General features: G+C 34.1%; 7 protein-coding genes across 15 annotated transcripts; 5 read left to right on the plus strand and 2 right to left on the minus strand.

The window, feature by feature from the left end:
- Positions 1-8,905: 8,905 nt before the first annotated feature.
- LOC105769437 (trihelix transcription factor ASR3) lies at positions 8,906-11,743 on the plus strand. 4 transcript variants are annotated; one of them, XM_012590068.2, is made up of 2 exons: positions 8,906-9,912; positions 10,295-11,743. In XM_012590068.2, the coding sequence occupies exons 1-2, from the start codon at positions 9,213-9,215 to the stop codon at positions 10,618-10,620; spliced, it is 1,026 nt and encodes a 341-aa protein (XP_012445522.1). In that variant the 5' UTR covers positions 8,906-9,212; the 3' UTR covers positions 10,621-11,743. The 4 variants fall into 4 exon arrangements, with proteins under 4 accessions (XP_012445522.1, XP_012445523.1, XP_012445524.1 ...); XM_012590069.2 differs by having other exon boundaries at positions 8,907-9,912; positions 10,266-10,560; XM_012590070.2 differs by having other exon boundaries at positions 8,907-9,908; positions 10,271-10,560.
- Positions 11,744-13,465: 1,722 nt separating this feature from the next.
- LOC105769440 (ras-related protein RABF2b) lies at positions 13,466-16,186 on the plus strand. Its single transcript, XM_052631588.1, has 7 exons — positions 13,466-13,833; positions 14,463-14,540; positions 14,636-14,803; positions 15,136-15,184; positions 15,344-15,421; positions 15,679-15,768; positions 15,858-16,186. Exons 1-7 carry the CDS (start codon positions 13,795-13,797, stop codon positions 15,956-15,958), a joined length of 603 nt encoding a protein of 200 aa, XP_052487548.1. The 5' UTR covers positions 13,466-13,794; the 3' UTR covers positions 15,959-16,186.
- Positions 16,187-16,971: 785 nt separating this feature from the next.
- Positions 16,972-20,609, minus strand: LOC105769439 (uncharacterized). Of its 2 annotated transcripts, none has more exons than XM_012590071.2 (9): positions 20,324-20,599; positions 19,604-19,818; positions 19,291-19,379; positions 19,057-19,195; positions 18,606-18,680; positions 18,117-18,238; positions 17,969-18,044; positions 17,628-17,687; positions 16,972-17,303 (listed from the first exon to the last, which is right to left on the minus strand). In XM_012590071.2, the coding sequence occupies exons 2-9, from the start codon at positions 19,742-19,744 to the stop codon at positions 17,145-17,147; spliced, it is 861 nt and encodes a 286-aa protein (XP_012445525.1). In that variant the 5' UTR covers positions 19,745-19,818; positions 20,324-20,599; the 3' UTR covers positions 16,972-17,144. The 2 variants fall into 2 exon arrangements, with proteins under 2 accessions (XP_012445525.1, XP_012445528.1); XM_012590074.2 differs by having other exon boundaries at positions 17,159-17,303; positions 17,628-17,701; positions 20,324-20,609.
- Positions 20,610-27,614: 7,005 nt separating this feature from the next.
- Positions 27,615-31,850, plus strand: LOC105769853 (putative E3 ubiquitin-protein ligase LIN-1). 3 transcript variants are annotated; one of them, XM_012590774.2, is made up of 7 exons: positions 27,621-28,825; positions 28,928-29,075; positions 29,169-30,136; positions 30,225-30,372; positions 30,565-30,807; positions 30,925-31,234; positions 31,472-31,850. In XM_012590774.2, exons 1-7 carry the CDS (start codon positions 27,780-27,782, stop codon positions 31,507-31,509), a joined length of 2,901 nt encoding a protein of 966 aa, XP_012446228.1. In that variant the 5' UTR covers positions 27,621-27,779; the 3' UTR covers positions 31,510-31,850. The 3 variants fall into 3 exon arrangements, with proteins under 3 accessions (XP_052487288.1, XP_012446227.1, XP_012446228.1); XM_012590773.2 differs by having other exon boundaries at positions 27,620-28,825; positions 30,925-31,850; XM_052631328.1 differs by lacking the exons at positions 30,925-31,234; positions 31,472-31,850 and having other exon boundaries at positions 27,615-28,825; positions 30,554-30,726.
- A 1,357-nt stretch (positions 31,851-33,207) lies between these two features.
- LOC105767509 (egg cell-secreted protein 1.1) lies at positions 33,208-33,950 on the plus strand. The gene has a single exon (XM_012587063.2). It carries the CDS (start codon positions 33,483-33,485, stop codon positions 33,894-33,896), a length of 414 nt encoding a protein of 137 aa, XP_012442517.1. The 5' UTR covers positions 33,208-33,482; the 3' UTR covers positions 33,897-33,950.
- A 5,612-nt stretch (positions 33,951-39,562) lies between these two features.
- On the plus strand, positions 39,563-42,108 carry LOC105768886 (O-fucosyltransferase 23). Its single transcript, XM_012589134.2, has 2 exons — positions 39,563-39,975; positions 40,273-42,108. The coding sequence occupies exon 2, from the start codon at positions 40,444-40,446 to the stop codon at positions 41,791-41,793; it is 1,350 nt and encodes a 449-aa protein (XP_012444588.1). The 5' UTR covers positions 39,563-39,975; positions 40,273-40,443; the 3' UTR covers positions 41,794-42,108.
- A 1,253-nt stretch (positions 42,109-43,361) lies between these two features.
- Positions 43,362-47,366, minus strand: LOC105768885 (E3 ubiquitin-protein ligase RSL1). Of its 3 annotated transcripts, none has more exons than XM_012589131.2 (5): positions 47,124-47,366; positions 46,923-46,959; positions 45,943-46,442; positions 44,569-45,329; positions 43,362-44,006 (listed from the first exon to the last, which is right to left on the minus strand). In XM_012589131.2, the coding sequence occupies exons 3-5, from the start codon at positions 46,360-46,362 to the stop codon at positions 43,625-43,627; spliced, it is 1,563 nt and encodes a 520-aa protein (XP_012444585.1). In that variant the 5' UTR covers positions 46,363-46,442; positions 46,923-46,959; positions 47,124-47,366; the 3' UTR covers positions 43,362-43,624. The 3 variants fall into 3 exon arrangements, with proteins under 3 accessions (XP_012444585.1, XP_012444582.1, XP_012444580.1); XM_012589128.2 differs by having other exon boundaries at positions 46,923-46,996; XM_012589126.2 differs by lacking the exon at positions 46,923-46,959.
- Between the last annotated feature and the right edge of the window lie 24,010 nt (positions 47,367-71,376).

Here is a 71,376-nt window from a genome sequence, read left to right on the forward strand (position 1 = left end):
CATAATTCTCTATACACTTAAATTTTAAAAAAATACTTAAAACATGATTGAACTCATGTTGTGTTTATTGTTACAATAGAGTCAATGTTAACTAAATTTAAACTTAAATGACATTTATTATTATTTTTAAAATCTTTAAATTAATTGAATTTTCATAAATATAAATCAAAATCATGTAATTTTAAACTAATTTTTAGAATTTTTGTTTAAATGTTTTTACGAAATTATTGACGTGGTAAATATATCTATTATTTTAAAATTGTAGAATTTTTATTTTTAATTTATATTTTAGAATTTTGAAAACCATTAATTGAATGTGAAAATATTGATTGTATTTGTTGAATTTTTAAAATTAAATTAAATTTGAATTAACAAAATAAAAATATCAGTGATTAAATTTATTATTATATTATATCACGACAATATTTCATTTAATGATTAACCATATTTTAAGGATAGGATGATTAAAATACGAAATTGATTAAATTAATATCAATAAAATTTTGCAACTAAAACGAGGATGAATATATCAGCAGTTTACTTTGTAATTAATTCTGCTTTTATTGTTATTGCTTGTGGTCAACTATGGTGTCCTACCATTGAGTCAATGAATATCCTTTCAAGTTCATTTATTGGGGCTCTACTTGGTCTACTACCTTACAAAACAAACCTCAGATGAGAGTTGATAACTGTGTCGGCACGACAAATCTTCCATCCATTTTTGATATTTTATTCTAAACTAATCATATATTTTATTAATTATTATTTGATATAAAGTCACTCACTTCCCCAGAGCTTATTACTATTATTAAAAGACCTTGATTATTAGATGTTGGGGTTCGGCCGTTTAGCGGGAGTGTCCAATTAAAGCCTAATTCCCAATGGCGGTAAAAGCGTCTGATAGTCATAGTGGTACTTTTCACGATAGGTTTCTTTCTTGGGTTCAACCTTTACCTCTTTTGGATAAAATACAATCTTTTTGACTGGTAAAAGTTTTCATTATAAATTAAAACAAATTATTCGTGGTTAGTTTAACTATTCAAGATTCAAGATTTAATATTTATATATTTTTATTTTTAATCAATAGCCTTTTTTACTTAAAAATAATTTATTAGATTTTTCCCCAAGAAATGGAAATTAACATTTTCCTTTCATATTAAGAATGACCATAATTTTCGTCCTATTTCAATTTTGGTGTGTGACACAAGGGCATGCAATTGAATATTGAGCCAATCCGAAAAGGACACCCCTTGCACCGTTGGAGAAAAGGGAAAGCATAAATAAATAAAAACAATTACATCCCTTTGGGTAGGGTAGGTATAGAAAAGGGAATTTCAAATTAATGTACAAGAAACAAATTCAAAGCAAGAGGGTCCCATATCATTAGAACTAATTAAAACCCTTTTTCATTTTTAGTTTCCCAAATAACTTCCACTATATCACGTTGATGCTACCTTTTTTTTTCTCTCCTTATAATTTATGTGAAAAACAGGTGGTCTGAGTAAAACACGTTATACAAGGCAAAGCTAGTAAGGTGGAGACTAGGGTTGTTGTCTGTTACCACAATGTCAAAAGTCTAAGGTTGCCAAAAAGTCATATATAAAAAAGAAGAAATAGGTTTAATAATGATGATAAGATCAGATGAGCTGATTTGGTACAATGTTTTGGACTCTAAAATTTCCTTTTATTTCTAGTCTCTTTGCATATTTGGACACCGAATTTTTCTGTTTCGATTCACAATCCTATCTACCAACTAGTTTCTGGTTTAGTGATTTGATACCATATATTTGTGTTTCGCCCAAGGATGCTTTCCCAAACCAAAAATGGAATTTGACTTGGGTGTTTAAGGAATGTTAGGTTGTGTCGTCACTTTCACCGAATATTTAAAAGATGGGATTTTTCCAAATCCATGCCATTTTCAATTGTTATGCTTTTTTGCTTCTTTCTTTCGTATTCATGATAACAAACATACTTAGATAAATATCCTGTAAGAATCCCTTGCTTATTTTTGAATATACCCTCTGATCCATTTTAGCATATCAGGCTTGATTTTTGCATGATTGAGAACACCTAACACCCTGCATTTTCAAACTTCAAATTATTCATATTATTTCTACCTTCTTTTGGGATGTTTCCAAATTAAGTTAATGCAAATAACCTTTGTTTTATCCCATAAAAGAAGTTTTATTATTAACAATTAATTTAGCAAAAACTCCATACATTAATTAACACAGAAATTATTTAATATATTCTTCATGGAGTATTTTTACTCTACCAAATGATTCGGATTAAGAATGCGACAAAAGTTACATTTATTTATATTTATATTTTTTATTACACCTTATAATATACTTGTTAAACCCTAATTTATTTGTGGAGTATATAAAATAATTTTCCTAATTAATAAATGAAATATAGAGTGCAATAAATGTATTAAACATGTTTAGTATACTATGGTAGGATGTTAGGTTTTAGATGAAAATATATGCCTTGACACTGCACTTAGGTAGAACTTTCTCTCTCTCTCTCTTTTTGAGAAAAAAACATTATTTATTATAGAAAATCTTAATGTTAATATGATTTTAAATAAAATAAATGTATCGATTTTATTTTGTTGAATAAAATTATGATGCTTTATTTCTTATTAGATATTTATCTAACACAGATTTAAATCATATTATTTTATTTTCACTTTTAATATTGTACAAAAATATATATTATGATGCTTCATCAATTGCTAAAACAAGGTCGACAAAACATTCTAGTAGCTACATTAGTTGAAATTACTGTTGGTTGTGTAAGAAACTGTGAATCTAGTGATGCACTTTGAGTAAGGTCAAAACTACAATTCTTGCAATAAATCATAGATATTGTGATAAAACTTCTCAAATTATTTACTTTTTGGGTCTTCCATTTGGTGTAAAGGTTTATGATTGTGACGATGGCAATACATATAATTCCAAAATGTAGGCAACAGTAAATTAACAACATCTACTGTGAGCGTTAATTATTAAATTTTTTAGATGTTACCGGTAATTTTCAATGAAAACAAAGGTCAATGCACTGACTTGAATGAGTCAAGATAAAAAAAAATTGCAAGGAAAAAGAATTATATGATGTGGACTATAAAGGATGATACATAATTTACCTTACTAGAGGCAAATAAATAAATGAATAATCATAACGGGCACAGAATTACTGTAATAGTTTTCTTAGGAAAAAAATAGGATTGAATTAACGTCAGTGAAATTTTTGGTTCAATCCTATCTTTTTGAGACATCCACATGCAAACCAGAATGATGAAATGATTTGTATGTGAATTCAAGCCGTGAAAAATACGTGAAAGTAAGACTAACTTAATCAATAATAGATTCAATTATACTAATTAATAATATTTTTAGAAATGAAAAAATAGTAGCAGTTGAAAAAGAGAAAGAGATCAATTACAAAATATCATCACAAGGCCATAATGTAAAATCTGGCCACCAATCCTTATTTGAGCAGCAAGTATATCTTGAAACACGTGAGAGCTATAAGGAAATTTCTTCATTTATCTACCTCGAAACTTGTTGAATTTTCACTCTCTGATAATTTTTATAAAGTTTTTGAATATTTAGAATCAAATTCTTGGAGATGTGATTAAAATACTCTTTCTCCCAGGAGGAAGAAAAATAATTGATTTCAATGGTAAGATCCTCCCTGGAGCTCCACATGAAGAAAGTCAAAATATTTTTATTTATATATTGATGATATTGACCTTTGAAGGCTCTAATTAACATTTAGTAATAAAACCCCAAATTCATTGGAATATAATAATTAAGATTTACATTATCAAAGTTGAAAACTTTGATGATCTCACATCATTTGGGAGGGAATAAATTTTTTTTTGAGGTGCCTTGATTCTTAAGCAAAATCTTTTAGGTCCAAATTCCAGTAATCCACTAATCAAAAGTAATTAAGGGCCTTTATTTTTAATGTTTTAACCGACATAATGTTTATAATTTAAAGACAAAATTATGATACGATAAGATTGCTTTGCATGCCTTGGAACACTACTTTTTTTAACTCATTGTCGACTCATCAATACATAAATATACACACATACACATGTACTTCATGCCATGGTTTCATAAAGTTTATCTTTATATCTTATATTAACAAATTTTGTATTTATTCAGGTTACATTAGACGCAAATACGTGGATAAAAAAAAATTACTCTTGTCCAAAATTTCATAACAAGCTCGTCCAAATTGATGTATAGAGGAACCGAGAACTCAATCCTCTAATCATGAATCACATATATACCTGTGCTTTCAAATAACATGACCCGATATTTCAATTTTTATAAAATATTCTAATCCCTTACATTATCATCTCTCTACCTTTGTCTTTAAGTGTGTAATAGTTTATGTCTACATGATAATTCTGTCTTGCTTTTTGTTTTGTATTGGGATATCGTGGCGTGCACCGTGCACGTGCAGTACAATGAATATATTATTTTAATTATCAATGGTATTTATGAAGCCGAGGGAAAGGTTAGAGCGAGAAAAATGGACAAATAGAATTGTTGATAGTTTTTCTTTCTTTCTTTTGTGCACCTTGGGACAATCTTTAATCATTGTTGTCGATCAGCCTTAATCACTCTTTTTCTCTTTTGAACTACAATTTTGATGTTTATATATGTATACTCCTTTTATCTTTCTTGACCAAAGTTACAAAGGAAGTGAAGTGAGGGTCTATCTTTAATGGGAGTATGCTATAGAGACTTGAAATTAAAGCTCATATTTGTATCGTAATTTAAATGAAATTCGTTATATATTATTTAATGAGAATGATATCCTCACTATGTTTTTAAAATTAATATAAAAACGAGATTTAATTTGAATGATAAATTTGAGGATTTGAAAACCTTTTAAATTTTATTATTGTTTGTATTTTTCTATATGTATTTTGGATTTAAATTGATTTTTATATATTTTGTACAAAATGTAAAAACACTTTTATATTGTAATATTTGCTACTTTGCAAAAAGTTATGGTTTTTTTATTATTAATTTTCAATCGAGTTAGTGTCTAGTTGACTCTTGACATTAACTTATCGACAATTAAGCATAATATAAATATTCATATTCTATTTGTTTAATTTTATTGATATAAATTTTAACATATTAATAATTTATGAAATTAAATTTTACATACACGTATGGAGTTTTAATAATTTTCTTATGTAATTATATACTATGCGACCATAAAAATTACCTATACTATAAATTAAGGGTTGATTGAGTTGATGTAACCTAATAACCGAGACCAAACTCAACTAAAAATTACCAAATATCCATTCATTTTATAAAACAACAAATATTATTTCGAGAAATTTTTATATTTGATAAATTTAAAGAAAAATACATGCATATAAATGTAAATAATAACATTTGAACCCCAAACATTAAAATCATCTTAACTTTATCATTTCACGCCTTTTAATTTTCATAACAATTTTTTAAATATATTATGTAAATGTTTTCACCTGCTGTTTCTATAAACTAGTAAGTATTTAAAGTGGAAAATAGTGAACCCCACCTCTCACTCCCATCCTCTTCATCTTTTAACTTGTTGAAGCAAAGTATATTTGGGTTGATTTCTTTTGGTGGGGGAATTATTTTCCTTATCAAATGTGGGATTCTTTTTACAGGAAATTGATTAGTACTTAGGAAGTGCAAATTGCAAAAGAGCCACAAATCTATCAAAGTTTTTTTGGATTAAGCAAAAAGACGATGTTTTGGAATAAAGAAGAAAAGACATCTCTTAGAAGATCCTTTATATGAAAATACTAAAACCATGGTTGGGGGGCCCCTCTTCAACCTTTACTGCCTTGCACTGGTTGGTACATAGAAAACATAAGCATGCATGGCCAACAAGAAAAATCATGCTTCTTGTCACAAAAGAAAACCCATCAAAGAGAGTGGCAGAAAATGGCTTATTACATCTTCCAAATGAACATATATATGCTGTTCGGTGATTCGGTCCCTTACTCATCTCTTCTTTACTTATTTTATTCCATTTTTGTCTCAAAGAGAATCCCATGATCATCTCCCGGATACAATTTTTCAGTTTTGGTTAATATCTTATTTCTATTATTAAATTCCATAACCTAATATCTTTATATAATAACCAAAACTTAGCCCTACAAAGTAACTTACCCATCGACTTCCCAATATGGGTTCTGATTTTGGGTAGTAGAGGAGAGGACCAGCTGCTGAGAGCAGTAAATAAAGCCACTCAATTGCAGGTTTTGGTTTCCGTGGAAGTTTAGGATTCTTGGTAAAAAAGTAAAGAGGGAAGAGGACAAAGATTGTTGTTTGAACAAAAAGCGGTTTCCACGTTTTCATACGCGCGTGTGTTGTTCAAGAGATTGAGTTACTACTAAGGATAAATTTGAAAAAATTTGGATTTTTATTTGATTTAATTTTCATAAATTATTAATGTAATTATACAAAAATAAATATAGTTATCTAATATAAAAATCAATTGATGTATTTATTTTTATAAATGTGAACAATTAAATTAAAATTAAAATTTTATATATACCTTTTAACCGCTTAGAATACATTTCAATTTTTTATTGCTTACTTTGGTTTCTTATGTTATTGTACGTAGAAAGGCTTTTAAGCCTTGATGGGCTAAAGAACAAGGCTTGAACTATTTCCTCAATCTCTTCGAGTATATATATTTATTAATTTATACAAAAGAAGTAGATGCACGTCAATCATTTAGCATCAATAATTTGTGCAAATTTCAAGTCTATTGACGCATATTCAAGACTTGAATTTTGTGTGCAAATTCATCATATATATCTCTTTTTGGGTGGTGTTGATACAAAACCGACTTCTGCCTGTAATGTAGAAGGGTTTAGTCCAAAAACTAAGCCCATTTAGATTTGGATCCACCTTCTAATATTAATTGTTTTATTCCAGAGTAAAATTCAAGGCCTTCCTCGGGCAAGCAAAATATCTTTAATCAAGTTCAAACCCAATTTACAAATCCACTTTAATATATAATTTGAAATTAAATCAGTGTTATATTAATAATTGAAAATAAAAATTTAATGCATAAAATCATACAAAATCAAAAATTATACATAGTATTAAGTATTGCACTAAAATTTATGTATAATTTTGTAATTTATCCTAAATATAAATTACCTTAAAGAATCGGGGAAAATAGATTTAATTGGTTCAACCTCCACCTTTTGTCTATACAATTCTATAAAATTTCCATAAAACTGTTTTTTCCCCATCAAATGAACTTTCATGAAGCGAAACATGATTTCAAAATTTTCCATCAGTAAAATTTGGGTTTTTCACCTGTATAATATTAAAAAAAAATACTGAAATGACATGTTCCAAAATTTATGTACCAAAATGGTACATTCAAAGGTGTGAAGGGTGGTGCATAGGCGGCACCACCCTAGTATTTTGACAACATTCTGTTAAAAAATAATAATATTTTAGTAGTGGTGCCAAAGTGATAGACGCCAACACTTGGGGTTATAGGGGTATGGTGCCTATTTGATAGGCGGCACTGGTGGTGCTATCTGATAGGCGACACCAGTGGTATTTTCCCCCTTCCCCCATCTGGCTTAATTAATAAAAATAAATAATTTAAATATGATAATTATTTAATACATTAATGGTGACTTTTTTTAATTCTACCATTTATTTTAAAATTATATTTAAAAAATTTAAAAATAATAAAACATGTGAAAAAATATCATTAAAAATTTTCACATAATTACTCATTTGGATACATAATTCTCTGCTTACAAACTAAAAAAAAAAAGTGGTGCCACCTATCACTTTGGCACCACTACTAAAATATTAATAATATTATTTTTTAACAGAATGCTGTCAGAACCACCCTTCACCCATTTGAATCTACCATTTTGATACATAATTTTTGGAACATAACAGTTTAATATTTTATTTTATTTTATATTATACAAGTAAAATTTCAATTTATATGTATCATACAAAAAAGACAAATCAATTTTAAAAAAGAACAACGAAAAACAAGAAAAAGAAATGAGCCACACAAAGCTCAAAAAATGTATATCCCAGTAAGAGAAAAGAGAGAAAAGTGAAAACAGCTTAGAAAGGACACTAGTTGCTGGTAAAAGTTAAACATTGAAGAAAGGTTTTCAGAAGAATCTAGTGAACAGTTTCGTTTTTCCTTTAAAATTAGAGTGTACATATAAATTAATAGGAAATAAAGAAAAAAATGTTCTTCTTCTGCACGTGTGCGTGTAAAAAGTATATGTCTAAACAATATAGTCCTTTATTGCAATAAATGGTGCTTTATTAATGGAATTGTTGTGAATATTCAAGTGTATGTCGATATTTTCTTTCTCATATAAATATATATTATCATTTCATCACTGTAGGGAGTCCCACAATAACTTTGATTTTGATGGCCTCTACCCTTTATCATGCATAACATAAGATTATTTGCTGCTCTCTTTTGTTTCACATCACAGCCATCAGACTGATTTTAAGTTGTACCACAACATTTATCAGCAATCAAATTCTTTTTGTAAAAGAATTGGTTGGTTTGAATTTGATGATGCCCTCAAAGTTGACCATAGTTTTAAGATGAAGACCAAAGTAATGTGGTATGCTATGGTGGTGTCTTGCATTTGACTATTTGAGACTAACACAAGAAAGGATTTTTTCTTTTTTACTTAAACAAATTTTGTCACAATTTATAATTATATATTTTTTATCATTATAATATTAAAGGAGACATGCGAGATAGTTTAAATTCGTATAGTTTAAGTATCAAATGAAAGTTTTAATCACTGTTTTAGACAGCAGGCAGTGAGTATATCATTTTACCTATGTTCATTGAATCACTGATCTTTAGCTTTTGGTAGTACTTAACAGATTCCTTTGCGTCAATTAGCAATCTTTGTGATATTTGACCACTTTGTTACCCAACATCAAATCAACCCCCCAAAAAGAGAGCAAAAGAAAGACAAACAGTGTTCACTGTACAGTGATCGGTATTAGATTAGACCCCCCTTTGGGCCAAGTTTCGTTCTTTTTCAAGTTTTTCTTCTAAAAAGAGTTCATGTTGCTCCCTTTTGTTAAGCATTACATGAAGCTCCAGTTTCTCACTTCTTTCTCCCTTCTGTTTTAGTTAAGGGTGTTTGCATGAAGTTGGTGATGGCTGATCAAGGTGGTGACAATATTGTGACGAGGGAATACAGGAAAGGGAACTGGACGGTCAACGAAACAATGGTATTGATTGAGGCAAAGAAGATGGATGATGAGAGAAGAATGAAGAGAAGTGGAGACATTGAAGGGAGGGGCAAACCAACAGAGCTGAGATGGAAATGGGTGGAAGATTATTGTTGGAGGAAAGGGTGTTTGAGGAGCCAAAACCAGTGCAATGACAAGTGGGATAATCTCATGAGGGACTACAAGAAAGTGAGAGAGTACCAAAGGAGAATAGCTGAGAGAGGGGAAGGGACTCACAGCAATGAAGGTTCTTCTTATTGGGAGATGGAGAAGAATGAAAGAAAAGTAAAGAATTTGCCTAGTAACATGTTGCGCCTGATATATGAGCGTTTGGAGGAGGTGGTGGAGAAGAAAGGAGATCAAACTGCGGTAGCTGCTGGTGGCTCAGGTCTCATTCCCAACATACCTTATGTTATGGATAGACCAATTACCAGTGTAGAAACTTCATTGCCTCCTCTATTGCAACACCAGCTATTAGCTCCTATTCCAGCTGCAATTCCATTAACTCTACCAGCACCGCCACAGCTGCCGCCGCCACCAATAGCTGCTGCTGCTGCTGCACCACTAGTACAACCATCTCCCCTTTCATATGCTCAGCCGTTGCCCACAGTAGGTACTCTCTCTCTCTCTCTCTCTCTCTCTCTCTCTCTCTCTATTGCCACTACATTAAGGGTTGCTTTGAATTTGCTACATAGTAAGCTCGAGGGATTTATGCACTTGCTAAAATTTTGATATTCCATGATAGAGACTAGTGTTTATGATGAATTGATGATGCACTGATTAAATATGCGTTTTGATAGCATCCATTTTTGTGCTTCAATGTTCTCGGAAGCGGTTGAGAGTTGGCAGATTTCGTCACAAATAATTGATATATAGCCTTCGTGTGTCATAAATTTTCAGATGATATTGATTGATTTCATTGGTTCCATATCTTTCTTTTTTTAATGGTTTGGAGATGTGTGATAGCTCAGATTCTGATACAAGTGAGTATTCAGACACGCCAGCAAAGAGAAGGAAGAGAGGAACTGGTAATGGGGAAGGCAGCAGTGGGGGCACAGCAAGTGCAAACAACTCAAATGAAGTGGGCACTGCAATCTCTAAAAGTGCTTCCATTATAGCAGAAGCCATCCAGGCCAGTGAGGAGAGAGAGGAGAGAAGACATAAGGATCTTGTTAGTTTGCATGAGAGGAGACTAAAGATGGAGGAATCCAAGACAGAGATGGACAAAAGAGGGCTTGATGGCCTGGTTGATGCCATTAACAAGCTTGCTAATTCCATCCTTGCTTTAGCTACCCACAAGAAACAGTCAGCTCCCAAGTGAAGTGGGTATATATCCTCTTCTTGATTTAAAAGAAAAAAAAAGAGAGAGAAGGGAAAATACTACCATTAATATCCAAGAGGACTGAGGGAGAGGTTAATTAATTAATCACATTAATCGGTGGTTGTTTATACTAATCGTGACCTATATTTTATGTTGCACTCACTCTGATTGATCATTCTAATTATGCCTTAAAAATTATCTTTATCTTATGTCATTTCAAGTGTTTAAACTTTCATATTTTATGTTTAAACACAAACTAGGGTTGGTTGGTTGTAAACTAGTAATACTACCAAAAGTGAAATATAAGCAACATTGTCTCTGGGTTTATATCTTCAAGGAAATTATACTGTATACATACAATGATACACAGTTGTAGAGAGAAAAAATGATTATATTCTTCATCCAATATATCCGTAAGTATTTCGTAAGTGCTTGACATCTAGATTGTCAGACAACCTTTATTTTTTCCTTTGAAAAAAAAATGCAAAGGGGAGATTCATGACAGATATGGGTAGAAAAGCACTACTCTCCCTTGCTTAATGAACTCTCTCGAGCAAAGCAAATGCTTTCAGAGTTCACATAATTTGTGAAAGAGGGGTAGGAGTGTGAGTCACACATGCCACGGAGGGGGAGTGTGGGAGGAGCTGCTCATGCGTATCATTAATGAGGTAGAAAATGTGAGAGAAATGTGTAGCAATGAGCATTACTTCTCTGGTACTACTCAAAGGCGACCGGTCAATGGATGTCTGAGAGACCCGAGAGGGATGTCAGGTATTGATAGATTTACAGAAATGCCATTATGGTGGCCATTATTGGAGCTAGTCTCGTATTCTCTTGAGAAGGCTGTGGCAAAAGTTGGGCCTTTCTTCCTTATTCCTTCCTTTCTCTTTATTTTCCACTGAGAGAGAGAATTCAGAAATGGAAGGAAGTGGGCACTGTTGGCTAATTTGGTAGGCTTGCTTGTAATCTTTCTTCTGACAAAAGCGTGTGTGCCTACTAAAGTTTGCCTTTTCTCCTTCATACAGATACAGTGTTATGATAGAGAGAGCCTGCCCGGATACATGTACACATGTATGTATATACATTGCAAATTAATGGCTATTATTTCTCAGCTTTTCTTTCCTTTTGCCTGTGTTATCATCACTCAAATTACTAAAGTTCACAATTTCTCTGGTTCTTTTGGTAGAACGGTACTGCTGCTACATTAGTTCACTCCTTAAACTTAACCTGACCTTAGATGATTCATCAGTCTTTAAAAAAAGAAACATTTAACAGGTCTTGAGTTTGTATTTTTATATAAATTCTCTTTGTATTTACCCTCTTTATACCCAAGAAACAATATATATATGTTGAGGTTGATATTCAGAATTCAAAGTTAGAGGGGTAGTTGGGGTTGCCGACTTAGCAAACCCCAGTATGTAATAGTGGTTGCACAGTGGACATTTGATTAAAAAGCAATTAGTTGGCGGTGGCAGGGGAGGAGGACCCCATTCATGCCCCCAGCATGAATTCCAATTGTTAAAGAAAAAAATTTAATACCAGAACCATACAGGAATCTTTAAAAAATAAAAATAAAAATCTGCTTGCTTCTTCTTTGATCTGAAGCCAAAAAATAAGAAATAAAAGCTTTGGTTCTGATCTGACAGAATAAGATTTCTTGTCTTAAGATAAAGTCAAAAAGTCTTTCTATTTAGACCCTCTAGATTTGTGCACCGATTTCTTCAATCAAATTACCATATATATATAATAATCCTATTAAATTAATTTTTTAATTTTTATTGTATATTAAATCGAAATTTATATAAAATCAGCAATCCTTGAAAATTTATTTTCTTGGTAATGAGATTAAAGCCCAAACAAGCCTAGAAGTTCCAAAACTGGATTCACAGAGCTCAATCTTGTTAGGAGTCCATTCAGTAATGGATCCTAATCGTGGGCTTTTAACGTTTCAATTATTGCTTTTTTATATAAAATTCTAATGTTTAAACACATAATATTTTAATTCAATTATATGCATTTAAAAGTGAATACATACATTTATTTTTATATTAAATTAATATAATTTTTTTATATGTAATATATTAACATAAAATGGTGTTAAATCGATAATTTTATTTATAATTTATAAAAATTAAATCAAACTAAAATTCCAAATATATAAAATTAAACAAAAACAAAATTAATATACAACATTACACATTATAATTTTAATATTTATCTCTATGTCTAAAGCTATATACCAATGAAATACTTTAAAAATATTGTAAGATGAACTAATATATTATTAGTTAAGATTATCATCATATATATTAATAGGGGTGAGTATTCAGTTGAGTCAAATTGAATCGAGTTAAAAATATTGAGTTAGTCGAGTTGACGAATTCTATTCTAGCAACCGAATTCAATTTGAAAATTTTTCAAATTGAGTCAAAAAGTTCAGAGTCAAGTCGAGTCGAGTTAATGAATCCTATTATTTAATTAGTAGACGAAGTACAATATTATATAACTACATATACAATATAATAGTTTTGCCTTTTAACTTAAGAGGTAAACATTTATCAAAACGACGTAATTTTGCCTTTTAACCTAATGGTTTTGATTTTAACTTTGTAAATATTTATCAAAACGATGTAATTTTACTTTTTTTTTAATTGATTTTCAAATAACTCTGAATTGTATAATTTATATTCAAATTAAACAGAAAAATTTAATTTTTATTTAAGTAAATCCGAATAACTCAATTAACTTCAACTATTTAATCTAAAATTCAAAATTTTTATCCATTTTTCTGGAGTTTAATTAAAAACTATTAACAGGGAAATGAAAGAAAAAATTTCAAAAGGTGTCTTGTTGTGTTAAGCACTCTTTAAAAACAAGAATAAGGCAGGTGAAGGAAAAATAAAAAGGGAAATTCAAGAGGGAAGAAAAGTTAAAATTGCAATCAATTTCGAGTTTGGTAATCGGGATCAGGGTGTCTTTAGAAATTAAAGAGAGTTTGATTTGGTTTTGAGGGTGGAGGCTTAAGGAGGATCCTTCCTTTTACTTTTATCGTTTGGCTTTTGTCAGCCACTCTTTTCTTGTTCTTGTTCGTCAACGCCTCCAACACATATTACTTCATCAATATTTTCTTCATCTGATTTTGATCGGAGCATCAGTCTGATTAGAAGGGATCTCATGGCCACCACTGGAAACAAGAACATCAATGCTAAATTAGTCGGTTTCTCTCTCTCTCTCTCTAAACCCTCTTTTTGCTTTCAGGAGTAGTTTCTTTTTCTTTTTAAAGTTAATACTAGTATTTTTTGCTCTGGTTCTTTCTTAGATGCTGAATTCTAATCTGGGTCTTGATGAATTGTGGATCATACTTGATTTTTATGTGAATTGTGATATGGGTTTGGCTTATTTTTGCAAAATACTGTTTTGATTTTGGTTTTTTCAGAGCCGATCAAATCCCATGCAAGGGTCAATTGTTTGTCCTTTTGATCTGTATCTATGCTTCTGATTTAGATTGGTTTAGTTTAGCAAGCACGAAAACTTAGTACATATCTTCTCAAATCTGCAATTTAGGTTTTGTTAAGATTTTGACTGTGTCTGACTTTCGAGGATATGCTTATTTTTGCCTAATTTCTTTGGGATTAACTGTTTTTCAGATTATATATGTCTGTTTCTATATGCATGTATGATGTAAATGGTTCATATTTTCATATGCGATGATGCATCCAAACATGTCGAGAATTTGAGTACCAAATTATATATCCGAAAGTTAAATTACGTCTTTTGTTTGAACTTTGAAGTGGTGTTTTTTTTATTATATATTAGCTATTAATGTGCATTTTATTCTTCAGGTTCTACTTGGGGATGTTGGAGCTGGAAAGTCTAGTCTTGTTTTGCGCTTCGTTAAAGGGCAATTTGTTGAATTTCAGGTCGGTGCTGTTATGGATTGTTGCGAGTTAGAACCTTATTAATTAAAAATTCAGTTGGGAGTATTAGCTTGATAATTTGTCTTATAATGATGTAGGAATCAACCATAGGTGCAGCTTTTTTCTCCCAAACATTGGCTGTGAATGATGCAACTGTGAAGTTTGAGATTTGGGATACAGCTGGTCAAGAGAGGTACCATAGCTTGGCACCAATGTATTACAGAGGAGCTGCGGCTGCTATCATTGTGTATGATATTACAAATCAAGTAAGTTTCTGATGCCTAACCAATGTCTTCTCTGTTTGTTTTTGTCTTTTACACACTAAGCTACGTATTGCTCTAATCGTGACACTGGGAGCTGAAGCACGTAGTTGAGGTCACACTTAGTTAAATTCCATAAACATTTATGGTCTCAAGGCATGCTTTCTTGGAATCTATTTTAATGGTGTTTCCAACATCAAGTTTTACTTGGGTTATGTTCAGTTGACGTCTCAATCAAAGATTACTTGTTGAATATTTTGTTTGTCGAATATTAGTAGAGATGTGGGATGACATATGGTGTCCGAAAGATTTGTAATGGCATTCATCGTATCTTGCAGGCATCATTTGAGAGAGCCAAAAAATGGGTCCAAGAACTTCAAGCACAAGGTATCATTATCTATTCCTTGAAGGCATCATTGTTGATTATCAATGGACCTTGTTTATTGTTGTTATTTTTTTTATCCTCATGACATGTTAATTTAAGTGGCCAAGTAATTTATTTCTAATTTTTAATGTTGAATTTAGTCTTTTTGTTTTCCTCTGAAGGCAATCCTGGTATGGTAATGGCACTTGCTGGGAACAAAGTTGATTTACTAGATGCAAGGAAGGTGGCAGCAGAGGCAAGTTATCAGTTCTTACTACATATCTCTTTACCTCAAAATATAAACATAATATTACTGTTAATTGGTAATTCTGAGCATGATTTTGAGGGTAGAATGACTTTTAGGATAATTATAATTTTGATTTTTTGACATTTCAAAACAACTCTTTCTCCATTTGAGATGGTAAACGTTCTAATGGATTCATTGTTCAATTTTGTTTCGGCTTCAATGCACATGCTTGTCAATTTGACTTCTTATTCTCATTGGCGACTCAGGAAGCACAAACTTATGCTCAGGAGAATGGTCTTTTCTTCAAGGAAACATCTGCAAAGACAGCATCCAATGTCAATGAGATTTTCTACGAAATAGGTGTTCTATTTGTTTCTTTGTTAAGTTTCCAATGAGAATGCTGTATTTCTTTTACAAACTGGCATTTGACTGATTTTTATTTCATGCAGCCAAAAGATTACCTCGAGTGCAGCCAGCACAAAATCCTGCTGGAATGGTTCTCATGGATAGACCTGCAGAACGGAGTGCTAGTGCCACTTGTTGCTCTTAGGCATTGGACGGTTTCCTTCCTGTATCTTCTAAGTAGCTTACGAATACTTCTGCGGTCGAAGTTTTATCTTCCATACTTTGCCATGTTTATGTGCTATTCATTATGGGTTGTACATGGATGCTTGTTATCTAGACCTGATGATATCTACCAGTCAATTGTGTTAATGATTGATTATTCTTGTATATTAAAGTTCGATAATGGTATTATGTTTCACTTCCATGGTTACAACCTAAATGTTCAAATAAAATGCCATTCCCTCTATCAAAATGGTTGCTCGGGTAGGGTTCATTATCAGCAGTCTGTATTGCTTGATCACAAGATGCTGAATTCTCAGCTTGTTAGTGTTAAGGGGGTGTTTGGTTTGAGAAATTTTAAAGTTTTGGTGGTAATCTTAAAATTTGAAACTAAAGAATCACATTCTCATCTTTGGATTTCAAAGAAGGTAATCACATTACCAATAGTACAAAGATTTTTCCTAGAATACTCATTTTACGACAAAAGGGTGAATTCTTGTGACAGTTCTAATTTAACGGTTGGAGGTTATTTTTCTTCACTTACTATTTTTTCGTAGTTTAAAGTTCTTCTTTCCCTATACTCATGGTGCTAACGTGCTAAATAATTTTATATTTTGATGATATCCGAAATAGTGGGTTTTTGGCTCATTCGTTTTGCATTTAGTGAAGGATGCTATCACATCTGCTGTCTGTTTTTGTTATAGTGTAGCTGGTGCTAGCCATGCTTTAGGAGTTGCAGAAGCTTCAACATGCTAAAGCCTAAACTTTCCTCCCAATTAATACAAAGCATTATAAATCACTCCTTCAGTTGATTGTTTTGTTCGATCAATGCTGTCTCAATTATAACGTAGGCATGCGTTAAAAGATTTAAAGCTTGACCAGTTTATATCTGTTCTAAGACATTATGATGATTCGTTAGGCCTAGTTTTGAGTATTAAAAGTTGGTACGTTATATATAATCATATATTCGAAAGTTTAGCTGTTGCCAGAACTAAATAATTGCAGTTTCCAAAAAAATATTTGATTAAATGAAACAGTATATTCAGTTGGGATCCATTTACAACAATTCCATCTCCAACTCCAAAAATTCAAATCAGACAATTTTCTTGGTACTTAAGTTCTTTTATACATTGCACAAGTGGGAAAAATACACAAAGAAGAACGACTGAACATTAATTTTCACTGTCTAATTCCTTTGTCCATGATCGCCTCTTCGCTAAAGTCTTCGCTAGACCTTTAATGATCTTCCCGAACCACATCAAGTTCAAGATGCCTAATGCAGACGGCACACCAAAAACCAAGACGAAACCAAAGGCATGCATCTTGATCACCTACTGAGTCACTCAAAGTTAGAACAGGTACTTACCAAAATACTTGCAGGAAAGCAATGAGTGAACAGTTTGCATTTCGGCCATGGAATTTCTAAGGAGTTAGGGTGTACATGACCAGTCAACAATAATAATAGCAACTTATAGAATATACTCAGAAGTGGGTGAATTTCATGTTGAAAAGGAGACAGTCATGAAACTTGGAACTCATCAATCACTAAGTAATCAAATAGCACCTTGCAAACACCCTCTTTGGCTGAAAATATTAGTTAATTACAGCAACAAAAATATTTAATTGAAGCTTAAAAACCAGGGAGGTGAAATTACCTGATCATAATGTAGGTACACATGGTAGAACATGTAGCCAAACAGAAGAACTCTCGCAATCTGCGATCCAGAACCTACTTCAGTTTATAGAAAAGGTTAAAGTTCAAGGTACTTCTAAAAATGAAGAACATCAACAAAAGAAAATCAAAACCAAGGAGCTTCTGCGATCTATATGCAACATCATCAAAGAAGCTTATAACTTAAGAAGAAACTCCAGCCAGCTCGTTTTGATGGCCATTCATGTCTAATCAATCATCTATTTTATGACACATACTTTTGTGGGGTGAAATTTAACAATGCGTGTTAATTTATAATGGAAACTTCAGAAGAGTTGAGCTTACCAGCCAGCCAATAAAGATGACAACACCATTAATTAGATATGCAGTGGACCTTTTCATACCAGCTGTATCAAGATACCTTCAACCACAGAAACATTAGATGGTTTAAAATGAAAGTTTCGGCAAACAATCCTAATTGCATAGAACTTACCATCTCAAATGGATCTCTGGGGTTGTCACCTCAGATATAAGAACCATGTATGTATACAGCTGAGCTTCTCCAGTAAACATTGAATATGCCACTGCAGTTCCAGAAAGGAGGTGATGGATGACCTGCAAAAGATGATAAGGTTACCAGTTAAAAATATTCAACTCTATCCACCGTAAGTCAAAGTTATTCCAATAATTTAACTGAACTGAATTGAATCCTCTGACCTAGAAGCATAACAACCCTATGCTAGCATGCTTTCTGTTGCATTTTTAGTTACTGAACCAAATAGATTTGTCATAAGTTGAATTGTGTGAGGAAACAACACAGTTTTTAAAGATACAGTTTAAAAGGATATTGGAGCTTGTCATTCAAATTCTAAGGGTCAGTAGCAACAGTTGGATAGTTACTTTTGTTCCTTACAACAGTAACAAGATAGACAAATAAATAAAGTGTATGCCAGAGTGCATTTCGAGTAGAAAATATACGAACATATTCTATTCCACCTAAAGCGGGATATTGCCATAAAGTCATAGCAAGATCTGAGAAGAAGTATCCAAGAGAAACCTGCAAAATATAACAAATATTTTAGAAGTCCTAGGATTTATGACCAAAGTTGGAATTCAATATCCGATAAAAGGGTCAAAGGAGCTGCTAAGAACTACAAAGGACGATAATGACTTCAATCCAAAAGGAGAAAATGATTAAAAAGAAAACTTGTTCAAAGAAACAAAATCAGTTTTAAGACTAATGAATGAGCTGAAAACACAGAGGCATTAAAAGGCATATATAGGGCATAGTGTTACTGTGATGCCTCATTAAATAAGGATAGAAAAGAACATGGTTCCAAGTTCACAGTTGAGAATCTATACCCAACAGATAATTTGCCCACAAGATACATGGTTGGACAACTTAAAGATCATATAAGAAGGTTAGAACATACCCCTAATCCAAAAGTAGAGAGTTGTGAGCTCCGGAAGACCATAAGACCCGTAAGATGTGGGTCAGAAAAGAGGTCTGACCAGAAAACGAAGTACAATGACAAAGCAGAAACAAAAATGGCATGAGTTGTAGAGATGCCACTGCCAAAAATATGTGAATAACCAATGAGAGAATGAACATGATTACAGAACCAAAAAAAAGAGAAGGAAAAAACTAGAGCATGCGCTACACTAACCGATTGTTCCAATCTACTCGTTGAATTTTAGTAAGACTAGGGTAAGTCTTGATGTAAAAGCTGCTGATTAAGTCAGTCAGATCATAGACCTAAGGGATGAGGGAACATGTAAACAGAATTTCAATAGAATCCAAGGGAAAAGCAGCCATGTAATTACATAAAAACATCAAATCAGATATGAGTTAATTTAAAATATGTAAAATTCATTCCTGCAAGATTCATTAAAGGGTATAAGGAAACATCCTGCCATAGGATTCAATGATCCTGAATTAAAAAGTTAAAACATATTGACAAGGGGAAAGATTCAGCATACCACTTTGCAAGCAAGAATGCCACCGAGGATGGAAGTATAAGGAGCGAAAGGATCAGCTAATAAGTAGTTCTTAACCAACATCTGAGCCTGATTTTTGTAAGACTTTATTGCCATAGTTGTCTGTTTAGGCACTGCTGCCATATATTACAATCTCAATATCACCTTAGTAGAAAGAGTACCTTCTCCTAGTTTTGTCCCTCCTCCATTCATCAATTCTATAACAAATACAAAAAATGGCAGTCAAGAAAAGAAAAGCTTCAATCGTGTCAAATTTAGAATAGAAGGTAATAAAGAAACATGGATATGGAGGAAGTTTCCACATTTTGATGCTACAACCAACCATACGATCTCACAAGCAAACACTAAAAGAGGTGAGTAATCAAAGCAGTTACCAACATCCATCTTAATCCAAGAAATATCAGATGTAAAAATATTCTCCATTTACAGATAACTTCAATTCAATCATGTTGAAACAAACAAGAAACCAGCCAAAACTATGAAAGTTTGATCAAAATGAAGAAAGCAAATAATAAATGTTTGACTAAATACAAAAAACATTTCCATTTCAGAAAAGCAAATGTAAATACAATGCAAAAGGCATTAAAATTATAAGAAATCCATGAGGAAAACACAAATAAATTGGCATGAAAAGTAACACAAGGCAATCAAAGGCAATACAATAGAAGGGAAGAAGCTGAGGAATGTGATAACTGTGGTTACCATAAGCACGTTCTACATATTTGAAGAAGCAACCGTGAGGTTGAAACAAAATGCAGCTGGATGTTTAAAGGGGAAAAGGAAAAAAATAATTGAAAGAGAAACCTAAAACCAGGGACCAGAAGGGTTCTTGAAGTAAAACCAAGGCCAATCAATGCAATGCCCCAGACCCAGAAAGGAGAAAACTTTTAAGACAAAAATAAGGAGAAAATGCGAATGGGCACATGACAAACATGGGAAATAAAAAAACGTAAAAAATAAAGACAATAGGAAATCAATGCAAAAAAGAAATGGCCATGACATGAAAACAAATGCTTTTCAATTAATGCAAAAAGGAACGAAATAAAAAGAAAGGGAAATCAAATCCAATCATAATTTGGATACCAATAACAAAAGTGTAGCACCGACCTTAAAGTTTAATCAATGTTGGGAGAGTACTTTGAATCTCCAACTCCTACCAACAGAATAAATGAATGATTTTAATGAATAAAACCAAAATCAAATAAGGTATAATAACAATAATGAAATAAAGTTGATTTCTGGATACTTGGGGTGATGGGATTGAAAGATGAATTTTTGGGTGTGTTAGTTTATCCTTTGAAAGATCAAAGCTTGGGGGTGGAGATGAGATGTGATAAAAAAAATGGTAAACGTGTGACACTTGTTTTTCTTTTTTAGGATTTTGTTGGAAATTGGATTTTACTTTCATAAATTATGATTTCATGTTGGTTCATAAGCGTGTAAATACTAGTGATAAATTTAGCATTGCCATTGCTATTGGATTTCAAATTTACATTATCATCAAATTTAGGCTTTTATAGAATCTGATTTTTTTTCTGTTTTACAAAAAGAGTTAGTTACTTAAATATTTTTTAAAATATTAAAATTCAATTCAAAGTTATTGAATATCAATATCTAAAAATATTACATAAAGGAATTGGTTTAATCAAGTTTCCTATGAGTTTGACTTGAGTTGAAACCAGATCATATAATTGCCTCATTTGTGATAGTGGGTCATGCCCATGATCATGAGGTTAATTTGAAAAAAAAAATGCTGCCTTTAGACAAAAAGTTTGTCAATCTTCAATGAACTATTAATCATGAGTTTGATTTTTTCATGACCTGTTATTCTTGTTGTATCCAATTTCTCTTGATTGCAAGTATAAATCGTAAATAAACCAATCATTTTAGCCCCAAGGCTTCCAACCAGTTTGTACGGCAGTTGGGCAAAGAGCCATTGCAAATGGAATTGAGAGTGTGTAATACGTGGGTTTGGCAAAGGAAAAAGGAAAATCATATTTAAAATAATAAAATCTCTATAAATTTTGACCCATACTCAAAAACTTGTTTTTATTAATTTGATTCGATTTTGATTAGTAAATAAAAAAAATTTAAAGGAATCTAATTTTGACCAACATCAGTCGGTCCAATCCCAGTATTCTCTAGATCCTTGTCTTGTTGTAGCATTCCCTCAATAGTTGGCGAGGGTTGCTCGAACAGGCGCATCGTTGAACCTATTGTTCTTCCAATATTGGCCATGCGTCCGAACATGATAAAAAAGCACTTGCCATCCTCTCTTACAAAGAGCTTAAATCTATTGCACTTCAGTGATGTTACTGGCACCTCCATGTTTGTCCCTTAGGAGTTTTATCAGCAATGCATTGTCACTCTCAGCCACCATTCGACATAAACCCATATTCCAAACTATTTGAAGACCTTCCAACAATGAGCGAGCTTCTGCCTGAAATACCGAAGTAGCTTTTAATCTCTGAGCATAACCAATAATCCATTCAGCTTTAGAATCTCTTAGTACTCCTCCAATTGCTAAAAACTCTGTGGCATTATTCATGGTAGTATTCGAATTAAGCTTTATCCAACCCTCTCTAGGGGGTTGCCACGACTCATACGTAGTCGGAGTCAAGTTTCAGACATCTCAAGTCCGCTAAGGAACGGGCCCATGACAAGCTTGTTGCTGACAACTCTTTGATGCTATTGTGGCTTCCAGTAAAAACGAATTCATTCCTATTTTTTCTTATAACATCCAGTTAATGATTGAAAATAAAGCGCTCCAGTTGGCTCCTTTATCACTATTCCACCAATGTTGCTCAGGTTCCAAATCAGCCACTGCTCAACCTACAAAGAGAAGAAGATCTCATTGGACTCATTCGGCATGATAGACATCCAAACACTCCTCGGAAAGCTACAATCCTGTAACACGTGGATGTTGGTCTCCATTGCTCCACCATACCACATACAATGGTCATCATCTGCTATGTTTCTTCTTAATCTTTTAGCATTTGTGCCCCGGAATGACAAGCCAACGGAATTGTTTTACTCGCTGAGGGATGTCACACTTCCAAATTAAATCCCAGCCTGCAATTTTCGCTCCCCCATTGGTCCCTGCTACTGCCTTGTACGTATCCGATTCTGAAAAAGCTCCGTGTTGTGACCACCTCCATATAAGGGTGTCCTTGCCTGCTTCATTCGACGGGGCCACGACAGTCCCCATTTTTTGAATGATTTTCCTTGGTAGGAATGGTCGCAATTTGTGCCACGACCACACCCTAAAGGTTCAACCATGTCTCTAACATAAGTGTCTTCCCTTAAAGGTTCGTTGCCAATATACCAGTTTTTCAATGGCCCAACACCTCCCAGCCAAGAATCATTCCAAAGATTCACCATTTTACCATTCCTTGTAGACCACATAAGCCCAAGGAGAAAATCGTTACAAAGTTTCGCCAAGGATTGCCAGAAATAAGAACAAGAGCTTCTATGGATCGAGAGTGGAGCGATGCACATTACATTGTGATCAAGTATTTGAACCCAAAAAGCTTCTCTTTTTGAAATAAGCGAAAAACCAGCCTTCAGTAGCAGTACTTTATTTTGTTCACGAAGATTTTGAAACCCCAGACCACCATGCTTCAAGGTCAACAACATTTATCCCAACTCACCAAAGTTGGCCTTCTAGTCTCGGAGATAGATCCTCAAATGAAAGTGCGAACAAGTTTCTCAATCTCATTACAGATTGCCACCAGCATGAGAGTCGAGCTCATATAAGGTAATTAAGGATAGCGAGTAAGACCACCTTAGCAAGAGTAACTCTTCTTGCTAAGGAGAGTTTCCTAGCATCCCACACGTTGAGCTTCTTCCGAACCTTCTTTACAATAAACTGAAAAGTACCCGAAATAACCCGGCCATGAAGAAGTGGGCTGCCTAAATACTTTCTGAAGTCATCCACCCTTGCAAACCCTAGCTTCAAGCTAATATCATGGGATGTTTTTCAAGAGAACGATTTGAGTTTCAGGAGCACTCAGTTTGTAACCTAAGAAAGCTCAAAACTTTTGCAAACTATCCTTGTAAGTCTGATTTAAAAAATAAAATAAAATCAATCGCAAAGAATAAGTGTGAGATGCCCAGTCCATGGTGAGAAAGTTTAATAGGCTCCCAAACATTGTTCGTATAACTGTCTATTCAATTAGGTGTCTCGGTCCATTCGCAACACAAAAAAATATGACAAGAGTGGATCCCTTTGACAGAGTTGAAACAAATGTTTTAGTGACTTCACCATTCCAAAGGAATTGCATAATGCAAGTCGAGATATAATGCATTATAACCTAAACAAAAGGAAGTGAAATCTCACATCGAAGTGTCCTTAATATGATCCTGTCCAACTCGATTGTAAGCTTCTCCAAATCCACTTTTATTGGGATCCAACTTTTATCTCCCTTGCAAGTCCGCATTGTATGCATCACCTCCTGCGCTATCACAATATTGTCAGTTATATGGCACCCAAAAACTTGTTTGATTAGGCCTGATGAGTTTATTCATTATTTGGCCAAGTAAGATTTGTAATAGTTTTCGTGATGATTTTATACAAGACATTCTACAAATTGATTGGGTGAAATTATGCTATGCATTTAGATCGAGTGACTTTAGGCATAAATATCGACAAAATTCGATTGATTTCTCCATCTATACTATCAGCACTCTGGGAGCTTTGAGGGGGCGGAGTCATATCAAAAAGAGCATTTTGAACTTTTTCTAAAGAGACAAAAATCATAAGTGTCATTGTGTCTTATTAACTTTTTAAAAAGTTAACATTTGAAGCTTATTCAACCCGAATACCTTTAAATAGAAGGATAAATATGCTTCAATACACTCGAATCCACGTCCCCTGCATAGGCAACAATGTTGATATCAACCGAGCTAGGACTCAATTGATCAAAGTGACCCGGACTTATATATACTAAGTATTTTTAAAAAATAATAATAAAAGTAAAACGTATAGCCTAAATTATTAATTTGTTTTAATATTTAACTTATAGATTGTACTTACATTTATTAAAATAATTTTTTTTCCTTTTACATGTAAAAAAAGTAAAAGCATCAACTACATCAACAAGAAAAGATTAGGATTCAAGTAATTTTTCTTATCAATTAATTTATATTTAATTATAAACAATAATTAATATTTTAATAATTCAACCGTTTAATTTATTGCTCCATTCATATAAATCATGTATATCAAGTTTGACATAAATTAAAAATTTCTAACTAATTGTTTCAAATAAAAAGATCTTTAGACAATTAAATATATATATATATATATATTAATATAGATAAAATTTTAAAAATTATTTTAGTTTTCCAGCTATGTAAATGTCTGCATTATATATAAAATAAACCCACTTATAATAATTTAGTTTTACACACTTTCCTAAGGATTTGTATTTATTAATATTTTAGCAACTTATCTATTGAATTTAGTTGTACGTACCATTGAACTTCTCCTGCATATGAAATTTCAAATAGATAAAATAAATATTTTACAACGATCAAATAATTAAATATTTTAATTTCAAATAATATAATATTAAATAATACATGAAATATGATAATTAAATAATTAAAGTATCAACTTTACAAATGATTACGAAAGCATGTGAATTACTTAATTTTTATACCAATCTAACATATATATACTTCGCTGCTAAAAGACTAAAGATTCTAGCTAGCAAATTTGGTTTGTCAATACACTTGAATAAGTAGCAGAAAATGCCAAAAGAAAACTGTACTGCAATTATTATTTTTTTCTTGTAGATTTCTTCATTTTGTAACCTTAATTTAGACTCATTCACTCAATTATTTCGAAAAATCAAAAACATGATTGACACTGATTTGCATTAAGATTTCAAAAGCTTTGTTGATGTGCCTGATATGCTACACTTTTCATCTTTCCATAAACTTTTTAGGTGACCTAATTATAGTTTTAAAAAACCCCTAACTCTAAATAAATGGATAAAATCTAGAAAAAAGAGGGAGAATAAACATAGAAAACAGCCGAGTTGGAATGAAATAAACAAAATGGCACTGAGAAATGAGAGGAGGAGAGAGACAATAAACAAAGTCCACAAAACGTTAAAAAATCATCCTACAATCCTAGCTATGGCAGAAGACACTTGCCCTTTCTTATTTTATTCAGATTCGTATTTCTTTTTTACAAAAAAGAAAACTCAAATTGACTGTGAAATTTCAAATATATAAAAAAATAGTATCAGACATATATTCATATTTTTTCCCCTTACAAGTTGTATAGATAGAAGAATGAAAATTTTCCTACAAGTTGCTATGGATAGACAAAATGATGTTCTTCTTTTTAACTTTATATAAAAAATTGATTATTATTGCATGGTTTGTTTTGGATAAACAAGAGTTAATAGAAAACATTCATTTCCCTGGTCTCGTGAATTATTTTCCTTGTCATATAAAAGTTGATAGGTCGCTATCCAACGGTCCAAAATTTTGTTTCGATCAACAAATAATGATCTGGCATATGGCTTCTAAATCACACCATATATATATGTATGAACTGGTCCTTCAAGGTATCATATACACCTGGCTAACAATTATTTATCCTTTGATCTAATCTATTTGTCTTTCTACTTAAAGTTGTGAACGATGTTTGTGTATGAAATTCAGGTACGGTCTTAAATTTAACTTTTTTATATGTGCAATTTGTCCTATTTGTCTTGTTTTTTGTATTATGTTTTGTTTGCTCAAAATTATCAAAGATTTATCCTTTTGTATTTTGAAACATACAAGGTTATATTTAAACCCTTTTTACTGAGGATTTTCCCATCCGGAAGCCATACATATATTATAAAATAGGTATAATAATAAATTTAGTTTTTAATGTTTATATCTTTTATTAATTTCATCCTTATTTTTTAATTAAATTTGATTATTAATCTTTTAAAAGAGTGAAATTGGTTTTTAACAGAAATTTTAAACTTTTTAACAATATTAGCATGACAAACCACGTGACATTTCACGTCCTTTATGCTAATATGATACTATTTAACTTATATTTTACATAAACAAATAATTTAAAATTATAAAACAAAAATTCAAAAAAAAAACAAAGTTCATAAAAGTTTAAAAAGTATCATAAAGTAAATGTGAATTACCATACATGTTGCCATATTTAAAAATTTAATATTTTAGTCCGTATTTTCATTAAAAATAAAAATTCAACTCTTTTGAAATATCGATACTTGATGATCAAATTTGATTCATTTTAAAAGATTGAGAGTTAAATTTAACTAAAAAATATAATTATCAAAAACTAAAATTATCATTATCCACGTTTTCCAATATAACCATTGGCATAAACATAAAGATCTTATATTAATATTAATGTGTTTTAAAAAAAAGGACAGAAGATATTGAAATTGAATCTTATATTTTAAAGATAATAAAATAATGGATAAGAGGGTTAAATAAAAACAAGTATTGGAGTCCCAGATTTTGTAAAAACTAAAAAGCAATGCAAATTGTACCTGACCAATCCGGCAAAACTCAAGCATTAATATAAATTACAAGTTGGTTTGCATGAGAGTCTTGAAACCTCAAATGAGTAAAACCACAAATTGGGGGGTGATTAACAAAGTGGCGTCGATAGTACATAAGCAGATCACATGCTACCCATTTCCCCAAATATGCTGCTCTCTTGTTTGATACCATTTTTAACCCTTAAACAACTTGGTTTTTAATTAGACGCAGACATCTGTCCGACCAAAAAACGAAAATAAATCAGGCATCTGATAAAAATGATCTTTTTTCACTAATATTTATTTTTCACAACACTTGAACCCCTTATGGCGGGAAGTTTAACTGCTTTTAACTGGAACAAACCGGCCTGATCCTTACTTTTATTTTTTTAACCGTCGAAAAGGGACAAAAACACAAAATCACCACCCGCAAAATCTTCTTGTCATAATTTCCTTTTGTTTTGTTTTGTTTTGCTTTTTTTAATTTTTGCTGTTTCTTTCTTCTATGGCTGTCCTTCCGTTATCTTCTATTTTTTATGGTTTATTGCAAGAATGTCAGTGAGGCTTTATAGCTCGATCTCCATTAATCTTTTCCATGTCAAGAACAAGCTTGGACTATCTTTGAAGAAATGGCTTCTTCTTTACAAAATTTGCTTAAAGAAGAAGGGTTTGAGAGAGGGAAGGAAATCAGTCTTAGAAACCCAAGTAGTGCAAAGCCAGATGAGTCGGTAGCGCTGCCTATATACATCTGCCATGCCCGAAAAAGCTTAGGGAAACCCAATCACGACGCTGAGGAGTCTGTTACTCGAAATGGGTCCTCAGTGTTTTCATCTAGAAGGGTGTCGAATTCGGATAGATCGAAACCCAAATCATCGACAAACGACGATACGCCAAGGAGAGATGAGCCTGCAATCGATGACGTTGCCATTAGAGCAGTGATATCCATACTTGGTGGCTACACTGGTAAGTACATTAAAGATGAGAGTTTTCGTGGAATGATCAAAGGAAAATGCAGCTCCTGCTTAACGAGGAGAAAAACCGGTTCCGATGATGGGGTTTTTGAGAATATGAAACTTGGTATTGAGAGCATTGACAGCTTAGTACAAAATCCGGGGAACAAAAAGGAACTTAGAATGAAAACTTTGAGGAATTCGATTGAGCTTTTGAGCATTGTTGCTTCCTTGAATTCTAAGAAAACAAGGAATGGTTCAACTTGCGGAGTTCCCAATTCTCATCTCTCGGCATGTGCTCAGCTGTACTTATCTATAGTTTACAAGCTCGAGAAGAATCATAGGATTTCTGCTAGGCATTTGCTTCAAGTTTTTTGTGATTCGGCTTTCCTAGCGAGAACCCACTTGCTTCCTGATCTATGGGAGCATCTTTTCCTTCCCCATCTTCTTCACCTTAAGGTTTGGTACCACAAAGAGCTTGAACTTCTCTCCAACTTGGATTATGGTGAGAAAGAGAAGAGAATGAAAGTTTTGTGCAAGCTCTACAATGATCAAATGGATATAGGGACAGCTAAGTTCGCCATGTACTATAAAGAGTGGCTTAAAATTGGGGCTAAAGCCCCTGCTGTTCCCACAGTGCCTTTGCCATCGAGTCCCAGTTTTAGATCATCAAGGAGGCGATCATCTGATTCTTTTGCTTCGCGTTCTTCAATCAACAAAAACTTGTAAGCTATTAGCTTAGATAATTTTAATCATTCAAGAGTTTTATCATCATTAATCATGTTGATTTTCTAACTTGTTTCTTGATTTGCCATGATGTTTGAAAGGTATCGAACTGTGTTTGGCACGACAACTGAGTTGCAATCCATTGAGCTTGACCATCGAATCAGAGCATCAATGGACATATGTCACCTCCAGGCAGAAGAAAACGAATGCACCGATGAAGAAAACTACAATGGTTGCAATTATGTTCATGTGGGTAGATTCTGTCTCTTTCTGAAAATTACAGTTCTTTGCTTTCAGATATCGTTAGATTGAGAGTATCATTTATGTTTCTGAACCTGACAGAACATGACAAAGACACGTAGAAGTTCATCAAGCCAGATTTATCGAACTCCGAGAACTGACTTATTGCCGGAAACACGTAAATCAGACCATTTTCGGCTGTTTACCTGCCAGAGTGGGCCAACAGAATGCTTGGTAAACGGAAAAAATGTTGTCAGACATAGTTCAATGAGAAGGAAGGACAATGTTCATCTTCCTTTGAGTGATCTAAGTAGATCCATTGCTACCATTTGCTCCTCGGACAATCTAACTGAGTGTGAAATTGCAGTCCGGTTATTGACCAAAGCATGGTTGGAATCACATGGTGGTCCTGCCATTGAAGCTGCAATAGCAAAGGCACCCGTTATCGAGGGAATCCTCGAGGTATTGTTTGCTTCCAGTGATGATGAAATTCTAGAACTAGCAATATCGATTTTAGCAGAATTTGTAGCCAGAAGTGAGGTGAATAGGCAGATAATACTTAACTCAGATCCTCATCTTGAGATCTTCTTAAGACTGTTAAGAAATAGTGGTCTATTTTTAAAAGCAGCTGTGCTGCTTTACTTGATAAAGCCAAAGGCAAAACAGATGATATCAACGGACTGGGTTCCGCTAGTTCTTCGAGTTTTAGAGTTCGGTGAGCAGTTGCAGACTCTATTTACAGTAAGATGTAGTCCTCAAGTAGCAGCATTTTACGTCCTTGACCAACTATTAACTGGTTTTAATGAAGATAGGAACTTAGAGAATGCAAGTCAAGTGGTTTCTCTTGGAGGATTGAACCTTCTGATAAGAAATGTTGAGATGGGAGGTGTTCTTGAAAGGAACAATGCTGCCATGATCATATCCTGCTGCATTCGAGCCGATGGGAGTTGTCGGAACTACGTAGCTGATAAAATAAACAAGGCATCTCTACTTGAACTTATTGTTGGGAATCATAAGGATTCTAATGGATCTGTTATTGCCTTACTAACTGAGCTACTCTGCCTAAACAGGTAGCTAATCCTTTATGATTAACTATGATTTTTGTTAGTAGTTCCAGAGGTCAAATACATATCCTGATGATATATGGTATCTTAACAGAAGAACACAGATTACCGAATTCTTGAACGATCTACTCAATGGATGGGGTGGCTTGAATACCATGCACATCTTAATGGTATACCTGCAGAAAGCTCAACCTGAAGAACGCCCCCTGGTTGCAGCCATCTTATTGCAGCTTGACCTTCTGGTAATTAATTTCCTTGCCATTCAAAGCATGATACACCAAGAAGTCCAAGCCTCATGCTTATCAAATAGTATCCATCAGATATTCATCCCATCTTGTTCCATTTACTTTAGTTTATTCAGAAGCCAAATCATCTTGTTGTACCAATTATGCAATGTTTTGATACAGAAATCATGGATTACAGTCATTTTGCAGGGAGATCCTTTGAGGTACAGTGTTTACAGAGAAGAAGCAGTTGAGGCCATTGTAGAAGCTTTAGATTGTGAAAAGTGTAATGACAGGATTCAAGAACAAGCCGCCAGAGCTCTTATGATGTTGGGAGGCTGTTTTTCTTACGTGGGAGAGGCAACAACAGAAAACTGGCTTTTGGAACAAGCAGGCTTTCATGAAACCTTGGGGGACTCGTTCCATGGAAAGGAAATAGTTGACGAAATCTTGGTAAGCTTGTCAATTATGGAATGTCCATTATAGTTGCTTCACATCAAGTTTTAATAATGCTCTTCTCTAATCCATGCTTTCTAATGTTTTGTTCCCTTTTATTACTATAACCACTAGCATGAAGAGAAGGAAGCAATAAAAAATTGGCAGAGAAAAGCAGCAATCTCTTTGCTAAACAGTGGCAACAAGAAATTCTTGGCCGCTCTTTCAAATTCCATGGCCAATGGCATTCCTAGTTTAGCACGAGCTAGCCTCTTAACAGTTACCTGGATGAGCAGCTTTCTCCATTCAGTTCGAGATAAAGATTTCCAGTCCATGGCATGTTCAGTACTCGTGCCTCGGTTACTTGAATCCTCAAATTACAGTAGAGCAGTTGAGGAAACGGTGCTTGCTTCTATCTCATTGCAGCAGCTCATAAATGGTTCAGGTATCGTAAACTTTCAGACATTTTCGAAGCTAACCCCTCGGCAGTTATTCAATTCTTTATCTTCCTTGCCTCTTGTTATCCTCAATGATACACAGTAAATGCTCATATAAATTCCGACGAAGATCATTATGATAAACTTCTGGCAAGGCATAATCTGTAAATATTACATGCAAGCAGAAAATGGGATCTCAATGCATTTTCCTATCTGTTTAATTTCAGTCTTTTAATCTTTGCTAGAATATGCCTCTATTATTTCCTCGTTGGATGCGACATAGATAAATCCTCTTGGCAATCATTGTCCACATGGATAGCTTATGAGCTTATTCGACCATCACCAAGCACTGCGAGGCATCAGTGGACATAGCTGGAAGCCTGGAAGATCTGGCCATGCCAGTTAAAGAAATGCAGGAACTCATTTGAAGTCTTGATTGTAAAGGGCGACTATCAGAGGGTCTGGTTAACCACCCTGAACAAAAGAGAAGATTAAATTGTAGTTCTTTCAACTTCCTTTCCATCTTTCGAGAGTGTCTGTAAATGATGTAACATACAGCACATTTAACATATAGCGATTTAGAGAGATGTGAACTGTCAAATCTACAAAGATGGTTTCCCTCAATACAGCATGGAGCATTGCAAAACATGATGACCTATATGATTCAAAATTTAATCATAAGTAGACCCTAAATAACATATAAGTATCCAATGGCTCCAGGTTCCAAGAAATGGAAAATTTGAACCAGACCTTAATTTTTGGTTTGGTTTGTCTTTTCACTGAGTTTATCAGCTTTCAATTTCAGCAATGGTAAAAACCACTGAATTCTATGATGCACTAAAGAAAAGACATGTATAAAAATCTGAGTCTGCAATAAGACTGGCTTTTGTCTCCAAGTACTGACCAGTTGCATTAGTTTTTTCATTAATGTTCAGACATTCGTTGGTTAAAGATTAGGGTTTAGGAGTACTTTCCCTACTTTTTCAAACATACATCAGTTGTCACCATCCTATCTCCACGGAATGTCACAGGTTTTGTCTGATTAGCTATGAATGACACTAGGATTTCACGGTCCAGCTGTTTTACCTCAAAATCTTTAAAAATAACTTGCTCACTTATGTCATGGCACGTGGCTGGCAGGCAGTGGATGTCTGAATTCCATAGACATCACATAAATCCAACAAAATGAGTTTTGTGGTGGTGTCTTCTAGTGGGAAAAAAAGGGGAAGGTCCTTGCAGTGAATAATAAAATGGCAGCAGCAGCAGCAGCAGCAACTAGAAGAAAACCTGCCCCAGCAGCTCTGCCTGTCGAATTGACCCAGCCTCACATGACTTATTCTAAATGGTCGTAAAACAATAATGTGAGATTCAAACTCGAAGGCATCCAAGTAATGGGGTCACTCACTGGTGAATAGTTCTAGCAAGTTGACAATTGCCAGACGCCAAATTCAAAGTTCAATCACTAATTCCTAGTAGATGAATCTTAGCTCAGATCTAAGAAATGGCAGGCACCCAATGGTACGGTTCGTTTCTAGGTAAAGGGGACGGATGGAAATAGCATCTTTTAACCATGTGAGCTCAAGCTTTCAGCAACTAAACATCAAGAACAGCAGCCTCAACTTTGCTCATAATCTAGAATATCTTTTACTAAACTCATCTAAGGGGAGTTCATGAAAATGTGGTGCATTCTCATTTCTTACATAGAATTGCAGTTCATAGGATTGGGGTTTCCTCAACTTATTTTAATTGATTAACTTCAAGTTAGAAGAAAACCAGAACAGTTTTAAATCTAATAATGTTCAGAAAATCACTGATCTTATACAGAAAATTTATGAAAACTCTTAACATATTCATTTCATTTCATGTCTTTTGCTTTTACCTGTGTACTGCAGAAATTTCCATCCAAACCACAGAAACTTGTCTTTTAGTTAAGTTTTGATTATATAGGATTTCAAGAGAGTAAATGGATTTGAAAGGACAAGAGAGAGAGATAAAAAGTTTTAAGTAACTGCTGGTTAAATCAAATGGTTTTAACATCTTTTAATGCAATGTAGTGAACATATGTAATTGAAGAAGCAAAACTGATGAGTCTCATCAGCTTCTTCCTACTAATACAGGCAAAAGGTCTTTTAAGATTCCTTTGTTTTCCATCATCAATGTCGCCATCCCTATATAAGCCACAACAATTCCCAGTCTTTTTCCTCATCTTATCATCAATCTATTTCTACCCCAATTACTTGTCTGTATCTCTAAGAAATGGGTTCCACGTTCAGGGTCTTCTTTTTTGCATTGCTGTTGCTATCGAGCTTGCTTTTCATGGCTAAGGCAAGGCCGTTGGACCTCCCTAAGACAACAACAAGCGACCTCTTGGCTCGATTGAAACTGGATGAGGAATCACCCGACTGCTGGAGCTCATTGATTCAGCTTCAATCATGCACTGGAGAGCTTATTATGTTCTTCCTGAATGGTGAGACCGAAATAGGGAAAAGCTGTTGCCTAGCGATTCGTACTATAAGCCACCTGTGCTGGCCGACCATGATCGATGCATTAGGCTTTACTGCTGAAGAGTCCCACGTTATTGAAGGTTACTGCGACCATGAAGATGATCGATCACCGCCATCCATCGCCCTTACTGATGAAATTGGTTCCTCGAACTTATTTAATCCCTAAGCTGATCATCTGTTATCTAATAATTAAATAACATGAAGATTATTAATTTCTTCATTGCGTATTTCAATGTTTGCATTTTGTTACAATTATGAATGAAATCATATATATATTTAATATAACATAATCCATAAAAAATTAAATATAAAATTAATCCATGTTTTAAGATAAGTAAAATTATAAATAGATTAAAATTTTAAATTTTTATTTACATATTAAAACATAATATAAATTAAACTTATGAAAATACATATGAGGACAAGGATGACAATTGTATGTTGGTTGGATTTTTTCAAGGTATTGCGTATAACTTTATACAAAGCATAATAAATTATATTAAGATACATACAATAATTTTATTTATATTTTAAATTGTAAATATTTAATTTTAAAGTTAAATTTATGAAAAAAATTCCCTTTCTAACTTTTTTAACCATTATTTATGGGTTACTTTTATCTTTTAAGGTATCATGTATTTGTACATACCTATAATCTTTTAATTTCTTTATCATATTTTATGTATAATATATATAAATAAATCTTAATTTTTACCAAAAATAAATAAATTTTAATATAAAATAATTTAATATATTTTAATTAATACATCCAATTAATCTGTACATACATAAAACTATTAATACAAATACGATTAAAAGATTAAGAAAATTAAAAAGAAAAAAAAAGGGAAAACAAAGAAGGCTTCCAAAGCCCATAAAATATAATGTGAAGCCCTGTATGGTCTGAGATTCATGGCCCATTTGAATAGGGGTTTTTTGCCCAGTCATTTCAACAATGTACATACTTAAAAAATTTGGTCATTTTGTTGTGAGGAAGAGGAGAATTGCAAATAACAGAAGCTTAACTTTGAAGAAAGTTTAAACCTTTTCAATTTATGGATTCCTTAGAAATTCTTGGTTTTTCAACGAAGAAGGTACTTTTTCGTTGAGCATGTAAAAGTTTCGATTTTGAGTGGCAGTATCTATCTGAACACTTTCTCTATCAGTTCGGTAAAATGGGTCAATGAACCGATAGTTTTCCAACATTCATCTTTTTATCTGGGTATGCTTGTATTTGTTAGTTCAAAACTTCGGTAAGGAAAATCTCGAACACACGATCAAAACTCGAACAGAAAAAGAAGAAATAGGACAGGCTCCAAGGCGTGTATCAAGCCACTATCTTTAAGGTTATATTCGCCCCCACCTACCTTTGGTGTGCAAATGAGTTCCAAGCAAATTAACCTCAATGATATAATAAAGCCAATGACTATTTGCGTTTTGCATTGACGAGAATAATCCACTATGCACTGAGCAATGTATAAAAAAAAACTCAATTTCTACAAATGATTTATGCAGTAATACTTTATAGAATAATCTAATAATACTAGAAAATGAAGGAAGGAAAGAAAGAATATTAGAATTTGTTGATATGATTTCCAAATGAAATCCCATTCCTATTTATAGTTATTCATTTAATTTTGTAGCTATTCAAATAATATTTTTGAATAGTTATAATTCTTTTGAATAGGTGTCTTTATGAATAAATAAATAATAATTATTCATTTAATTTTGTAACTATTCAAATAATATTTTTTGAATAGTTATAATTCTTTTTTTTAAAAAATCAAATCATATGACTTTTGACCAATGATTAAAAGATTTATCTTTTGATTAATTACACCCATTCATTTATAGTTATTGGGATACTATAAATATTTTTTTCAGTGGCTTCACTGAGTTTTGCTACTAAGTTAGAAGTCAAAAGACCATCCTGCATAAGGTACCTTGCTTCTGCAAATTGAATAGTTGTTTCAATGCTTTTATCCTAGAAACTAAGAATTCATGGTTGTTTGGATAGTGAAATAGTATTTAAATTGTTTTATCACCATCTAACACCATTGGTTCCTATTGAAATATGGGACATGTTGCACATAATACACTTTTGTACTAACGGAGAGATTTCAATGTTGGTAAAATTAATCCATCAACCATGAATTAATCCAATATTACAACAACCATGAATTTTTTGGTAATTCATCTTTTAAAACCTTCATTTTGTAAAATTCTGCTAATTCTCCCGGTGTGCTTCATCGGTCATTCGCGTGCCTGTAAAACTTGAATTCCACCCTTCTTTCTTTGTTCTTGTGAGATCAATAATTTTTTTGGGGGCAATTCTCTGTTAATATATCCACAGCATGAATTATTCAGTGAGATTTCATTTTGTGTCTATCGAGAATGCTGTGTTTCTTATATGTATGTCCATCTTTCATCAATGTTTGACTTCAATATTCTGAACTTCACAGCATAGGCATGTGTATATTAACCAACCTTTCGTGACCTTTAATTTAAGTCTAGCCGTGGGGATATAACCTGGAGCTTGGCATGTCCTCCGATGAAAAGGATGGTGAAATTAAAGGTGGCATTGTATTTCGATTTCCCTGTCATCACTATTTAAGCATACTGACCTACATCTGCTCCTCTCCGGAACTCTATTCCTCAACTTGAACAAGAATTAATTAATAAAGGAAGACTATGCCAGCGTTCCGCTTAGATGAAAATGCAAGTCAGACTTTTTTGCCTTTATCGTTGCACATGTTCCACCATTTGTATAATCCACCCACAAGTCCGGATCAAGTTACATAAAGTAAACCCAAGAACCAGGATGTATTAAAAGGTGTGTTTAGCTTCATCCAAAGATCATGGGAATTTCCCTACCTAAGCACACAGCATTGTGTATCACGAGTTCGCAGGGTTATAGTTGAGTATTGAAATATAGGAACAACTTGTTTGTTGTCTTTCCTTTAGCAAATGATTCCTTTCTATTAGGGAAAGGGGGGGGGGGGTTACCATACATACAATAATACTATAAATGAATAGTAATATTATTTTACTCTTTTGTATGGCTAAAATCAGGCAATTGCTTCAATTGTTGAATCAAATCTTAGGAAAGATAAATATGAATGGTATTTGGTAGTAATTTTCCTTTTTGAGTCGAAGAAAAGGGTGATTATATAATTATTTCATAGTCAACAATCTCTAACCTAATGACAAAAGTATTGTGTTGTATGGCATAAAAGTTTTGATTGAGGCTCCGTTTGTTTCACTGAAAATGGCTTCCGGAAAATGATTTCTAGAAAATGACTTATTTTTCTGGAAAAGCTAATATTTTCTGGTGTTTGGATGAATCTGTGTAGAATATTTTCTTTTGTTTGGCAAGTTTTTTAAAAATATTTCATAAAAGTCGTTTTCAATTAAAAAAACATACATTTGAGATTTTTTTTATTTTTTCATTGTTTAATTGAGTTTATTTTATATCTGTAATTTTATATTTTACATTGTTTTTACATATATTAAAAATATTTTGTTAAATTTAGGTTCATTGCAACGATTATTTTTAGTTGCATGACTACCAACTGAGTATTTTTTTTTATTTTAAAATGTGACATTAACAAAATTGACAAAAAAATCAACAATATGTCGTGAGTTGGACTTGATTTTCAAATCTGGAAAGTAGAGGACTAAATTCTTGACAATAAAATTACGAAACTAAATTGCAAATTTGTAAAGAGTATATAGACTTATGACATATTTTAACATTTATACTACAAAATATTTATTATTAATATATTTATAATTGTAATAAATATTTAGTATTAAAATATTAATATTGATATTTTCAATAATATGTGAATAATATTATTTAAAACTATTATTTTAAAATTTACTATTAAAATAAAATTTAAATATTAAATAATTTATTAAAATAATTAATTATATTAATAATTTATTATATGACTAAATATAAATAATTAAATACGTATGTTTAATAATATTAAAAAATATAATATTTTATATTAATATTTTAAATATTTTTAAAAATAAAAATAAATTTTATTATCAATATAATAATATTAAACTTGATTTAAGTTAATTTTTATATAAAAGTAAAATTATCTATTGATAAGCTCTTTTTCGAAAAATGACCTACACTTTTCAAAAGAGTAAGTTATTTTACAAGGAAATATGCTTATTTTTCGTTGACCTGTAAGTCATTTTCCGTTGACCTGTAAGTCATTTTCCGTTGACCAAGCTGTTTTCTGTGAAACAACCACAGGAAAATACAGAAAATATTTTCTGTAAAACTTTTTACATGTAAACAAACGGACCTGAATCTCTAAACCTTTGCTCCCTATCATTAAAAAATATTCCATAAATATGCCCAAAAACTAGTCTATAATGACAAATTGTTCACTTGTATAAAAAAATTACAAAGATTATGGGCAAATTACCAAGGGAGTGGTGTGAATTCCGAGTCATGTTACATGTGAAATGGCATCTTTGGGCATTTGACAGAGGAAAAGAGCAAAGATTCTACAGCCAAAAAGGAAATTTTGAAAGGGGGGGGGTTTAAAAGCTGCCATAGGAGCTAAAAGGGAGCCCCCACCAAATATCCAATTTCGGGCATTTAATCTGGCCAACGCCTAGAAATGTGAGCCAAGTTTTGGTTTGAAGGTACAGTTTCACTTTAGTTTTTAGGACATGCCCCTGCCTTGCCTAACAAAAAGACCTATAAGACTTTACCAAGCCCAATAAAGAAAAAGGCACATGGAGCAGAGCGAGATTCGGATGTGTCAGTTTTCATCCGGAAAATACTCTACAAGTGTGCTCCCATGTATTGACGACATCCCAAAAAAGACACCTCTCGCATGCGACACGGACACCCATCGTTTTCATCTCTAAACTTTCTTCTTCTACATTCTTTAACGCTTCAGACTCCCCAATTTCACAACCTCATCAATGGTCCACCAACCTCCACACTGCTTCTCATCTCAGCAAAGAATAGATGCCCAAAACCTGTTTTTCATTTGCTTTTTAATCTAACATTTCTTAAAACATTAATGTAAACTATCTTATAAATACTGAGTTTTCGCTGAATAATGGAAAGCCAATAGAAATATGTTTAAAATAAATGAATTTTGGGTTGTAAATAATAGACATATATAATAACAAAAGGTCCTACCTACCTTCCTTCCAGCCCACGTTTTTGACTTTAGATTATGGATCATGAGTTGCCATACCATTTAAACTAACAAATAATTATTACAATGTAATATGCTAATATTCCTTTTATCTATATTTTGTAATGTATTAGTTGTTTAGAATGATTTATCTATTGGAGGTTACCAACTATAATGAAACTACGAGATTAAAAGAAATTACATTCAAATTGAAATCTACATTTGTGATTAAACCAATTTTTACTCGAGATTTATCACGACTAATTCATACATTTATCTTTAACCAATTGATTTTGAAAGTTAAATTAATTTTGTTACGCAGGAAGACGTAGGTTCGAACACGCTGAAGTGCATTATTCTTTATAATATTGAAACTTATAATTCCAATATTTTATTTCCAACTCAGAACTCACTAGAATGTACAGACAAAACCAGGCCCCGGATCCCAACTGTCAACAGATACCACTGGCCAACAAAATTGGTGAAATTTCTTCTTCTTTTTTTTTTATGCATATAGGGTAGGCACACATTATGGACCAGATATTAATTGATTTTCATACGTAGGCTAAAAGAGACGAAGGAAGCGTTGTTTGTTTGTGATGTAGTTTTCTTTTTTTGGCTTTTATTTTGTGATGAGACGGTTAAAGTGCATTTATCAAATCATATAATTTTTTCCCCACCCTGATCTCTTCTGACTGCTTTGCACTTTTGCTTGTTTGTTTGCTATTTTCACACAATTATCCATCCAACATTTGTATTATATTATACTCTATTTCGTGGATTCCTACCTGTTATATTATATTTCGTCGATTCCTACTCTCTTTGTTTTTTATTATTGAAAAATAAGAAGGAAAAAAGGACACGTTTTTTCAATCACTTGTTCATGTTGTCATGACGGTGATGGGCTGTCTCCCTTTTGGTTCATGAGAATTCAGTGTTTTGTGGGTTCTTTCTCATTCGTGATCATCACATGTAAATTCCTTTTGTTTAGAATTGTATCCTTTTCCTTCTTGGGTTTTTTTACTCCTTTGGTCACCATATTTTGATTTCTGCAGAATTCAAAGCAGGGTAAGAACTTTTACTCAATAACATCATCTTCTGGACTGTCTCTTGGGTTTCTTTTGTTAAATTTGTTAGGCTTAAAAAGAGATGCTTCATTGGTCTTTTGAATTGTTGTCGTATGGTATCACGAGGGATTAATCTTGGCTTTACATTTCTCATCCAAGTTTTTTACTTTTCTTCTTCTCCTCCTTCCTAGTGTTGAATTGAGTTTGCTTTAGACTTATGAATCAAGAATGCAATTTTTATCATGTTTTGTCAAGCTTAAATGGATTCTAACGATGAATTCTTTTCTGAATTGTGTAGATTCTAAACTCAAAGCGACATATTTGGTGTCTTCTCAACTCTATATACCATCAATTCCCAAGGTTATTGTGATTGTAGGACTTGGTATGTTCTAAATCTGTTCTTGAATTCTTCTATGGACCTTTTTCAATGAGTTGGGTTATGATAAGGCTGTAAGTTTGTGAATTTCAAATGGACTTGTCCTCTAAAAGTAAGCTTTCGAGGTTAATCGGCTGCCAGTTGACTTCTCTAACTTACATATGTCTTGCACTGGTCACCATGGTTCTGTTTCTCAGAGCTGTGTTGCTCCATTCATTTTCTGGCTATGGTGTGATTGAATGGAACAACCTGGACTTGATTCTAAGCCACTCTTTGTTGTTAAACTCCCATGATGAAGGGATTCGTAGGGACAAGTATTTGGAGGTTCCTCAAATTGTTTGGGGACTAAATAACCAGAAGATAGCATTTGCAAGAGCTTGTTTGACTGCTAGAACGCTGAACCGAACTCTTTTGATGCCTAGCTTAAGTGCTTCACTTTTCTATAAGGAAATTGACCGCTTGCAGCCTATTTCCTTCGATAAAGTCTTCCAATTCGATAAGTTCAATTCACTTTGTAAGGGGTTCGTGCAATTGGGTCGTTACTCGGATCTTAAGAATCAGACTGGAATATATGATCTCCAAAAGGGGAGTGGAAGAAAGTGGACAGTTGAGAGAGACATGGAGCACTTGAAGCAAAGCAGCAGGGGTCATGTTGATGAGCATGAAGTGATTAGAATTGTAGGAAAGAATCCATTCCTTTGGCATGATCATTGGCCTGTCGAGGACTATGCAAGGGTCTTTGAGTGCTTAGTTTTGGTTGATGAGATATCGAAGGAAGCAGATAAAGTTGTGTCCAAGATTAGGCAGATAGGAAAAAAGCATAGGAGCAAAACCGAGATGATACAAAGCGATTTCGATGCCAACACAGAGAGTTCTTCAACGGCAACAGCCCCTTACATTGCAGTCCATATGAGGGTAGAAATAGACTGGATGATTCACTGTAAGAAGTTAGAGCAACGATCAGGCGTAAACCAAATATGTAGTAGCAAACAAGAAATCATAGAAAGAGTGGGGAACATTGTCAGCTCAGAATCTCCCACTGTTGTGTATCTTGCTGTTGCCGATAGTCTCCTCAATGATTCTTCAATATTGAGTGGTTGGAAGAAAGGGTTGCTTCCTTTTGAGAAGAAGAGATTAGGTGTTGATGGGATTTACAAGAAGCATCCATATCTAATTCAGTCAGCAATCGACTATGAGGTGTGCTCGAGGGCCGATATTTTTGTTGGCAACAGTTTTTCCACATTTTCTAGCCTCGTAGTTCTTGAGAGAACACAAAAGATGAAGAGAATGGGCATCACAAGGTCATGCGACATCGATGTTAGGTGGCCGTCTTATGCGTACAACATATTAGGGGAATCAAACGGTCCTCAGAAATGGATGACTAACATGTCTCATTCAACTCTCCAAGCAATTAGTTATGGTTCTAATGCAATCACATGTTGAAAGTTTATGGCATACAATTTTCTACTGCAGTTCGCCATGTTGATGATGCTTGTATATACACTGTAAAGAGAAGCAGGTGAAGAGGCGTATCTTGATACAGCTGAATACTGAAATAGGGTACAGTTTTCGTTTTTGTAATTTTGGTGTCTGATATATCTTATTGTTTATAGAGAACGTATTTATTATGTTGAAGCCATTGTCCATAGATTTATTATCTTTCTTTTTTCAGCTAAATATCCTCATAAAACTTTATTTGGTTACCTGTTCTTGGTTTGTGTTTACAAATGAAAAAATAGTCTTTAAAGCTTTCACCAATTCCTGTTGTAAGGTTACTTGCAAACTAATCTTGTTTTATTTGGTTTCCTGCTTTGCCAACCTGAATATTGTCACTGAATTAAACGAGAATTATGATGATTTTGGTGATCATTTGCTTTAGTTATTAATCCACTTTGTTGTTACCGCCATTCAAGGATAGGAACAGAGTGGAAAAGGTAAAGTGAAGGACCACACGTTGTTGCCACTTGCCTCCATTACAATCAAAGAATTATATTTTTGCTTACTTTTTTCCATCGTGTAGGTCCAACATTGGCCAAGACGGTCCATCTTTTCGGGCTCAATAATCCAGTTATGAAGTATGATTAAAACAAGAATTTTCATGCTTTCTATCAAAATATATTATTATGTCCTTTTTTTTTCTTTTGCCGAATATCAGTCTCTTTACAACACTTTCTTGCTGTCTTGTGCTATATTTTAATAGCAATAATAGCAGGCTAATTTTCTCTTGTTTTCCCATTTGTCAAAGAGGGGTCTGGTCATCGATTTCCGTGTATATATTTTACAGTCCGTGAAATCAGAATTGGAGAGAAACTGAGAAAAAAGGGTGTCAAAAATTTTACCTAGATTGGATCCTCTGTCTTAATCACTCTCCTCATTTTGGGGGCTAACATAGTGTAATATCTGTTTGTCAATGTAGTTTCATGGGCCATTAACATACTCAAGTGAAGTTCATTCGTGGCCCAGCTGTAACAAGAACAAGAAAAAACAATTTGTAACATTTAAATATGGGTGGCCGGTGGCATATCTTAGTAGAATTTGGCTTTCGAGCAACATGGTACCATGGTTTTTCTACGTCAAGTGTGGTGAATACTTTGAAATGCGAGGACATGGTTTTGGGGTTCAAAGTATGAAGGCTATCCATACGGAGAGCTGCTCAAAATGAAAATGCACGAGTAGCCACAGATTAGAAAGCCGTATTATGCAAAAGCCAACAGAAAACAAAGGCTTGTTGTCTGAGAAGCTCTCTTGTGTTGCTTGCTAAATGAGACCTGGGGGACTTAAAAATTGAACTCTTATTAGTAAGCCTATGGACAGCTAGCTCTGCTAAAATGATCACTGGATCAGGCGGCTGCCGATAGGGGTAAGGGAGCAATTGAAACAAAGTCATGCTAAAACCAACATAGCCATTCATATCACAGTTAACTTTTCCATCTCTTGAACTTGAAGACTAAACTGAAATTTTTTTAAGTGGGCAACAATAACCATTAACGACCTCAGAGAAACCAAAAAGATTGAAAAGATGATTTGTTTCATTAACTTTTTTCAATCTGGTGACATCAATAAGTGTTTACCCTATTATCTTTCTTTTTCTTTCAGGTAGAAAGCAACTAACATGCACAGAATCTTTGCTTCAGCTCTTATGCAACAAGAACCACATAGGAATTTGTGTAAATGAAAATGGAGCCAATAGAGTGAGAAACTCTTGGGCTCTATTGTAAACCTTGTTGGACTGATAAGCAACTTATTACCTAACATTGGAATCATCTACACAGCTTCATTGGATATAGTCTTCGTAGTAGTTGTCACTTATTACAGAGACAAATCTCTCGAGCCAAGGAAGCTGACGGAGGTCCTTCATGGCATCCACATATGAATCCGTACAGCGGGGTGGTGATTGATATGGATGATGATCACTAAGACTGAAACCCCCAGCAAGGAACCTTTGGATTAGTGCCAGCTGTGATCTTTCTTGGTCTGAGTATGCATCCATGAGCATAGGGAGTGAATTGAAAGTCTCCCAAGCCCATTGTTCCGATTCTTGGACAGAATGGGTGGCCAAGCCTTCAGAGTTGTCTTCATCCCAAAAGGCGCATTGACAGGTCTGCTGGCTGTCCCTGTACTCGGCACCACAAGAATAACAGAACTCGTGCCCACACCTGAAAAGGAGACATGAAGCATATTGAACATCAAACCAATGTAAAAATGAAGTCATATATGCCTCAATTGCACGTGTGAACAAAACATACAAATACACTTCTTCACACATAGACAAACAAGAACCGGACAAAACCATGCCAAACTGTATAATCAAAGGAAATCAAGTTGGCTAAGTCATGGATGATTTGGTCATATCATGGGGCCAAAGAACGGTCCAAACATACACAACAAAGTTTTTAAGTCCAAACATCAATGGACCCTTCCAGCATAAAAGGTCTCTCTTGCCACCTGATCATGTCAGAGCTCCAACCAAGTTCCCATAAATATAATCTAATCAAAGGGAGGTGTGCATACGATAAGATCAATGCTGTCACAAAGAAAAGAACAACACTACAATTCCAAAATGGTACAAGCTGCATGGCCTGTGACTAGGTTCAGGTGCAGCAATTAGTTGCCAAGTAGCAAGCAAGAAATTGCAACCAATATAATGATTAAAAGCAAGAAGGTTGGCAGCAAAGTATTCCAACAACTAATAGTAAGACCACAAGAAGATGGACTTACCAGCATGTCATGTGATAACAACCTTGAGCAAGTTCAATCATCCTACGGCACTGCTGGCATCGTCTCCACCTCTTGTTTTGTGCCAAGCGATGCAAGGTGATGTCTGCAGCATCTCTTTCCTCAAGTGGGAGGTTCTGATACATTTCACAACTCATTGATGAATGCCACGGAACTCCACATTCCACGCATATAAACCTTTGACAAACAGGGCACTCAACACAGCTATTGTCTGATTGACTAGATGAACTTGCCCTAGTTGATAAGCATTCACGAGGATCAAGCAAGACAGAACAATTTGGATAAGGACAGTATATTCCATCTGAGTGAAGAACATTTGCTTCTGCTTGTGCTCTTTCTAAAGACTCATAGGAAGCAAGAGGAAGAAATGATCTACACTCAGCAGTGGAGATGTAATATTTGCATTGTGACTGAGGGCACCTGATTGGAACTTTGGACGACTGCAGTTTACCATCTACATGAGTTCTCATACAATGGGAACAGAATCTATGGGAACACTTCATGGTGATCATCATCAATGATGGCTTGTCCTCAAAGCAAATAGAACAATATTGAAGTGATTTATCTCCCTTGGCAGGAGAAGAAACAACTCCTATTGCTACTTGGGCTAGCTGCAATGGCCTTAAAAGATCAGTGCTTGGAACAAGTTTCAGGACAAACTCTTCCAAATTACGGGAATGTTCCATGATTCTTTCCCTTAATGCCATCAAAAGTGGATTATCAAGGTTCTCCTCACATGTAATCTGCCAGAAATTCATGTCAGTAAGCTAATTCAAGGTATAACATAAAAGCTATTCGGGGTTACAATAAAGATCATAAACTTCAGACTTTCTGTCTATAAAATAATCATTAAGGATTTTTTTCCCCTCCAGTGATTCATCATAAGCAACTACTAATTCTTTTTTTTCTTAAGTTCTATGATTTCAGAGATAATCAAAACTTTTCAGCATTAAGCCATAAATGATTGGACACACAGTTTGCATTTAGCTGATTATAACATTAAACAGATAACGGTTACAAGGGAGATACTAGCACTAGCTTTGAAGACTTCAAAACTCAAGCTACCAAATTTTCAGCATACTAGAAAGTTGAAAGTTCCAAGTATCATATCAGGAGCCATATTAGCAAAATCATTTAACTCCAGAAGTTTTCTTTAAAGGAAAAAAACAGGTACAATGTGAACCGGCAGCTGTTCAAATAAAGGAAAATAAGCTTTTGTATAGTGTGGCCAGACAAAAAAAAATGGAAGTTCATATTATAGGAAAACTTTCTGATATCATATGATGAAAGTAACTTCTTAAGTGCTTGATACCAAAAGAACATTACAAGGATGCCAAATTGCCAATCATAACTGACCTGATCATGTAGCAATGCGGAATCAGTAAAAGCATATACTCGGCGAATTTTGTTCTGCATAGCCTCTGTCAAACCATCCATTAAGGCTAAATAATCAGCCACAGATTCCTCAACATAAAAGTCAAGCTTTTTCTGCACTTGAATAACAGGGCTATTGGCTGATCTCTCCATGACCACCCCAATTCCTGAAAACCCAGAACTAGAGTCCCCAGTTTCAGCTAAAGAGATGCCCTTGAAGAACATCTTCACTGAAAATTCATCAAGCTCTTTCTTTTCTTCCTCTTTCGCCACCTCTTCATTGTCCTTCCATACCTCATCATCTTCACAACAGCTCTGAAAGTCTTCCTCATCTTCTTCGGCCCTAACTCCCCTAACTAAGGATACAGAGATATCATCCGGTAAAACTTCTTGATCCTCCATTTTTCCAAGACCAACTCCTCCAAATATTTGAAACAATCTCCGCTGCTCTTTACACTTCAAGTAATTATCAATATCCAAACCTAAGCCAAACCATTAAGGTTCAAAAAGGAAAAATGCATCTCAATTTACAAGTCATTAAGAAAAGAAAAGAAAAGGAGTGATCTTTTCTAGCTCATTTTTCGAGAACAAAATCCAAAGAAGCCATTAAAGAAATTGACCAAGAACCCAGATTTTATCACCAAAATCCAGCTGAAACCACAAAAGGAAATCCACAAACAAAAAGTTCACCTTCAAGTTCCTGATTCCAAATCAGAATCTAAAAAATACCCATCAACAGATCAATTCAAAGCTCCAAGCTCAGACCAAAATAATTAAAATTTGGCACTTCAGAAAGAATCAACATCAATAATCCATTAACCCCAGAAATGAAAAAAAAAGGTTAAACCTACTTTAAAATGAACCCCTTCGTTATTTTCCACAAAACTACAGAAAATATATTATACAAAATAAAGAAATAAATAAAAATGGATTATCAATCAAATGAAGTGAAACTTCCATACCATGTCTTGGAACTTTGTATGGAAGGGGAATTTATGGCTGTCATGTGAAAGAGTATTATTAAAAACCCTAATCTCTGACAAGCAAAGGAAAAAAACAATATAATAAAAAAAGATTCATTTTTAGCAAATGAAACCCTAAACGGGAGAGAATTAAACTAAAAAAAAAGGTACTCAAACAAACGGAAAAAAAAAAGGAGTTACCTTGGGGACAGAAGATCAAAGCTTTGGTAGAGAGTAGATAGAATCATCTCTCTCTGTGTTCTTTTCCTTCTTTGTTCTCTCAAATCTGTTTTTAGCTTAGTTTTCTTTTTCCTTTTGTTTTTCTATATTTTATATTATACCGTAAATTAAGATTAAGGATCATTATTTGGAAAGAAAAAGAAGGGAAAAAAAAACCAATTATTTGCTGTTTGTTTCATGGCGTAAGAGAAAAGGAAGGACCTTTTTTTTTCTTTATTTTTTGAGGGGTTTTTTTTTTTTTAGCTTTGCTGACATTCTTTTATTCTTTTTTACTTAGATACAGATTAGCTTTTACAGTTCCCAATAGTGTCACATGTACAATGTTCAAATTTACTCTCTTGATTAAAATTTGAGTTATATGATTAGTCTTTCTTGCTGTTATAGATAATTTAAGCTTCGTCTTATCGTTAATTGTTATTTTTTTACCAAAGGGAATAGAAAATCTGGGTATGGTTGAAATTAGCATTAAAAATAAGAAATCATGTTGTCTCAATTTTTAATGGTTTTCAGCATTTGTAAAATGAGTAGTGGTTGTGTACAATTTTATCTCAATCTTGATTTTGGTGGTGTAAAGAAAAACAATTCAGTACTAATATGTTTTCTTCAGGCATTTTTAAAAGAAAGGATGAAAATTGAAATATGAAAACAAGAATTTCAACCTTTTATTATTGCAAGTCTAACTCAATCCACCTAATAAAACTAAAGGGTTTTGTCATTTTATCGTAGAATAAAAGAACTATTGGATAATGCAATAAACAAGTTAGATTCTTTCAACCAGAAAGATAAAACATAGGCTTAAGAAATCAATGCACATGGGGTTTTGTCTGGTTTATGAGAAAAATATGCGACTGTTTTGACATTTTCAACCCCCTAGGCCTAGGCCATAATATAATATTTTATTTATCTTTTCTAGGAATAAAATAAACCTGCAAAAGTGAAACTGAAGCAGGTTGAAAAATGACACCATCATTATAGTATCTGGTAATCCGCGTCTGATTATTTTACTATTTTTTTATTTAATATTGTAAATTCCTAAATACAAATATTATAAATCAAATGATTGTTTGACCAAATTGCAGTTGATCTGTGAATAAAACAAGCTTGCAGACCAGACGGGTTGTGTTGCGTTGATCGTGGGTTGGGGAATTGATTCCGTTCCGGAATGATCAACCACGTAAATTTGTGTCATTAGAGTTTTTTTCGGATTATTCTATCCAACTATTATCAACATACGAGAAGACTGATTCACTTTAAATGCTACAATGTCTTGTATTATATTCTTTATTTTCTTTATTTATTTTCTTTTAATGTTTATTTTAATTTTATGTTCTATCGATATTTAAGTTTCTTTTGTTTTCTGTAAATGAACTCCTACTTTATATTTGAACTCAATTTTGATGTTTTAATGGGTTTACACTCCACGGTAAGTACTGTGGTGGTATGCTATGATTAAAATAATTGTAGCGATACACAACTCTTTCGCTTTAACTAAGTTGGTTAAGGTTCTAAAAGTAATCACAATGTATCATTATCCAGCTGTGCTATGATGAGACTTAGTGTCATAGGATTCATGGTCCTTGATGGTGAGCCAAGTGAGGTGAACATCATGCAAGCAACATAATGGGTTCTCAAGCGTGAGTCAAGTGTGCTTGGAGAAGCCTCAAGATGGCCTTGGAGGGGTAAGTAGGAAAAATGTCCTTATTTCAAACGTTTTAGTGTTTCCTTAAGAAAATTAAAAAAAAAAATGTTCCTTGTGGGAACTTTAAAGAAAAAGTGTTTCACGGGGTGGAGCTGTAAAAGCTCTTGTGCTATTTAGGGGATAATGAAACAATGTGAACTTCCCACTGCCCCCTCGCCTTGATTAGCTGGTGGAACTTCCTTACTGCGAGTGAGCTATTCTATGGCATGTGAGGTGTCATGGTGTATGGCCATCAGGCAAATAGGTAGCTCATTAATGTCTCCTCAAGAGGAAACCCAAGGACAATTTAAGGTCAAAGGGGCTTGTATCATGTTTTGTGCCACGTAGTGAGGTTGGACCTTAGATTTCTTTAGGCCCGCAGGACACCCCACCGAAAATCCATAATATTGCTTATGAAATCTTGAGATGATTTTAATGTAAGAAGCATCGAGAAGAGATCGTGGATGAGCAATTAATAGATGGACTAGTTACTAATCTTATGAATAGTTGAAATCTATCAAAGGAAACATATTAACTTGTTGGAACAATCAGTCCCTCACTGATCAAACTATTCCAAAGAAGAAACACACTTTCAAGTTCTTGACCAATGAAAGGTCATTAGCAATATTTAATTTATAAGCAGAATCAAGAATCTGGATATGAATGAAGGTCAAAGAGATTGCAATACGGCAGCAGCCTTCACCCACTCATGAAGAAAGCTTTCCTGCAGAGGGATTCAATCAGAGTTTCTTTGAAATTAAGGAAACTTGCCTTCTCAACGTCAGAGTAACCGGTACTAATAAGACCAATGGCAATAGCAAATCATGAATGGACTATGGCTTCTCCGTTTGCCAATTAATATTCCTTGACTTTTGCTGCTAAACCAACTAGCTGGAATTCATATACTTCAAAGTCAATTGAGTAAAGCTACTATGAACAATCAAATGAACCAAGGTTGGACCAGGGAAGAAAAAGGCAAATTTTGCAGCCATGGAGTGTCAAACTAACAAAGTAAAAGTACCATACAAAAGTAAAATAAAACATTTCTATGCCTTTTCGTGGAACACCTGATACAATTAATAAATTAATTAGTAGGGGATTAGAAATGCTCATGAGTCAAGCTACATCGAGTCAAGATCTAATTGGTCGGAACTAGAAGTGTTCATAGATCGGGCCGGGTTGAAGTTCGGTTCCAAAATATTTTTCAAGCCCAGATCCGTTTGCGGATTGGACCGCCCAAAGAATCCATTTTACTATTCAAAAATTTAGTAAAATATTAAAAATATATTTTTTGTTACCATTTTATATATTTTTATAATTAAATTTTATTTTAAAAATATTGTTATTCTTTAAATTGAATTCGAATTAGATTGAACTGACTCAAAGTGCAAAATTCTTATCCAAATTCGGTCCTTAGATAGATCTAGTTGGTGTCCCATGAAAACACTAGGACTCAAACCACAGCAATGCAATGTATGATTAGATCAACGCTAGGGGTCCTTAGGTAACAATACATTGTTGCCAACTAAAAAGGTTATAAAATCAAGAAATAGTAAAAAGGTCAACACCATGGGACAACATCATCTAGGAAACTGAAGAAGCTTAGCTATATATAAAAATAAAAAAATAAAAAAAAAAGTTCTTAATGCTTTTAGAGTGAGAGAAGTCTCAGAAGAGATAGTTATGGAACTAACAAACATTGAATTGAGCAGTAAAATTATGAAGATCTAAAATATCAAATTTCGAAGGTGAATAGGCGATGGCAAGAGAAACTACTTAAATGAAGAATTTACGTCTTAAGGAGATTTTTCAATATTTGTCAAATGGTAGCATTTGGCTTGTATGTCTGTATTTGTAATTTAGTTAGGAGATTCATAACTTTGAATGATTTGTGACATTAAGGAGTGTACTCGAATTTTTATTTTTGTTTCTATTTTGCTTTTGCCCTTTTTACTAAGCTCGATTGTCTTGTAATTGAGCTTTGGGTGTTTTTATGGAGTATTTTGCTGTAGTGTTTGGTCATTTTCAAGAGTTTCTAGGTTATTAGTATCGAGGTGTGATCTTGTATTTGTCTTTATTGTCTAGGAACATGACTTTAGAACTAAAGTATTGTATTTGTTTTAGGTGGTGTTTGGAAAGTTATCTAGTAATTGAATTGAGTGTAATTACTTGTAATTATATAATGGTGTCATGTTTGGGTAATTATTCTAATTTGTGGGTCTCACTAAATTAAGTGTAATTGGAGCATTTCAATTATACTTTCCAATTTTTAAGGGATGAGAATTGGAGTAATTAGGTAGATAATTACATAAATCTAATTTTAAAAATATTTTATATAAATTATAAAAATTATATTATAAGTATAAACACGTATAAATGTTTGAGATAATTATCACCTTAGTATAGCGTAAAAAACAATGTTGAGTAATTCTAGCATGTTGCATACTTTTCAACTTCAATTATAGGTGGAATTGAGATGATCCATATTTCGAAGAGTGCATTGAAGAAAAACATATTGATAATCTTAATGAAACAAAATTAAATTCAGATGATGATAAACTCGATCAAGAACCAACAAATGATGATAAGGAGCATGTGTTAAATATTAAAGAATGAATAACCCAACAAATATGCACTAGAACAATTACACAAAATTGCATATGATATTTTTTTTTTTGAAACTAATATTCAGATTGGGTTTTATTATACTAAATCAATAATACAAAAATAGTAACTCAAAAGCCCAAGAGTGTGGCCGGGACATTTCAAAAATAGGAGATCAAAAACATAAACTAAGACCAAATCCTAATAGTAAAATTAAAGAAACAAAAACCCAAGGTAAAATTTTACCCAAAAAGATCAAACAATAAGAAAAAAATATCAGAATACTCTAGAAACCGCATTAAATGTCATTACTCTGCCCAATCTGAAAAACGATCTAAATTCGTCTTGTCTTATCATCTGCCATTTCTTATTAAAGACGATTCCAGATTTCCAAGGAGAGTTTTTTCCACCGAGCATATTGATTTCCATTTCAAAACTCTCCATTCTTGATCTTTTACCTTTCATTTTCAATCTGGTTCTCGCACACTATCCCTTTCTTTTTGTTTTTTTACATATTCAGGGACTCTTCCTATTAGGTAAATCTCCTTCTTACTCTTCAACGTTTCGACTGCAATAGAGTGTGCTAGGCTATTTGTTGTTCGTGGAGTGTATTCAAATCTGCATTTTCTAGATTTAAACAAGATCTGTTGAATATCATGTATATATGCACCTATCAGTGACTTATCCTGACTGTTCGTCTTGCACTTTTTTATTATTGATAATGAATCACCTTCAATGATAATGTTTTTCCATTTCATGTCGATGTCGAGTTGTGTTGCTCTTCGACACGCAAGTGCCTCAGCAGCAAAAGCTAATGCAACTTGTTAATGGATCTCTGAGCATGCTAAGAGAACCTTGCCTTCACTATTTCTGACCATAATCCCTAGTGCTGAATGACAAAATCTCCCATCATATGCTGCATCAAAGTTGATCTTCACAAACTAATCGGGTGGGTGCTTCCATCTACTGACAACTGGAAAAACTTTGGGGCTTATCTTTTCAATCTCATTTAATTCTAAAATATAACTGTGAACAAAACTCACTATTTTTTTTTAAATCTGCTGACTTTTCTGTGCACTCTAGCGTTCCTATCTCCCCATATTGCCAATAAAACGCAACAAAAAAATCCTACACTAGAATGAAGTGTTCTGCTCAAAAACCCAGGTTAGCCGCTGTAAAAACTCCAAATGAGGTTCTAGTAGAAAAGTCTGACATGCTATCTCTCTCAATACTGATACTGAAGCAGGACATTCCCGGCATAGATGGTCCATTGTCTCTGTTCCACTTTCATACCGGGGGCATATCGTAGTGTTTGTTAACTATCTATGTTGCATATTGACCCGTATATGAAGATAGTTCCATGATATTTTCCAGACTGTAATTTTTATTTTTGAAGGCAGATTAAGTAGCCATAATTTTTTATAGAATCCCTTATAGTCGGTTTGTAAAACATACGTTCTAGTGTCACGGACTTAGAGTTTTCTCACGGATCCGTGCGGCCTTAGGCAGTTTCTTTGCTCAAAAACGCCTAAGTCAGCCTAACTTGCAGTAATAAAGGATTCAACAGTAAAAACGCCTAAGTCAGCTTAACTCACAACAATAAAGGATTCAACAGAATTCCCTTAAGGTTTCCACAAAGAACAGTAGAAGAACGAAGTAAGAACGAGCCTTGAAATATGAACAAAAGCAAGAACACTTGAGAGAAAAGTTTGAGTGAATACTCTCAAAATTCTTATTAACAACTCAATGAATTACAATGAGCAGAGAGTCCTCTATTTATAGTTGAGGCTCTCCAAAATCAACGGTCTAAATCAAAATACATCAATGGTTACAATTAAAAGCTATCACAATATCAAATCTCTAAGATTACATAATCGTATCTTCTAAAGATTTCATTTAATATCTAGGATCACATATCTCAAAAGATCACCTTCCATATTTGCCAAGCATATCTTCAAAAGATCACTTTCCTTATTTGCCAAGCTCCAGAGAGGGGCTTTTAATTCCTCCAAGTAATGGACCAGTCCAGTTGGGCCAAATGACCTCCTTCGAATGCGATAGATAGCACGAATCCGTCATGGTTGCGAGATCCCATGCGCAACCCATGACATTCTCCCCCACTTGTTCTAGCGACACCCTCGTCGCGTCCTCCTCATGGAACTGGTCAATTTTTTCTTGGAACTGCCACAATGCCTCGGCAGGTTCCCAACTTGCTTCGTTATCAGGAAGTCCCTTCCATCGAACTAAGTATTCATGACGCGGTCGATGGAACTTTTGTCTAATCACACGGTCTGCCTCAATGGTTTCCACGTCGCGGTCATAAGAGACCTTTACCCCCATTGGTGCTCGTTCAGACTTGCCCCGATTCAGATCTTCTTGGTCCCAATGAAATGGCTTAAGCATACTTACATGGAACACTGGGTGGATTTTAAGTTTTGGAGGCAACTCAAGCTTGTATGCCACTTTGCCCACTCTCTTAACAACTTTAAATGGCCCCTCATACCTTCGCACGAGCCCTTTGTGCAAGCCCGTATATCGCAACATCAAGTGTAGTTTGGCAAGGACTGAGTCACCCACTTGAAATTGCACGTCTCTTCGGTTTTGATCGGCCCACTTCTTATTGCGCTTGCTTGCCTTGTGTAAACAAGCCATCGCCAAGTCATTCTTCTCTTGCCAATCCTTCGCAAAACGATAAGCTACCGGATTTGGTCCTGTATAACGAGTTACCACAGCATTGGGTGTGAGTGGCTGTTGGCCCGTCACTATCGGACTTTGGTTCGTGGCCCCACTTCGCTGTAAGTTATATGAGAATTGAGCCACATCTAATAACTTTGGCCAATCCCTTTGTGTGGCACTCACATAGTGTCGCAAATATGTTTCTAACAATGCGTTTACTCTCTCAGTTTGCCCATCGGTTTGTGGATACATACTCGTGGAAAAGTTTAAGTCTGAGCCCATTGACTTGAACAACTCGGTCCAGAACCGACCTGTGAATCGCCCATCTCGATCACTGACAATCGACTGTGGCACGCCCCAATATTTTACCACATCTCTAAGGAATAAACGAGCTGCCTCCTCAGCAGGACATTTCTTGGTGGCTGGAATGAACGTCGCATATTTCGAGAATCTGTCCACTACAATAAGGATACTCGCAAACCCGTCAGACTTAGGTAAACCAACAATAAAATCCATGGATAAACTCTCCCATGGTCTTTCTGAAATGGGCAAGGGTTGAAGCAAATCGGCTGAGGTCTTTAACTCAACATTGTCTTGTTGGCAAACCAAACAAGTCTTCACATAAGTTTCCACATCATCACCCATGTGAGGCCAATAATAACGTTCCTCCAAAAGGGCCAAAGTACGGTGCATCCCTGGGTGGCCCGCCCATCTCGAGTCATGGCACTCTTTCATGACTTCCTTACGTAGCTTCCCATAATGAGGCACATAGAGGCGACGCCCTTGGGTGTATAGCAGCTCTCCATCAAGCCAAAATCTTCTCGTTTTTCCCTCCTTAGCCAACTCCGTCAGATTTTTAGCTGTGGGATCATGGGACAATCCTTCTCGAATACGTTCCAACAAGGAACCATCAGGTTGGCTAATTGCTGCAAATTCCATCTTTCGACTCAGTGCGTCGGCCACAATGTTGGCACTCCCTGGCTTATACTCCATGGTAAAGTCAAATTCAGCTAAGAAAACCTGCCAACGAGCCTGTTTGGGAGACAACTTTTTCTGGGTTAGAAAATAACTGTTGGCAACATTATCAGTAAGGACAACGAACCTAGAACCCAATAAATAATGCCTCCAAGTGCGCAAGCAATGCACCACCGCAGTCATCTCCTTCTCTTGGACCGTATATCTTCGCTCCGTCTCATTAAGCTTTCGACTCTCGAAAGCAATAGGATGTCCATCTTGCGTTAGGACTCCCCCGATAGCATAATCTGATGTATCTGTGTGTACCTCATATGGCCTCGAAAAATCTGGCAAGGCAAGCACAGGTTCCTTTGTCATCTCTTGCTTCAATTGATTAAAGGCCCTCTCACATTCTGGATTCCAATCCCATACCTTCCCTTTTTTTAACATGTTCGTCAAGGGTGTGGTAATTCTCGAGTAGCCTTTAATAAAGCGTCGATAGTAATTTGCCAACCCAAGAAAAGATCTCAACTCTGTCACCCTGGTTGGGGCCTCCCATTCGGAAATGGCTCGAACCTTGCTCTTATCCATTCGGATCTTACCCCCTCCCACAATGTGGCCCAAGAATGACACCTCTTGTTGGGCAAATGAGCACTTCTCCTCCTTAACAAACAACTCATTTTCCCTCAAAGTTTGGAACACCTCTCTCAAGTGTTCCACGTGCTCCTCGAGAGACTTGCTATACACCACAATATCATCAAGATAAACAACCACAAAACGATCAATGAAAGGTTGAAGTACCTTATTCATTAGGGTGCAGAAGGTAGCTGGGGCATTCGTGAGTCCGAAAGGCATCACAAGGAACTCGTACGAACCATATCGTGTCACACAAGCTGTCTTTAGTTCATCCCCCTCGGCTATCCGAACTTGATGGTACCCCGATCTCAAATCCAACTTGGTAAACCATCTTGCACTACCAAGTTGATCGAACAAATCTGCAATAAGAGGAATAGGGTACTTGTTCTTTACAGTGACCTTGTTTAGAGCCCGATAATCAATGCACATTCTCAAGGACCCATCATGTTTCTTTTGAAACAACACTGGCGCACCGTATGAGGATTTAGATGGTCTAATAAATCCTGCATCCAATAGCTCCTTCAGTTGTTTTCGTAGTTCTTCTAACTCTGGTGGAGCCATACGATAGGGGGCCCTTGCTGGCGGCACCACGTTGGACACTAACTCGATTTTGTGGTCCACCTCCCTCTTTGGTGGCAAACTTTTTGGCAACTGAGCAGGCATCACATCCCAAAAGTACTGCAATAATTGGCTCACTTCTTTCGGGATTTCACTAACGGACTTAATGGTATCCTCGATCTTCAAGGTAGCCAAATAAGAGACTTCATCCATGCGTACTCCTTTAGCAAATTGAATTGCTGACAGTGTTTTTCCCTCTAAGCTTCTCTTCCTTGTCATTCTTACCATGCATGGATGGTTCGAACCCGCAATCACCATGTAATCACTCGAAGGGGCAATAAGTGCCTTAACCTGATCAAGAAAACTTAGTCCAACCACACAATCATAATCATCGAGTGGTATTACCTTAATGGATACCTTGCCGGCCCAATCACCCAGTTGAAGATCCACTCCCTTGGTAACACCCTTAATTGGGACACTTTCTGAGTTAACTGTTTTGATTCGACCCAGCTCATTCTCTATCTTGAGCCCAAGTTTTTGAACTGCCTCTTCGGACATGAACAAATCAGATGCCCCAGTGTCGACCAGCGCATTCAATTTTCTGCCAGCCACAATAATGTCCACAAACATCAATCCATGACTCGTTCTATCTTCGACACCCCATAGTATCGAACCGAGATTGTTGTCCTCCACATCTGACTCCCCCTTTGTTTCCATAGCCGTGAGAGCGGCCTTCTTTGGGCAGTCCCTAATCATATGTGGACCATCGCAGTGAAAGCAACTTATAGGCCCACTCTTTCTCTTGTCCCAAGGTTTCTTACCGTTGCCATTCCTAGCGGGCCTTTCTTTATCTCCCCCACTATTACCCTTTTGATTGAATCTGGGTTTGGAAGAATTCGCATTGTCTTCCTTCCCACCAAATTCAGCAAGCGATTCTGCCAAGGACATCGCCTTGGTAAGCTCTTGGGCTCCTCGGCGTTGTAACTCTTGCTTTGCCCAAGGTTTCAACCCATCCATGAAGGAAAAGGATGCTTCTTTCTCACCCATATTTGAGATTTGAAGCATAAGTTCGCTAAATTCCTGCACATACTCTCTCACAGTGCCTTGTTGCGTAAGCCGACGCAACTTTACCCGAGCCTCATCCTCGGCATACTCTGGGTAAAACTGTGCTTTAAACTCACGTCGAAACTCCTCTCAAGTTCCAATTTCAGTCCCACCACGACTCATATCAGTGGACCTACGACGCCACCATAACAAAGCAACGTCAGTGAGATACATAGCAGCAGTAGTTACCTTAGTGGCATCCTCCGTAATGCCTTTGGCACGAAAGTATTGCTCGATTCCCCAAAGGAAGTTGTCCACATCTCTAGCAGACCTTGTTCCCTTAAACTCCTTTGGCTTGGGAACATCAACACTGGGCTTGGGTGCTACAGCAGCTAACCCTCCATTGCCCAAAGTAACCTTGTAGATTGTGAGTTCACCCTTGAGCTCCGCAATCTCCTCTTTCAAGGCTGTTACCATAGCCTCAATGGCATCATCTCTGCCATTCAGTTTTTCAACATTATCCAACACATACTCTTTGAGTTGCTCCTGCATAGACTGCAACCCACCATGTAGCCTATCATCGACATCATCAATCCTCTTCTTGATGTCTCCTACGGAATCCTCGAGAGTGATGACTCGATCTTCCAAAGCTGACAGTATATTTCTCGATCGACTAGCTTTCCTAGCCCTCCCACGGATCTCCATTCCCTCAACATTCTCAGCAGCTTCTTTGGACATCTTTCAGTGGTACCTACAAACACTGGCTTTGATACCAACTGTCACGGACTTAGAGTTTTCTTACGGATCCGTGCGGCCTTAGGCAGTTTCTTTGCTCAAAATCGCCTAAGTCAACCTAACTTGCAGTGATAAAGGATTCAACAGTAAAAACGCCTAAGTCAGCTTAACTCACAACAATAAAGGATTCAACAGAATTCCCTTAAGGTTTCCACAAAGAACAGTAGAAGAACGAAGTAAGAACGAGCCTTGAAATATGAACAAAAGCAAGAACACTTGAGAGAAAAGTTTGAGTGAATACTCTCAAAATTCTTATTAACAACTCAATGAATTACAATGAGCAGAGAGTCCTCTATTTATAGTTGAGGCTCTCCAAAATCAACGGTCTAAATCAAAATACATCAATGGTTACAATTAAAAGCTATCACAATATCAAATCTCTAATATTACATAATCGTATTTTCTAAAGATTTCATTTAATATCTAAGATCACATATCTCAAAAGATCACCTTCCATATTTTCCAAGCATATCTTCAAAAGATCACTTTCCTTATTTGTCAAGCTCCAGAGAGGGGCTTTTAATTCCTCCAAGTAATGGACCAGTCCAGTTGGGCCAAATGACCTCCCTCGAATGCGATAGATCGCACGAATCCGTCATGGTTGCGAGATCCCATGCGCAACCCATGACACTAGGATCTTCTTTAATGCTTTGTAATAGTTTATAGGTGTTGCATACTATATACTCTCCCGAAGGCTCACCGCTCCATGCTAGAAAATCATCGTAAGGTTCAACTGCCAGTGGGATGCGCAGAATCCTATCAGCTACTTCTTTTGGAAAGGTAGAATCTATCAACTTTTTTTCCACAGTCTGCTACTGGTATCAATTAACTCAACAACTTTAAAATCACTCCAATTATTAACTAAAGATGATAATCTGAAAATTCTTGCATCAGAAATCCAAATGTCGTTAAGAACTGAAATATTCGTACCCCTGTCCACCTTCTAGCATAGTTATTCCTCTAAAATGCCCTTCGTAGCCTATATGTTTTTCCATGCATACGAACAATTATCCCTCAAACGCGCATCTAAAAAATTTTCACTCAGAAAGTATTTTGCTTTTAAAACTTGCGCTACTAAAGAATTTGGATTCTTTAGAATTCTCCATCCTTGCTTAGCTAATAATGAAACAATAAATTGGGCCATGCTCCTAAATCCCATTCCCCCCTCTTCTTTAGGTCGACACAGATACTTCCACTGACACCAATGAATTCTTTTTTTCCCATGTGCTTTTTGCCACCAGAATTTAGCAAAAATGCTTTCTAATTCTCCACAAAAAGATTTTGGTAAAAGAAAACAAGACATAGGATAGGTTGGGATAGCTTGAAGCACTGATTTTATGAATACTTCCTTACCTCCTTGTGATAAAAGTCTTGTGCTCCATCCTTCAATTCTGCAGTGAATCTTCTCTTTAAGATTTCGAAAAGACTCATTCTTTCGTCTGCCAATCATATTAGGGAGGCCTAGGTACTTTTCCATGTTTGTTGATCTTCTTATCCCTAAGATTGCTAAGACTTCACCTTCCTTCTCTTCTGATGTGTTCGAACTGTAGAAGATAGTAGATTTATCAAAATTTACGCATTGACCTGAACACCTTTCATACTTCTTTAGAATTCCTTTTAGTATTCTCGTTCCCCTGTCTGATGCTTCCCCAAACAGTATACAATCATCTGCAAAAAGTAGATATGATATCTCTGGACCTCTCCTACTAACCTTTGCACCTTTTAGCAAGCCCTCATTCATTGCTAATCGTATCAACGATGAAAGACCCTCACTGCATAATTGAAAAAGGAAAGGACTTAGAAGATCTCCCTGACGCAAGCCTCTAGTGGATTGAAAAATTCTTCCCCTTCCCCCATTTTTATTCACTGCATAGGACGCTGTGGTAATGCATTTTATGATTAGCTCCACCCATTCCTTTACAAAACTCATCCTTAAGATTACTTCTTTAAGAAAACCCCACTTAACTCTATCATAGGCTTTGCTCATATCAAGTTTGATTGCCATATATCATTTTTTCCCTATGCGCTTATTCCGAAAAGTATGCAAAATCTCGTGAGCTAAAAGCACATTATCTGAAATCAGCTTCCCTGGGACAAAAGCACTCTGGGCTTCATTAATACATTTCCCAATTATTGCTTGAAGTCGATTAGCAATTGTCTTTGCCACAATTTTATATAGGACCGAACACAAACTAATAGGTTTGTAGTTGGCTAGACTTGTAAGATTTGGGGTTTTTGGAATCAACACAATATCTATTAGGTTGAGAGGGCCAAAATTCTGATCACTATTTAAAATTCCCAAACAGAAATTTGTAACATCTTTCCCTACTATAAGCCAATATTTCTGAAAAATAGAAGAGGAAAACCATCAGGTCCTGGTGCTTTAGTAGGTCTCATTCCTTTCAAAACCGAATGCACTTCTTCTTCTGTATAAGTTGACAATAAAGCAATATTAATATCTGACGAAATATTGTTTTCTATGCTCGTTAAGAGATAAGATAGATCCCCAATTCCATTTGATGTAAATAGCTTCTAGAAAAATAAGGTAGCAGCTTCATTGATCTCACTTATTTCAGTAGTCTCTTGTAACACCCCTAACCCGTCTCCGTCACTGAATTTAGGGTTACGAGGCATTACCGAACAAACACAACCATTTTTAAAACCAATCTGATCACAACATGAAAATTTAATTACTTTTGCATAACTATTATAATTTACAATCAAAATGTAGTTAACATCGTACTCAAACCTATACATGCCATAAGATTAAGTTCAAATTTTTAACAAAATACCCAAAAGAAGTCGATAGTGTGATGGACTATACTGATGATCCCCGAGCTCAGAACGCGTCTCCAAAATCTATAAAATCAAATGAACGAAAACAAACAAAGTAAGCTTTTATAGCTTAGTAAGTCTATAGCATAACAACAAAAATATACATATATATTAACAATTACTTATGGACAAATGCATACATAATTATCAACAATTAAAACCGAATGTATATACACTTTATTACTTGCACACTTTCAATTCACATATGTACTTATCATGTGCATAAAATTTGTCATACTCATATATACCAACCATCTATTATATTCGTTTGTATATATATAGACTCATTTGAATTTATACTGAATACATAGCTAATACGTACATTCAATATATATATATATACATATTCATCATATACATTTAAATGAGTACATTTATATATACATATATATATCCCAATTGCATACATAAGCAATTATCAAACACATAGGCTCAACTTATATGTATTTAACAACCGCATATACCTAATGTACAGATGCATTTATTATTTGTATACACCAAATGCATACAACTATGTTTAACCACAGCATAAACCGAAATGTAGATGTATACTCACCAAGCATATAAAAACCTAATGTTTATGTATTCATCGATTTCATATAACCAAAATCATAGATATAACAATTGCATATTTTCGCATAATTTAAATAGATTCACCGGCACTTAGCCTGCTAGGTTTTAAAACCTGATTCAGTACACCGGCTTTTAGCCTGCTAGACCTATAGTCCGAAATGTATCACAGGCATTAAGCCTGCTAGACGTAAAGTCTGAATTATTTCACCGGCATCAAGCCTGCTAGGCACATAGCCTGAATAACTGAGATGCAAAGTTAATCTTTCATATAAATCTTTATAACACACATAGATCTTTCTCAAAAACTATATCTCGATAAGAATTGTTTTATATTCAACTCTTCATAGCAACCTCACATTCGAGCCACATATACATAATTCACAACATTAAGTTCAACTCAAGAAACTCAAATCCTATTTTCGATTCACATGTACAATTATATATAATTATTAACATTAGATTCAACTTAAAGAAACTTTTAGATTCAACTTAAAGAAACTTGTATCTTACATTCTAACCTCTTATATATATATATATATATATATTTCATATCATTTCATTCAATTCAAAACATTGCATCATTTATTCGAACCACATATACACATACAATTTATATCATTAAATTCAACTTAAAGAATTTGTATTACACATTCGAACAATATCATATATTTATTTAATATATGCTATTAACTTCATCTTATTAAACTCAAGCATGCATGATATAACATATTCAATATTTGTAAAATAAAATTTCAACATTCCAATTTCTACTTGTATATCCATTAACAATATGAAAATAACAAAGCTAATTCAACTTATTAAACTTAAAACATACATTCGCTAACAAATTTATATAATTCATAAAATCAAATTTAGCTTATAGAACATAAAATTCAGCTTATAGAACATATATATATTCTAATTTAATGACATACATTTGCTATTAGACTTACCTCGGATATCAGCAGACACGATCGACTATTCGATTACTTTCGTTTTTCCCCGATCCAAATTCGTTTTCTTCGTCTCTTGATCTAAACATAATCAAATTTAACCTTTTTATTCATAAAAACATTCAATTAAGTCCAAAAATACATAAATGGGAAAATTACCATTTTGCCCCTCACATTTTGCACTTTTTGCAATTTAGCCATTTTTGCACAAAACACAAAATACACAAAATTTGCCCATACTACTCAAGGGTCGAATATTCATGGTTCTCATACAAGTCCACACATTGCATTTATTTCACATTTTAGTCCCTCAAAAATTTATTTTCACAATTTAGCCCTAAACACTCAAATTCATCAAAAATCCCAAGACAAAACATGTTAATCTAAGACATATCTTCCATTATTCATCATTAAACATCACAAAACACAAATATTCATCAATGGCATAACTCAAAATATTCATTAAAATCAGAAATTCAAGCATGGGTCGGGTAGTATTCAAAGCAACGATATCAAAAACGTAAAAATCATCAAAAACCGAAGCAAAAACATACCTTAATTAGACCTAAAGATAGCCGAACTTTGTTGTTCTATTTCCTTTCTTTTCTTTTCTATATTCGCCAAGATGAAGAACATGGCCCTTTTAATTTGTTATATTAAACATATATTAGCTTTATTTTTAATTTACTATATTAACCTTTACATATATATATATAACATATATAATAAGGTTACATTAGTCCTTTGCCACCCACTAACTTACTTAGTGGATTATTTGCATAATAAAACCTCTAAGTTATAAAGACAACAACAATTAAGTGCTTTTATAATTAACCCCTAAATTTTCATTTTACGCGATTAAGCCCTTTTATTAAATCGGACACTTAAACGACGAAATTAAAACACGAAAATTTCACACAATCAAATGCACACAAAATAAACACGTAAAATAATATTAATAATATTTTTCTAATTCGGATTTGTGGTCCCGAAACCACTGTTCCGATTAGGGTTAAATACGGGTTGTTACATCTCTCCTCCTCCATCAAGCTCCAAACTAGATATTGTGTTTATTATTCTCCTAAATGAGGCATACTTATGAAAAAATGTTGAATTCTTGTCACTTGCTTTAAGTCAATTTGCCATTGCCCTTTGCTCCCAGTAGAGTTCATCTTTATCAATTTCCATATTAAGGTAAATATTGGTATCAATAATTTTTGCTATTGTATCATCGTCCCTTTTTCCTCCATCAGCATCTTAAGTTTCTTTGTGAGCTTTTTATTTAATCTCTCTCACCCTTTCTTAATTAATCTCGCCCATACCGTTAAATTAGATTGTAATCTTTCAAGTTTCTCCACTATTGTGTCTGTCTTTGATCCCCATGATGCTTTAATTTTTTCCTCCAACGTTTCCTCCATGATCCACCACGCCTCAAATTTAAATCTTAGGTTTCCCGTATAAATGTTTCCACTATTTGTATTTAGAAGAAGTGGACAGTGACCAAACATAGAATGAGGTAAATATTGAATGTTACCTGTTGGAAAAAGATGCCACCATTTGTCATTTGCAACTCCCCTATCAAGTCTTTCATTGATATTTGTTTCTGGCAAATTTCCTTTTTTCCATGTAAACCAAGCCCCTGAATATCCTACATCTTCTAACTGACACTCTTCTAGAGTCTCTCGGAAAGCCTTTATTCTCCTCTCCTCCCTTGGTACCCCTCCACTTTTTTCAAAAGAATACATAATTTAGTTAAAATCACCACTTACCAACCATGGTTGTGTTTGGTCTTGCCCCAATTTCTTTAGCAGATTCCAAGAAACATTTTTGTTATTAACATAAGGTGAACCATAGAAACCCGTGAATCTCCATTCTTCTTTGTCATTTTCGTCTTTGACCATGACGTCAATGTGGTTCTTAGAGAAGCTCCTTAAAATAACTACGACATCACATTTTCATGCTAAACATAGTCCACATCGCGGTCTCTCTGCTTCGACATCAATCCCATTCAGGAAACCACATCTCCTTCTGACCTTTTCCATACGTTGCTTATCAATTTTTGTCTCTATTAAGAAGACCATGTGGGGATTATGCTACTGCAAAAAGTACCGCAGCCTTCTTACTGCCCATGAACTCCCCAATCCACAGACATTCCAGCTTATGCTTTTCATTGCATCCGGTCAACTTGCCTACTGGCAGTCGCCGATCCCATAAATTTTGGAGCATCATTCTGTGCCATAGTTTCCATCATTGCTTCTGATAAAATTTCTTCACGACCCTCTTTTCCTTTTTTTTTCAATCGTTTTTTTTCTTCATATACAACTTCCATATAGCAACTTTCAATTCCTTCTTTAGGGGTTTTCCTCTTCTTTGTACTGTTATCACTCTTCCCTTGATTCATCATTGCCATTTGTGCAATTCTTTTCCAGCTTGTCTTCTTAGCAAAATTTGAAATATTAACCTGCCTATACTTACTTTCATCCAGTTGTTCATCTTTCTTTATTATATATGCTTCCTCTTGCTTCTCAATAGCCTCATCTACTCCATTCTGTTGCAACATCCTTTGCAAGACTTGTTGTTCCCCTCCATAGATGTTTTAATACTAGTTGGAAGCAACTCTGTACCACCTGTATAAGAGCATTGAGCCCCCACCTTTTTTGAAAAAACATTAAATTTCATGCTCTCCTTCCTAATTAAATTCGATTCTGCTTTTAAAGCAAACGTGTAAGGTGGATCTTGTAATACCCCCTACCCGTATTCGTCGCCGAAATAGAGTATGAGGCATTACCAGATTTTACCGAATTTTTTTTTCAAGATAGATTTATCATATTCATAAGATAATTTCATCACATACTAAAACCAAAATTTGTTAGCCATACCAATGGCTAACCATACATTCATTTCACATTAACATCTAATTTACTAGCTTATACATGCCATTGATTTTCAAAATAAAGTTCCTTTATGTACCGAGATCTCGAGATTGATAGTGTGATGTGTCTTCGACCAAATCTGACTTCCGAGCTCTTAACTCTACAAACAGGGGAAAAAGAAACAGGGTAAGCACTTTGTGCTTAGTAAGTTCATGCAACAGGAATTATACTTACCATACTTATACATCCATCATTTAATAACACAAGCACACATCCAATTCACATAAACATACACCTATCACATACAAACTCAAACTCATACAAATTCATTACAAAGATAAATGATTGATGAGCTCATCAATTCCAGGATTTCCATTTCCTTTTTATTTTTCCATATTTATCCCGTTGAACTACTTGGAATTTCGATGGATATTCAGGGGTACACCTAAGTGTACAAATCCGGGTCCGTCAATTCATATTCATGTGCGCACATTTCCATTTCAGAGAGCACACTCTGCTGAACCTCATCCTTACAATGGATTACCGGTCAAAGCTAAATCCTCAGTAATATAAACTCACGAGTATTGTCGGGATTACCACCAAAGCTAAATCCCAAACGACAATTACTCTAATGAGCTTGGATCTGAATTACCAGTCCAGGCTAAATTCAGACCCTAATTCGGATTACCCGTCCGGGCTAAATCCATTTTCCACATATTCTTCGGGAGGGCTATATCAGGATAGGATCACCCGTCCGGGCTAGATCCTTTTTACCGTCAATTCCTTTTCAGAGATCCATCGAATTTTCCTTTCATTCAACCGGGATTTATTTTCTCTTTTCATCAAGAATATCAATACTTCATCAATTTTCATACAATGAACATTCAAATCATATTCACATCAATAACAAACATTTCAAGCATTTATGAATATAATTCAAGTTACACGAACTTAACTTGACAATTGTTCGTAAACAAAAATCTACTAATCCCGAACTTTTTCTTTTCCTCGATCTTGCTTCGTATTTGAATTTTCCGGATCTAAATAAATAAATTTAATCATTAATCTAATACATTTCATGTTCATATGTAACTTTCTCTACAATTCCATTATTATTTATAGTGCAGTCAAAGCTGCCTCACTGAGTCACAGTCAATAAATTATTTATATCTTGAGGTACGGAACTCCAAATTAAGATCCGTTAATTTTCTCTGAAACTAGACTCACATATCTTCTTACCATAAAAATTTCAGAATTTTTGGTTTAGCCAATAAGTACAGTTTATTCTTTAAAGTTTCCCCTGTTTCACTGTATGATAGTTCTGACCCCTCTTCACTAAAAATTAATTATCTCACAGTACAGAATTAGGATGATGCTTCCCTTTATTTCTTCAGAAAATCTACTCATTAAGGATTCTAAACATATAAATTATAACTCAAAATCATTTTTGTACAATTTTTAATGATTTTCCAAAGTCAGAACAGGGGAACCCGAATTAATTCTGACCTTGTCTCACAAAATCTATTATATCTCATGATTTACAATTCCATTGCTTACACCGTTTCTTTTATAAGAAACTAGACTCAATCAGCTTTAATTTTATATTTTATTCATCCTCTAATTCGATCTCTAAAATTTTTGGTGATTTTTCAAAGTCAGAGTACTGCTGCTGTCCAAAACTGTTTTAGTGCATGGTGTTAATTACCATTTTTCCCTTAAACTTTCAACAATGATAATTTCGTCCCTGCTTAATTAACCTCTCAATTGAGCTGATTTTTCTCAATCAACACTTTATTATATCACTTTAAACTACCTTATAACCTTTGGAAATCAGAATTTCAGCACTAAACTTTGATTCCAAACATTTTCACAATTATGTCCTACAAAACATTTCTATTGAATTTACCTAATAAAATCATCTCATAAACAAGTTAAAGCTTTAATTTCATGCTATTTCATCATAAACTTCCAGTACATATTCATAGCTACTTTCAATATCATTCATAAAATCAAAAACTAATGAATTTAGTAATAGGACCTAGTTGTAAAAGTCTTAGAAACACAAAAATTACAAGAAAGAGGCAAGAATTAACTCACTTGGTGCAAAAATTATGAAAAACAAGCTTGAAGAAACCCTTAGGACGTTTTTGGCTGATGAGAGTGCAGAAAATGTGAAGAGAATTCTAGATATTCCAATTTGGTCCCATTTTTATATTAGTGAAATTTGTTATTTTCCCATTTTACCCTTATTTCATCAATTCTCCTGATTTTTCTCAGCCCAAAATATCTCATTTTGGGGTTCTTTTCAATTTATGTCCCTCCTCTTTTCACAATTGAGCTATTTAATCCCTCTAGTAACTTTTACACCTTTTTCAATTTAGTCCTTTTTACTTAATTGACTACCCAAACATTAAAATTTTCTAACGAAATTTTAATACCATATTACTAACACTTCATAAATATTTATAAAAATATTTTTGACTTGGTTTTACGAGATCGAAGTCTCGATATCTTATTTTTACCTAATTTCTTCAGTAATTTCTTTTTCTAACTAACCGCTTAATCAGTAAAGTTTTTCTATCGATATTCTCATACGATTTTTCCTATCATATCAATATTCATGCAAAAATATTAAAATAAATTTCTCTTTAAATCAGATTTGTGGTTACGAAACCACTATTCCGATAATTTTGAATTTGGGCCATTACAGATCTTCTCTGAATTTTTCTTTTTCTGTAGGATTTAGCTCAAGACAGTCTTTGAGACCATGCCCCATTCTTCCACAACCAAAGAAAAACATCGGTAGTTTCTCATACTTAAAAGAAATCCACGATTTATTAATATTATCAATTGAGACAAAAATACCTCGTCGAAGGGGTTTCTGCACATTCAAATTAATCCTCAGATGGCATATGTCCCCATTGATTTCAGATCTGATTACCCCACCAAACGTGACACCAATGGCATGTAAAATATCCTTCTTATCAAACTCTGGTAAGCATGAACCTATTTTTATCCAGAACGGTGATGAAGTAAGACGAATCTCTGGCCTTTCCATCGATTTAATTAACCTGTCAAACAATATAATACTTTTGCGAAGGAGCCATGGTCTCCCCTCAATAATTGTCTCCAGATCCTCTTCTAATTCAAACTCTATCAAAAATAAATTCTACCCTACCATCAGAATCTCAATTTTTTTCCTTGTCTTCCATATACTTCTTAGTTGCGCTTTAAAACTTTCTGGATTATAAAGCTTCTCTGTCCATATTGTACAAATCAAAGTTGGTTTTGCACTTGGCACCGCCATCGTTCTTTTAACTGATAATTGAATAAGTTCTTCTGCTAAAAGGGAAATCTCATCCCTCCCCTCTCTATCATCACCACCACTTTCCTCCATCCCAAGTTGCAGCAACTACTACTCTCTCTAAGACTCTCAGCAAAGCACTCTTGGCGACTCCGAATTTTTTTTTCTTGTTATTTTTATTAGTAATCGTATTATCAACTAATTTTTTAGATTAACATAATACATATGATGATTTTATTTTAATTGTTGTTACTTGTTTAGAAATTATTTTTATCATGCTAATAATTTTTATAGTAATTAATATTTTTGAAAAATATAAATTATATAACTATATAATTACAATTTATATCATCAAACATGACATAGGTAATTACGATGTAATATATGTAATTACGATATAATTACACTCTGCCAGTCAAACATCTCTGGAAATTACAATTCTTTATAACTACAAAATAGTGTAATTACTACCCTAATAATTATACTCTTAAGAGAGCTTAATTGATTTTGTCCTTTGGGTTTTGTAAGAATTAAATCAACACTACGATCCTACTAATACCGTTCAATGGTTCCACAGGATTTATTATTATTATTTTTTTGTTATGAACTTCTGATTTCAGATAAATTTCAAATCACCATTCAGAACACGAATTTAGGTCTTCCTTCGTCACATTGAGGTTTGGTCTACCTCTGGGGTTTACTTACTGATGCAAATTTTGGTTTTCAACTTCTTAGTAGGAGGGACATGTAGAGACCCATGGTTTATAGTGTAGTGCTAAGAAAATTTAGTACGTACCACCTGCATAATGTCACCATGAGCGTCTATCCCCTGCTTTGAGTGGGTTGGGTTGGATTGTTTTCTAATTTCTAATGTAAAACATATAAGATCACATATCAACAAGCCTTCTGGTTGGGCCAAGTTAAAAGCTCCTGATGGCTTCAATTACCAACTACCACTTCCTGCAGCCCTTCTTATTTCGTTTGGGTTCGCCCTTCTGGGCCAATCTTTTGAACCAATTGATAGAATCCCAAAAACTAAGCACCATATCTAAGGAAAAGCAAGATCGGTGGCCAATCCACTATTGTTCCTTGGCTGTACAAAGTTGCTGGCATTTAGGTTTGAAGTTTCAATGCCAAACACCCACCACTCCCCTTTGTTTTGGCTTAATTTATGATTTAGTCCCTTAAATATATCCATTTGTCTACCTTGAAATTTAAAACTTTTTTATCTCAATTTAGTACCTAAAATATCAATTTTCTCTATTTTTAACCTATTTTTGTAGAGGCAGTTAAAAATATATATATATATGTTAAGCCACTTTGGCCATCTGAAAAGTGCAACGTGGCTTGTTATTGGCCAATCAAAAAATATCACATGGCAATTAGATTTATTTAAAATAAAAATATTACATTTCAATAAAAAATAAAAAATTATAATATTAAATATTTAAAAATATTATTGACTTTGGCCAGCTGTTGATCGATATTGACCTGCCATGTGATGCTATTAGAATATGTCACTTGTCCTTTTTAAAAAAATTTAATATTATATATATTATATTGATTAAAAATAAAAGAAAATTATATGTAATATTAAAATTTTTTAGAAAAGGTTAATTTTTTATAAAATTCTACAATATATAATTATAATTTTAAAAAGTCAATAATATATAAAATTGAAAATTGTTATAAAAATTTTAAAAAATAAATTTCAAGTGATTGAAAAAATCTTGAAATTTAAACAAATTTTCATAATTTTATAATTTTTTACATTTTTTGTAATAATATTGTTAATTTCAACGAATTTCTTTTCAATTATAGTATTTTTGTAAATTTATTTTGTAATTTTTTGTTTTATATTTCTTTCCAAATTATATATATTTTTAAGTTTTTATATTTATATCTATTTATATATATTTTTAATGTATATATACATTTAATAAAATAAAATGCTTGTTTTTTATATAAAGCCACCACGTTGCTTTTTATGATTGAGTATCAGAATTTTTAATGCCTGTCAAAAATGGATTCAAATATATATTGAAGGCATGCTTTAGTTACCAAATTAAGAAGTAATTGATACTTTAAGTATCAAATTATGATAAAACATTTAAATACTACAATAAAACAATGAGCATACTTCAAGAACCAAATCGTGAATTAAACTAATTATTTTTTGTTCCCTATACGTCTTCCTTGTTAAATTTTCCACGTTTATTTTGTCTTGGTAAAACAAAATGCTGGCTTATTAGTCGTAACCTCAAAAGATGAATAACATCAGACAATTTAATTTAAGGCTGTGACACATGGGTGCTTCTTCCAATTTCAAATTGCATGGATTATACCATGATTTGCATCATGGATTACTGCATGCTTCTATCCAAAATGACGATGATATTCTAGAAAAGAGATTCTACAATTCTGACTTTCGGCCGAGATGTGTTGCCCTAGGATTTAACAGCTCACAAGCTTGACCTCTCACTAAAGATTCTTGCTTACACCATTTCCTTGTGGTCCAACCACTTTTCCTTGGAGCCCCCACTCGGTACAGCCCATTACTATGATAGCCCACATCTCTATCTCCTCGTCGCATGCAATGCTAATGCACCTTCCTTTCCATTTAAATATTCTACTTTTCCATACAAATACGCCTTTCATATCAGCAACTAGCAATCACGCTTTTATCGAAAGCACGAGAAGGGGTGAAATTTTCAGCTAGGGAACAAATAAA

The sequence above is a fragment of the Gossypium raimondii genome, chromosome 5, assembly GCF_025698545.1.
Source record: "Gossypium raimondii isolate GPD5lz chromosome 5, ASM2569854v1, whole genome shotgun sequence".
NCBI classification, from domain to species: domain Eukaryota; kingdom Viridiplantae; phylum Streptophyta; class Magnoliopsida; order Malvales; family Malvaceae; genus Gossypium; species Gossypium raimondii.

Coding starts and splice junctions, on each gene's coding strand:
- LOC105769437 (XM_012590067.2), top strand. CDS start 9,213: ATGAAGTTGGTGATGGCTGATCAAGGTGGTGACAATATTGTGACGAGG. Junction 9,913..10,270: donor TCAGCCGTTGCCCACAGTAG/GTACTCTCTCTC, acceptor GTGATAGCTCAG/ATTCTGATACAAGTGAGTAT.
- LOC105769440 (XM_052631588.1), top strand. CDS start 13,795: ATGGCCACCACTGGAAACAAGAACATCAATGCTAAATTA. Junction 14,541..14,635: donor GGCAATTTGTTGAATTTCAG/GTCGGTGCTGTT, acceptor ATAATGATGTAG/GAATCAACCATAGGTGCAGC. Junction 15,185..15,343: donor CCAAGAACTTCAAGCACAAG/GTATCATTATCT, acceptor TTTCCTCTGAAG/GCAATCCTGGTATGGTAATG.
- LOC105769439 (XM_012590071.2), bottom strand. CDS start 19,744: ATGGCAGCAGTGCCTAAACAGACAACTATGGCAATAAAGTCTTACAAA. Junction 19,380..19,603: donor GCATTCTTGCTTGCAAAGTG/GTATGCTGAATC, acceptor CTCATCCCTTAG/GTCTATGATCTGACTGACTT. Junction 17,688..17,968: donor TCATCTTTATTGGCTGGCTG/GTAAGCTCAACT, acceptor TCTGGATCGCAG/ATTGCGAGAGTTCTTCTGTT.
- LOC105769853 (XM_012590773.2), top strand. CDS start 27,780: ATGGCTTCTTCTTTACAAAATTTGCTTAAAGAAGAAGGGTTTGAGAGA. Junction 30,137..30,224: donor GAGCTACTCTGCCTAAACAG/GTAGCTAATCCT, acceptor GTATCTTAACAG/AAGAACACAGATTACCGAAT. Junction 30,373..30,564: donor TATTGCAGCTTGACCTTCTG/GTAATTAATTTC, acceptor GTCATTTTGCAG/GGAGATCCTTTGAGGTACAG.
- LOC105767509 (XM_012587063.2), top strand. CDS start 33,483: ATGGGTTCCACGTTCAGGGTCTTCTTTTTTGCATTGCTGTTGCTATCG.
- LOC105768886 (XM_012589134.2), top strand. CDS start 40,444: ATGGACTTGTCCTCTAAAAGTAAGCTTTCGAGGTTAATCGGCTGCCAG.
- LOC105768885 (XM_012589126.2), bottom strand. CDS start 46,362: ATGGAGGATCAAGAAGTTTTACCGGATGATATCTCTGTATCCTTAGTT. Junction 45,330..45,942: donor CCGCATTGCTACATGATCAG/GTCAGTTATGAT, acceptor AATTTCTGGCAG/ATTACATGTGAGGAGAACCT. Junction 44,007..44,568: donor TGTTATCACATGACATGCTG/GTAAGTCCATCT, acceptor TCTCCTTTTCAG/GTGTGGGCACGAGTTCTGTT.